Source organism: Cynocephalus volans, chromosome 7 (assembly GCF_027409185.1).
Source record: "Cynocephalus volans isolate mCynVol1 chromosome 7, mCynVol1.pri, whole genome shotgun sequence".
Taxonomy (NCBI): domain Eukaryota; kingdom Metazoa; phylum Chordata; class Mammalia; order Dermoptera; family Cynocephalidae; genus Cynocephalus; species Cynocephalus volans.
In genome coordinates, this window is record NC_084466.1 from 138584364 (window position 1) to 138656452 (window position 72089).

Consider the following 72089-nt stretch of genomic DNA (forward strand, 5'->3'; position numbering starts at 1 on the left):
AAAGATAGATCTAAGAACAGGAGCTTACAGCTGCAACTATTCTAAATGTCCTGAGTTGGAATTTGAAGGTCCGCAGTAGGTGATGCACATATAGCCCAAGCTGAAATGCTAAGACCAAGGGGTCAAAGAAGAAGGGACCAAGAAAGAGGATCCAAAGAGAATGGATCAACTTAATGTAGTTCATGAAGACTTCCTTTATTCTCCCAAGTATGGTAGTCTCTTTTCACCTGGATTCCTCCTGCATTCACTACCTGCTTTTTCTCTAACAGCTTTATTGAGGTATAATTGATACATAAAAGACTGCATGTATTTAATGTGTGTAATTCGATGAATTTGGACATAAGCAAACACCTGTGATGCCATCACTACAATCGAATAATAGATATACACAACACCTCCCAAACTTTCCTGGGTCCTTTTGTTTTGTTCGTAGGAAGAACAATTAACATGAGATTTGTCCTCTAAACAAATTTTAAAGTGCACAATACCATATTGTTAACTATAAGCACTATGAAGTTTTGGTGATCATTACCTTTAGAGTATACCCTGCCTTGTCTATCCAGTAATATCAAGGAGGTTATGGTCATCATGACCATGTTTCAACTTCTATTACTTTCTTAGCCAACACAACACATTGGCACAAAACATGGTGCCTATAGAAATCTTATGTTTTAAATAGCTTTGCTATACATTTCAGTCACACCCATCATTCTCAAGTGTAGTTCTAGAAGTCTGCTGCTGATGTAGCTAGCGTTGGTTCCAGTGCTGGATAGCCTACAGAACAGCTGTGAATTTTCAGATCTAGCTGTCTCATGCAAATACCCTCTGGTGGACTATCACAGCAAACACAGCATGCTTCTTTTGGAACTACAATAGTGGAATCACTTTTCCTTTTTCTTTCCTTTACTTTTTGAACAATCACTGGGTCTCAACAGTGCAGATGGTCCAGATTTGTCCAATATTGTTCATTTATTAGGTTTGTTTCTTGTCTGCTAGGTGTTCCTAGGTGCTAGGTTATCTGAAAGTTCTGTGAAGGCTCTTTTCGTTTTTATACCAGAATCTCTGATAAACTCTCAAAACTTTTATTTTCTAGAAATTTGGGGGACCCATGGATTGTTTACTTGTGCTGGTGTCTGAAATAAATCCAGTCATTTCTGCTCCTGCCTCTCGCTTTTGAGACCTGAAATATGGTGCTTTTGTCCATAGTACAAAACCAAGATGAAGTAAGAAAAATAAATGAAATCCTTATTTTACTTATATTAGCTCAAGAATTAGTAAAATATCAAAACAGAAAAAATGATAACATCTCTTAGGTTGGAAAGAAGAGCACAAGGTGAACTAGAATCAATTCTATATACACTAGTTTTTGCTTTGTAACAAACTTCCCCAGGAATAGTACCTATACACAACAGCTCCTTACGTTATAGATTGAAGTTTGGGCTGAACTCAGCTGGTTTGTCTTACTTCTTAGGTTCAGTCTCCATTGTTCTTGGATGAGGCCCTGGCTGGAAAGTCAGAGATAACTGGGATAACTGTTGACTCTTCCCATATAGCCTCCTGTCTGCCAGTAGATGGACTTCTTTATATTGCAGTGGAAAGATTCCAAGGCACATCAAGGAATGATACACAAGAACAGTGAAATGTTGACTCTGTTTTTGTGGTATGGATTACTTCATGGTACTTCAAGTTCTGATGCACAATCTCTTTCCACGTCTCTGCACATATAATATTTTTATTGTCTCATTGGCAAGAGCAAGCCATGAGGCTAAGTCCAGAGTCACTGTGTGAGTAAACTATCCAAGGACATGGACATGGGCATAGGGTGGCATCAATGAATTGAGTGTCACTATGCAACAGTTTACCAAAGATCCTAATTCTAGCTCTTACTATCCAGCTAAATCCCCCTGAAAAATATCGCACCATCTTTTGAAGTCTTTGTTTCATTTATAAAATAAAAGTGTTAGATTATATAAACCTATACTAACACCTTTTCTAGCTTAAAACTTTATAAACATAAGGCTTAAAAACTTCAAACCCTAAAAAGAAATAGAAATGCTTCAATCCTGTGAATATTTATATAAACAAAGTAAAATCAATACAACATGAAATGTCATTAGGTATTATCTCTCATTTTTACTTGTAAAATTAATTTTTACAAATGAGATATTCACATACAATGTTATCCTAAAAACCAAAGTAAAATATAATAAAGCAGTTACCACAGAAAGAAATATTTATTACTGGCCAAACACTGTGCTAAAAAATTTTCCTATAGCATCATATTATCCTTACAAAAATTCTAAGTTGGCCTTATTATCCCTACTTGAACAGATAAGAAAACCAAGGCTAAGAGAGAGTAAAGTGACAGGGCTATTAAATTGTGTTCCTAGATTCAAACTCATACCTATCTAATTTTAAAGCCACTATTTATATGTTCTGCCTGGAATGAACTAAACAAAGGACTTTAGTTTTCAATAAACATTAGTTTAGGAGTTTCTGCAAATACCGGAAGGAATGATGCATAAGAACATTAAATTTTTGACTCATTTATTTATTTTGTAGTAGAGAACACTCTGTGGTATACTTCTATGTACTTCTACTTCATTACTTTTATTGTTCCATCAATTTAATTCAATCTGTTATTGCAATGGGAAGAACTAAACATCATATGGTCAGTAGGGTCTATGATATAATATGAAACTCTCTGCCTCCACTGCTTAAGCAAATAAAATAGAACTAGCCTTCTAACATTTAGACCTAGAACAAGAAACTTTCTGTGAATAGTAAAGTGTCCTTTGTAGGAATAAAAGTATGTAAATTGAATATCAAGAGAAAAGACATGTTGTATAGTCTGGCTGCTGGAATTCTGTAGACGGCACAAACTATGCCCTTCCCTACCACATATACATATAAACGTGCACCGCTGAATTGCTTCTAAGTCCCCTCCAGCTGTCACTGACTTCATGGCTCTTGCACAGGGGTTGTCATGTCCAGAAAGTACACAGTTTGCACTGCCCAACCCAAGAATAAATAGAACCACCATCACCTTAGAGCAAACAACTTTAGGTGTCTCTCTCTATATATTGCATTAAGTGTTTGGGTTCAATGTGAAGTATGATCACTGGGTGACTCCCTAATCTACCTGTCACAGAAAGGACTGCAGAAGCTTTCATGTAAGTGTAAGTCCATTTATGTTGCTTATAGCAAAATACTTGGAACTGGGCAATTTATAAGAAAACAAAATTTATTGCTTACAGTTTCTGAGGCTGGGAAGTCCAAAGTCCATCTGGTGGTAGCAGTAGTGACCCAGGGGTCTCACATTACAAAATGGCAGAAACAGAGAGAGCAGAGAGAAAGAGAAAGACAGACTCTCCTCTTTTTTTAAAGCCCTCAGAACCATGCCCCTGCCCACCATTTATAATCCATTCACTACTGCACAGTCCTACAATCCAATCACCTCTTCAAGGCTCCACCTTATAATTACCATAATAGGATTTCTCACCCTCTTAACAGTCCCAGTGGGGACTAAGTTTCTAGTAGATAAAACCTGGGAGACACAATTCAAGTTTCAGTGAGTTTTGGGCAGACATAATTCAATCCACTACAGTAAGGATGTATATTATGAAAGGTTTCAGTCAATCATAACCTCAGGTAACAGTTTTTGTTCATATAAAGTCATTGCAATTTGTAAAACCTATTTAAATCTAGCAATGCCTGTCAGGCAGGTCTAGTGATGATAATTCCTTTAGCTTTTGTTTGTCTAGGAAAGTTTATCTCTCCATCATTTCTGAAGGACAGGTTTGCTGGGTAAAATATTCTTGGATGGCAGGATTTTCTTCTTCAGTACTTTGAACATATCATTCTGTTGTCTCTTGACCTACAGGATTTTTGCTGAGAAATCCTCTGAGAGTCATATTGGTACTCTGTTTTATGTGATATGTTTCTTATCTTTTGCTGCTATCAGAACTTTTTCTTTGTCTTTTATTTTTAATAATCTGATTATTATTTATTTTGGTGAACTCCTGTTTGGGTTTGGGTTCCATTTTGTTGGAAACCTGCATTTTTGGTGATTGTCTGCTGGCATCTATCCCCATATTAGGAAAATTTTGGGTAATTATTTCTTTAAACATGCTTTCTGGCACTTTTTCTTTTTCTGAAACTCCTATTATGTGAATATTTGGTCTTCTTGATAATGCACCATAATTCCCATAAGCTTTCTTCATGTTTTTAATTATTTTGTCTTTTAGCATCTTTAACTGAATAATTACAAATGCTCTATCTTCCAGTTCACTGAATCTTTCTTCTGTTTGATCAAATCTGCTCTTGAAGCTTTCTACTGAATTTAGCATTTTAGTCACGGTATTCTTAACCTCTAGGATTTCTATCTGGTTCTTTTGATCTTTTTTTTTTTCCCCTCCAACTTTTTGCTTTATGTGTTATTTCCCAAATTTTATGAAAATTTCAATTCATATTCTTGTAGTTCACTGAACTTCATTGTAAGTATTAATCTGGATTCTTTGTCAGTCATCTCATAGATTTTCATTTCTTTGGGATTCATTATTGGAGCCTCATTCATTACTTTTAGAGATATTATGATTTCCTAATTCTTTGTAATTTTGTATCCTTACATTGTTGTCTACACATTTGAGGAAGCAACCCCCTCTTTTTTTTTTTTTTTTTTTTTTACAGTTTTTTTGTTTTGTTTTGTTTTGTTTTGTTTAGCAGAAATAGACCTTCATTATTTAGGCTAGCCTGTGATCCTAGAAGAGCCAGCTGATAAACCTATACAGGAAAAGCTTCTTGTGAGTTCTCTAATTGGATGTGTTGGTGCTTTTGCTCTGATTTCAGATGAGGCTGCTAGCTAAGCACCACTATCCAGTGATAACACTGGCTGGGATCTTCTATCAGAAGGAAATGCTGGCAGGGTACTGCAAAGGCTTCTGGTGAGGATAGTTACAGGATGTATTTTCCAGCTTTGCAATTCCACTATTTGGGATCTACATTTGTGCAAGGCTGTAGGCTGTGCTCGGAGGTTAAATAGTGTCACTGTACAAGAAGAGTAGGACCTGAGGCTATGTTTCTTATAAATGCACAATTGAGGATTGCCTCCCTGTCAGTGTAAAGCTGAGGTGTGGGCTTTTAATTGAGTTGAGTGGCTGTTTGACCTTTTGGTTCAAGCAGGTCTAACACCTATAATTTTCCACAATGTGTACAGATGGGAGTCTTCCTGCCTGGGTAGGTTCTTTGGGTAGGCTTTTTGGCTGAGTGGAGATGCTGCTTGACTTCCTGGGTTAGGACAATCTAGCACTTTCATTTCTCCAAAATGGGTGGAGGTGGGCACCTTCCTCCCTGGGCATGTTTTTTGGGGTGGATATTGGCCATTTACAAACTCAAGCTAGGTTAAACTTCTCACTGTGCTTCTGAAGCTAATTAATTCAGCTTTGCAGGTGGGCTATGAGGTTGGCTGGTATCTTTAAGGTAGTGCCACAGCTGGAAAAAACACAGAGGTAACATCAAGATATGCATGCTGATTACATGACCTCTGCCTACTTTATTTGTTTCTACCTGACCCCAAGTATTCTAGCTGTTTTATTTCCCCTAGTGTTTACCATGAGGTGAGACTGGAATGGGCTTCCTGGGAAACTTCTTGAAAGGCTAAGGAATCTGGATGGCTGCCTCTGGTTCTCTTTTCTCCCCATTGAACCACAGACCTTGGGAAATTTTCTCCATCTGGCTTTGTCCAACTTGTGGAATGGGGAGGCATGGTGTGGTTGGAATAAGATCATTCTTCTTAATCTTCTAATTCAGATTTTGTTCACTTCTGTGGACTGCACAGGTGCCCCTTCACTTCAGTTTTGTGAGTGACTCTGAAGCAGAAGATGCAGCCAAGCCATGTCCAGAGTGCTCACACACAGAAAGCATATGAATAATAAATGTGTAATTGTTAAAGCTGTTTAAAAAAAAATCAAAACACTGCTGTTAAGACACAGAATCAAGGCAAATACCCTACCAAGGATGTGGCTGTCAAACTTGTACTAATATCCCTGGAAATATTAAGGTGGAATCTTACAGATAACTTTCAATGGATAAAAGAATCTAGCTGGGTCTTAGAAATACTAGAGGTTTGGTCTTACAGAAGCCTGATACACATCAAGTCCAGAGAGGCATATCTGGAAAGAATAGTGGTTTTGGCTTTTGACATACAGGTTAAACTGAAATTTAACTTCAAATATAAAATGATTTAAGCTTTAAAATCTTGTACACAAAAGTGAGAAATAGGTATGTTAATTTGTTCACTGTATTAACCATTTTACTACATATGTATCTGATAACATCATGTATGTATACCTTAAATACACACAATAAAATTTATTTTAAAAATATTATATACAAGCAAAACTGGGGGACCATGAAATGCAATTGACCAATGGGCTACTAATAAGAAGTTGCTCATAAATTTCTCCTAGACATATGCATTTCTCCAAGTTTATCCTGTGTCTGCTCTACCTCCTGAATCCTGGTACACTCTTTGCCTCAAGTGGATTCCAATTAACAGGCAACCTTGCATTGCTACCATTGTTGCCTTGCATAATTCTTACTTCTATCTGGTCCAAATGTATATGGCAGAAAATCGCACGGGTAAATTACAAGCTGCCAAGAAGGAGTTTGTTATCAGACAGAAATGACAAGATGACTCACCTTCTGTGTTCATGTAAATTGCTGGGTATTGAGAGAGAGCTTTAAATGAAAGATGAGTTCTGATCATTAAAGTGCAAAGTAAAGGAAATGCAATCATCTTTTCTTCTTTTTCTCCATTGTAATTGTTACATTTGAAAAGTATGACATCATTGAAAAAGCCTCTTCAATGATTACTGTTTCAGGTCACTTCACTGCTATTCCACCGCTAATGAAGGATTGCCTTGGTCTTGGAGACCACTGTGAAGTTGAGCAGATAGAATAATCAGGCAGGAAGTTGTGACATTGCTGCACCAGTGCACTGCTGCCTGCAAGCTCAGCCAGTGTGACTCAGACACCTATAGGGCTCTGAAAATTTTGATACTCATGGGGCTCTGCAGATGAAGAGGTGTGTACCCTGATACTGACATACACATGCAAAGTACACACGTGTGTTAGTTTTTGTCTCCCTCTATGAAATGGGGCTAATAGAACTTGAAACAAATGATTCAGCATTAAACTCAAGTAAGGATTTTGATTCATTATTATAGTTTTGTGTCTGATGACTCAACAACTCATAACTTATTCTAGTCATGAAATCTGTGATAGTCTTTTCTTAGCCTGGGTCAATGGAAAACTGGAGGCAGAACAAGACAACTTCAAGGTACTAGTGAGCAATATAGCAAGAGTAGACAAGCCTGTACTGGAAGGTCGTAGGTATGGCTTACATTGCTCACACCTCCAAAAAAAAAAAAAAAAATCAATGAAACCTAACCATTTCTCCCCGTCGTGGACTCGCTGTACTCCTAATGTGCTCTTGGGCTGCTCTGTGAACAGGTTTCCTCTCTCTGACTTTCCCCAGGGCAACATTAAGTTCCTTCTTAGCATCTTTATCTGGCTTCTTTTAAAAATTCTCTTTTCTTCCATCTTTTCTACCATTTTTCTCAAAATATACACATGTTTTTCTCTGTCATAGCAGAAAAAAACCAGGATAGTTCAGGTTGCAGCTCAGGTGTTGCCATTTATTCTAAGTCATGGAACTCTACTTAGACATATTCATTCTTAAATTCATAGCAAATAAAATTATCACTATCACTATTTTATTACATTTAAACTCTAGTCTAACTAGACTTCTTTTCAGCAAACTCAGAAAAAGAGAATTTGTTGATACTCCTTCAAATCCCATGCCCTACAATCCCCAACCCTACAAAAGGTTTCAGTGTGAACAATATATCATAAGCTTCAGGGCCCCTCACTTGCAGGAACTCTTTACCAAGTCATATTATTTCCTCATTCCTAAGACATATTTATTTTATATTTTACCTAGTTTTGTATTTATACTTTGTATTTTTTTTTTCTTTAAGGAGTTCCCCCAAACTTTTGAGATTCGGGCCCTACAAAACATGGATCCTTTACTGTCCTACCTTTATATGGCACAATGACTATGTTTCCATAACTTCTCTCAACTCCCAGGCTTTCTAACTCTCCTGAATATCATTGGAGAGGTAAAGTGAGAGTCATCACTGAAAGAGAAATTAGACAACCAAGTTGTGAATTTTCCAGATTCAGTGATTCGGACTATGCTTATAGAATAGAGCAGAAGCATGGATGACAGAATGTTGGGGAAATGTAGGTCAGGATTAATATTTTAGCAGTATCACGAAGCCTGTCATAGTCATTGGATCTTAACCATATAGTGGAGGTTAAATAGAAAAAATCAATTTAGAGAAATATGTATATTTTTTAAGAAGAACGAGAAGATAATTTACTACTTAGGAAGACTGGACATACTTTAAATGAACAGTAAATGAAACACACTGACTAAATTAATGGTCTTTTCCTCAAGCTAATACCAAAATCTAAAATTATGGATTTTTTTTGCTATTTAAGAAAGTAATACATAAAGAAGAGCTGACACATAGTCAAATCTGAAACGACACTGACAGTAAAAAAAAAAAAAAAAAAAAAAACATCAATTTTAAGTGAAGGGATGAGGCAAGAGGAAAAAGTCTCCAGAAGCCCTTTCAGAAGGTAAGACAATTACGATTAGAAACAGAATCATTAAAAAACATTCTGGATGTTTAGGAACATGAATAAATTCAAAGAAAGTACCTGCTGTGGACTAAAATTGATTCCTGAATCCTTCACTGCCTGTGACCCAATCTCAGTACACCTTATTGCCTCATTAAGAATTCACAAGGATATCAAATCCTTACAGATTACTTATGTAATGGCAACAATCTGGATAAAGATCAGAAAGCCTGAAATGTCCACAACTTGCTCTCTGCATTTCCATGTTTTTTCAATTTTCTTTATAAATATTCTAGAATTTTTTCAGAAGGAAATGTGTTTGTTACACTTTTCATTAATTTGGAAAAATCTATGAGAAAAGGAATTAGGCATTCTATTCCCTTTAGCACTCTCAATAATTCTATTCAGTTAAATTCAATAAAAATTTGTTGAGCATGAATTATTTTATGATCCTGTTACACTGCTGTACTGAATTTTTATGTATCTCTTGTAATGTTGCTTAACTTTTTCATATGTTTATTTTGTGCCTTCTCAGCTAGGTAGTTCTTTTAATGATAGTTATTATAAAATACTTGTGAATGTCAGATACTTCCAGAGATATAAAGACCCAGAGTTAAATAGAATGTAGTATCTGTGTGTGTGTGCATGGGCATGCACATGTATGTGTATGTATATATAATATATATGTATTACTCTATATTTCATATAAACTTTTGCAAAGAATAATCTGAGTATGTATAAATCTCTAACCATGGCTATACAGAGAATATCACCATTAATTCATTAAGATAGATATCTTCCTTTGTCCATTTTTCCTTATTTATCTGTTGCAGTTTTAATGATGATGACAAACATATTGATTACATTGTACCATAGAGACAGCACAAATACAGCTCACCATGCCATTGCAACTAAAATTAAAGGCAGTATTCCTAGACAAAACATGTTGAAAAGAGAATGTGGCTATACTTCAAATCCACAGCCCTGAAAATTAAAATAGATGCACTTTTTATCTAGAGCAGCAGCTTCTTTAATTTTCTGATTTGACTCTCCCCACCAAATTGTAAATCAGGACTGGCCTACAAACTCAACATCTCCTAACAAAAAAGGTTATTTCTGTAGTTGCAGAATGATTAGTAAAACTATCATTTTTGTAGCAACATTAGGGAAAAAAAATCTATATAATTATTCTTAAATCTGGAAAAGAAAATTCTAGACAGGATACCAACAGTGCCAACTGATTTCTTTTTAAAGTAGATATGCGTTTAGAGAGATGAGATAAAAAGCATAACAAAAATAAAATAGAAAACAAAACTAAAAATCTGTTAAGTTTTTTAAAGAAAAAATTACTGGAAAGATAAGGAAACGAGGAATTCTTAAACTTGAAAATAACATTGTTTTTTATTACTGGCCTCTAGATGTCAAAGAATTCTCAAATTAAGAAATTAAGAAAAAATCGTATATATATATAGCAATTGTGGTACACAGTAGAGAAATACTGGAGTATTTGTCTGACATGGGGAATAGGAAAAAATATGCCTATCGACACTATCAATATTTAACATTCTACTAGATTGTCAAGCCAGTTGAGGAAGAAAAGAAAAAAAATATAAAAGCAATGTAGAATGCAAAGAAAAGAATATAAAGCTATTATTACTCATAGGTGACTTGTCTACCAAGAACATAAAACAATTACAGAAATATAGAATCAATGTGAACTTTCCAAGTTTGTTAAAAATAAGTTAAATATACAAAAAAAATAGATTTCTATATTACATTAAAATAATTTGTAAGGTGCAATTAAAAATATCTCTATCAATAACATCAAAAATGAGTATGTATCTAAGAATAAATTTAAAGATTATAAGATTACTAAACTGAAAAGTACAACATTTATTGACATTCATGAATAGTCTTCATTGAAAGCTTAGACTATTAGGCTTGAAAGTTAACAATGTTAAAGTCAATTTTTCTCCTCAAAGTAACATATCAATTAAATGTAATCACATTATCCAAAACAGATGTTTGTGTGTATTGTTTTTTAAATAAACAGTTCTGAGTTAATTGGATAACCTATTGAAAAAACATATTTGAACCCAACCCATTCATATAATTATAATGTTCTAAAACAACATAGCTTTTTAAGGAGTAAGAAGAAATCTCTCATCATCTTGAACTAAGTAAATCTTTTCTTAAAAGGCCACAAAAACCTTAAACCAAAAATAAAAATCATATAATTATACTATGTTAAAATTAAGATCTTTTATTTATTAAAAGACACCTTTAGAGGGTAAAATGACACTAGCAGTTTGAAAATTGATGTTTTTGGATACATATATCTCATTGTATTCTAAATCTGTAAACAATAGCTACATATCAATGGAATTATATTAAAAATAGGCAATCAATAGAAAAATGAAAAAAAAAAAACTTGAACAGATACTTCATAAGAGATATCCAAATGACCAATAAAAATATGAAAAAAAAATTGCCACCTCTTAAGTCATTGTGAAAATGCAAATAAAAATAATAACGAGCTCTATTACATACTCATAAGAATTGCTAAAATACAAAAGATGAAAAGCAAAATACCAGTGATACTGTGGAACACCTAGAACTCTCTTACACTACCAGTGGGAATAAAAATTAATGCAGCCTTCTTGCTATTTGGAAGTATCTAATACAGATTACACATCCAACATAGCAGTACTAAGTGAGCCATCCTTCCCACTCCTAGGTCTCCCTCCAGTAATGCATACATATATTCGCCAAAGTACCTGTATTAAAATATTCATAAAAGTGTGATTTTTAACATCCATGGATAAGAAATTACTCAAATTCCCATCAGAAGTGAAGTGTATAAATATATTGTGGTACATGTATTAAATAAAATACTATACAATACAAATCGATGATTTACAACAACATACAACAATATAAATGAAACTCATAAATGCAATATTGACAGAAAAAATTACGAAAGAAGACAAAACCAATCCATGTTCTTAAATATCAAGATAAGCTATTAGTGGAGGGATAAAGACTATTAGTGAGCAAGATATGGGCTTCTAAGGGAACTAATAGCATTTAGTTTCTTGAGCTCAGTGGTGGTTTCATGGGCATATTCAGTTTCTAACATTTCTTGTGCTGTAAATTTATAATATGTATCCTTTTCTGTATGTGTATCATAACTTCACAAAACTTTGCACAATCTCCCCGTGCTTGGCTCAAGCTGATTTTACATTTGCACAGTCCCTTTACATCTCTCCTCGCCACTCCCTGTGGTTCACCAGCTTTCCCTCTGCCTTTCATACCATCTCCTCTCCATAGGAGATGCTGCCTCTTATTTTTTATTTTATTTTATTTTTTCCTTTCCAGTGGTGCTCTTCTACAACTTCTTTCCTAAATCTCTTACGCTGCTTGTCCTGTTTTCACCTCAGAAAATATTGGAAGAAATTGCATGGTCCCTATGTCACCTTGTTTCTTTACATATAATGTTGTTCCCACCTACTCTGTATTTTCCCACAAAGAAACATGGATTAACATGCAGGAAAAATCTGAACCCTACCCTGATTTTTAGGATATTTATAAAAAAAATATTTAAGAGAAAGAGTTGTCAGTAGGGACAAAGACCTAATTTCCATCATTGATTTTTTGAGATCATGACCCTTCTAGATGCTAGTAAAAGTAGAATACTATGACCTTTGGTTCTACTCTGCAACCTGGAAAAAAATCCCACTTTAGGTACAACCTTCAGGAAATGTACGTTAAAGAAAGTTGTTTGTGTATACAGTGGGTAGTGGGAAAAGGGAAGGCGGGAGTAGACTTTTCCCAATCGTCCCTACCCACCACGGTCCTTTGGGTTAATATGTCCTCAGATGAAATGAATCTCATATCCTTCCATATGCATCTGTTTCTTCAACCTCTTTGGAGGATGCATCTAACTTGTATTGCCTCAGATAGATCAATTCATTTCAACCAAGTAATTTATTAATAATGCAATGTGTATTTGCCAAATGCCCTGGACCACACTGCACTGACTGGATGTTATTTCAAAGAATGCTTCTGGGGGGAAATGCCATATATTATACCTCTCTGGCCATTTTAATTTTCTTCTATTGCATATTGGCAGGAACTTAGTAACTATATATTGGATAAAATAAGACATTACACATATATATTAATTACAATGTTAAGAAATACTGTGTCTCTGTTCTCAGAGATGACAATTTCAAATAAATGGAATTTTAAAATATCACTTGTCAGTTTTCCTTTTTTCAGAATGCAAGTTATAAATATAAGTACATTATACATGTATTTTCTTGTTCTTCTAAGAGGACAACTGTAGTTTTGGAGGAGAACTGGTGACCTTGTTCCAGGGAATCATGATTAATTCTGTGACATAAGAACTGTTCAAAGGCTTCTCCATCAACTTTCATTTACACATCTGATTTAGTCCTTGGCAGATAAACTTTTAGATTCCAGCAGGAAAAGTGAGGCAAGCGGTTTTTTCAGTCCACCTTTATCATTTTTTTCCCCTCTGCATTTTCCTTCTGCAAATGCTTTCTACATTCATTATGTGCAATAGGATAGGGGCCTCAATAGCATAGTGGTTAATTACCAGGACTTTGAATCAAATTTCCTGACTTTAAATCCAAAATCACTTATTTACTCTGTGATCTTAGTCATGAGATTTCTCTTCCCTTAACTTTAAATTTCTCATATAAAAAATGAGATTAATCTTAGCTACAAAATTAAAAATGTTTCTTTGTATTAAATGAACAATATATATAAAGCCTCTAAAATATCATTAATTATTCTATTATTTTCAATTTCTTTATTGCAGAGCTATCTTCATCGAATTAAGCAGAGCTATTGCCCTATATATCTATCTGCCCCATACTTCCATTAAAGCATTGTACATGAATTCATCTTAATGGCAGGATGTCAAAGTTTTGATAGAACTGGGGTTGTTTCTGCAGTTCATTGTTCAATCCAAATATCCGTCTGAATTCAGAACATACTCATTTAATCACCACTGATTGGAGGAGGTCTGAAAACTCCCCCAATATTTTCTCACATTCTCATGGGGTTTGTGTTTTCACCAAGTGCCCCCAAGACCTTTCAGGGAGTCTGAACAGTCAAAACTATTCTCATAATAATACTTAGATGATTTCCCTCTCATTGTTAAATGTTTTCTAATATCAATTAGGATTTCATATTTAATATATTAATTACTTAGAAATGCATTGTTTAATCATTATGTACGTGGGTTTTCTTAGATATATCATTGTTATTAATTTCTAATTTACATTATGGTCATTCACAGTAATTTATATGATTTCCATCCTTTTAAATATATTGACTGTTGTTTTATTACCTAGAAAATGGCCCATTTGGATCCAAGTATCTTGTGCACCTATAAAAGATGTCTGCTCTACAGTTGGAAGTAAATAACTGAAAATTTGATCAAGTTGGTTAATAGAGTTTTTCAGATGTTTTATGTTTCTATAGAGTTTTTTGTCTGATGTCTTTAACAATTACTGAGAAAGGGGTATTAAAATCTCCAACTGTGGGGATATATTCTCTCTCTCTATCTCTCTTGCTCTTACTCTCATGACTTTTTTTTCTCTTTTCTTTTTTCACCTTCATGCATTTTGTATCTCCCTATTAAGCACCTACATATAATGATATACCTTTCAGATATGTGGTGTTCTTTATCATTGTGAAACATCTCTCTATATCTCTGGTAATAATTTTTGTCTTGAAGTTTACATATCTGGTGTTAATTAAGGTACTATAGGCTTTTTATGCTTATTGTTTACATGGTATATTGTTTCCCCTCTATTTTCAACCTGTCTGTGATTTATATTTATATGTGTCCGTTTTAGATAGCATGTAGTTGGAGGCGTGCTTTGCTCCACTACCAATCTCAGCCTTTCCACTGGAATGTTGTAAAATACTAAAATTTAATTTTATTACCAATAAGATTATATTTAAATCTCCCATTTTATTAATTGTTTTCTGTTTGCCACTCCTTTCTTGTTGTTTTTCTGTTATCTTTCCTTCCATCTTTTGAATATTTTTAGTATACCATTTTAATACAATTATTGCTGGCTTTCTTTCTATATTTCTCTGAACTTTATTTACAATATGAATTATAATTTGCATAAATTTGAACAATGTGCTTAGAATTAATATTATTTCACTTCACCTGAATTGAAGACAGTACTATAACATTTGCTTTAGTGGTCATAGTATATTAAAGCAATTGAAAGAAAAACATAGATTTTTTGGCAGTGAAAAGGCACCCTCTATGAGGAATGGGCCCTCACCAGATGCCAAGTCTGCTGGTGCCTTGATCTTAGACTTAACAGCCTCCAGAAGTGTGAGAAATAAATTTCAGTTGTTTATGAGCCACCCAGTCTACAGTATTTTGTTGTACCAGTTCAGACAGACTGATACCTTACATAACTGTTTAAGGTTTTATTCTCCAGGGATCTTAGTTGTAACCAGCACAAGGAAAGAAAAGCCTTTTTGGACCTTTCACTTCTATAATGGAATCAGAATTTTTAACTAATATTGAAACTAATGTTACAATTTTAAAACATTTATTTTATCTACAAAATTATCCTTAGTTTTTACTTCATTTCTTGGTCTTGTTAAATGTTCCATCATCATTAAACCACTCAGACCATTTTCATTCTCAAAAAAAAAAAGATTATTTCATTGCCAGTAAATTTGATTTTGTTTTGGTGTTATGCTCACCTCATGCCTCTTACTCATAACACATTGTACACTAGCATCAATGGATACATTGATCACACAGATCACAGTTGAGCTAAGTAAATATGAAGTCTGCTCACCCGCATGTCCAAGCACATAAGTAGGGAGCTACAGTGATGCATGCCTTGATCTACAGGGCCATCAATATACTTTAATAGTCTGTTCATACTGGAAGTGTGTTCACTGCTGTTGAGCAAGATAAAAGAAAGTAGAAAAATAAGGAATAAAAAGGGCACTAGAAAACTCGTGAGTGCCTGCTACATGCTACACCAGGCTAGGAACTTTACACATGCTATCTCATTTAATTCTCAAAATAACTCTTGTTAATACATTATTAGACTCATATGCAAGTAGAGAAAATGAGTGTCACTTAAGTTAAAAACTATGCAAAGGTAGTATAATAAAAAAAATAGAAGATCTAAAATTTCATTCAAAATTATAAGATTCCAAATTTCACACTCTTTATATTAAAACACTCCCATCCAGAAAATAATGAATAGCATTTTCAAGAAAAAGGCAAGGGTGTTGATTTCAACTCATGCTATGTTACTCATCGGTAAGTTATATAACAATGTGGCAGACTACTATACTGGTTAAGAGTGTAGACTCCTGCTTCTGATTAAGTGTCTAAATCCTGGTTGAATTTACTACCTGTACAACATTGCATTATGTTTCTTAACCTTTTTGGGTTGCTCTAAAAACTAATTTTAAAAAGCACTTGGCATAATGCCAGGCAGATTATTAACATTAAATAAATTTATTTTATTTTGTATTATGATTGAATAGTGGCACGAATTGATCAGTGATTCATTATTATGGAGTGTTCAGGCAAATCACATTGACATTATCTTTTACCCATTATCACATTTACCCAGGATTCAACCATAGCACTGTGAGTCAGTATACTTGGATTCAGGCTCTTGTATTTCAAAGGAAAACATATTTCTTTCAGGTGATTCTAATAATTAAACTTGCTTAAATTTTACTTCAATTAAGAGGATTGAAAAGTATCTTCCATCTCTTAGAGTCTATGATCTTAATGATTGATACAGGATGTTTGGGAAAGATTTCATGGAGATGTTGGTTTCATCTTCACAATGGAATACAGACATTAAATTATCATGTGCAGTATTGATTTTAAAATTCATGTTAGAGCAGATGTGGTGCTGGGAATATCAGAACACCCAGTTCAGGGGCTCAGGCCCAGCTGGAGGAGAAGGCCAGAGGCTGGAGCAACAACTGTGCTGGAATTCGGACCCCCATCTGCAATGAAAGCCTGCTCCAGACTAGCACAGAGGTCAGGGGAGGAAGGCAGAAAGGAAGGAGCAGGAACCCCAGCCCAGATGGCTCAGAGCTATCTGTACGTAGCCAAGTTGTCAAAGAGGCCAAAGGCAATGCTGGCACAACTCTCCCTTCCTGGCACAGACAACCTCCAGTCCCAAGCCCACGCTGGCTCCTCTTTAAATCAGCCCTTTCTTAGTTCCCAGTCCACTCACCATGTCTCCAAGTGGCCAGGGCCTGATGGCAGCAGAACTAGCTTAGTCTGTTTCTTCCCAGGGAAGCCCTCAGTTCACTTCCTGCTTGTTCCAACTTTCCACCTGCTGCTGCCCACCTTGCTGTGGAGGATATTAACATTTTTAAGCACATGTATTTCACAGAGCCTAACTTATAGCTCAGTAGGACCACAGTCCTTAGTTTTTAGAAGGGCCAAAGCCCTTTAGCATAGGTTGTAGTTTAGTAGGGTGACAGCCCTTAGTTTTAGCATGGCCAAAACCCTGTAGTTTAAGGTACAGCCTAACATTTTATAATTGCACATAGAAATGCTAAGCTGGGGAAAAGGAGAAAACTTTCCTAGGACTAAAGTCTCTGTTGTAGATAAAAAAAATTGTAACACAGCAAAAATGCTTGCTCTAAGTGCAGATGTCCTTCGTGCAGCTAAACCTTATGATGGGAAAGTAAGATAATATCTCATTGTTCTTTTTGTAACCACCTGTGTATCTTTTCTGTAACTTTCTTGCCTGGAGAATAAAAACGAACAGAATACCTCCTTCAGGGTTATTTCCAAGGAATTCTTCTCTCTTAAAGGATTTGCCTCTCACTGCTCTATAGAAATGGGCTTTGAGTAATCCTTTGTGTCTCCGTCACCCTGGGAGAGGTGACACCTTGCATCCCAAGCTGTTCCAGATGCACCTGATGCAAGTTCCCCAGGTAGGCACGTACCTCCACAGCCCTCCAGTCTTCTCCCAAACAAGGGCTTAAGCTTAAAGCGGCAGGGCTCCCAGTGCCCCAGGTCTTCTAACTTGCCAGAAATGAGAAAAGAAAGAGCAAGCAGTCCTCCTAGGTTTCCTGAGGCTGGACTTCCTGATCTAGAAAGGGCAGCCGGTTCCTTTTTATGTCTTGAATTATCCGACTCATTTCTAGAAATCAACCATAAGCATCCTGCCAGCCTAGTGCACATGAAAACAGCATGCAGATATGAAAATGTCTTGCTGGACAACCCTCGTTCCCTAAGTGGGCAGAAAACACTATAACCCCCAAAGACTGAAATACTGTGATCATGGGCTCTGATTTCAGAAGGCTCTGGGTTACCAGCTACATGACCTTGAGTGAACCTCTTCATTGCTCTGGATTTTGCAGATGCTAATGATGAGCACAGAGGGTGATGAGGAAGAGTAAAAAGACAGCACGTGCAGCGGTTTAGCAGTGTCTGGAATGAAATATGGAATCAGGAAATGATGGCTGACCAATAGGGGCCACATGGGGGTTGGGGAACCCAGTGAGTGGTCGGGAGGACCACCTATGGACCAGAGGAAGGGCCCAGGACAAAAGGTTTTTCCACCAACCTGGCTCCAGCCCAGAGAAAATCTGCTCGTCTCTGACGGTGTTTATCAAGACAGAAGAACAGTAACAGGGATATGCAGAAGGGAACAAACATTCTTGTCTTATCCCAGAAGTAACAGCTCCAAGGAGGGAATGCCAGCGTCTCCAACAAACATTTTTACAAGACTTAATAACTTTTGGACCCCAGTAGTATTTTGAGATACTTTCATTCAAACTTACAGTAAAATCTTATCTCCAATTAGATTATCAGGTTATTCAGACCTGAATTTTGGAGGTCAGGACAAACAGCCTGGGAAACTGGGTGTGTACCAGGTTGCTTTCACAGAGAATGTGGCTGTCTCACCCCTGACTGTCCTTAGAAAGGCTGCAACATGGCCAGGTGGAGATGGCTTAGAATCTTTGATCTATACTTGTGCTATCCAATATAGTAGCCACTAACCACATGTGGATGTTGAACATTTTAAATGTAGCTCGTCTAAAATGAGAAGTTTTATAAGCATAAAATATACACCAGATTTCACAGACTTAGTATAAAAAAAATGTAAATCTCTCATTAATAATTTATATATTGATGGTATGTTGAAATAATGTTTTGGATATATTGAGTTAAATACTAGTCATGTTATTTAAAATTTTCTGCTAGCCAAACGAAACTCCTTTTAGTTTTTCATTTGGCTAGTGGAAAGTTTTAAATAACATGACTTGTAAAATTTTTTAAATTACATATTATAATGTGGCTCAAATTATATTTCTATTAGATATGCTGATCTATACCTTAATGACTTTGGACAAACTTGCATAACAACACTACACCTCAGTTATCTTATCATCTGAGCATAGCACTTAAAAACCCAGTAAATGTTGTCTATTGTGATTACAATTAAGAATTATTCAGGATTAGAACACCAAGGTCGAGGGTTCAGATCCCCATATTGGCCAGCTGCCTTCCCCCCAACCCCCCCAAAACAAGAATTCCAGCAGCTAAGTAAGGTGGTTGGGGGGGTGAGGAACAGGAGAGGTGTCCAGAGATGCAGGGGTCAGAGAAGGCTGAGGTGGATAGCAAGAAATGGAGGAAGACCCCCAGGGTGGTTATCATAGTTTTCTTTTTTTTTTTTTTTGCAGCTGGCCAGTCCAGAGATCTGAACTCTTGACTTTGGTGTAGGGTTATGATAGTTTAGGAATTACTGGGGTCTGATATGCCACTGCCAGACTTGTGAGACAGAATAGGCCTAGGCTTGTGAATGAAACTGACTCCATTTTCCCTGAAGAGGACACTTTGTTATTTTCTATTCCTGAGTCATGAGACCCCCCAGGGTGTATGATTACCCCGTGGCCCTCTCTGATACAATAAACTGAGATAAGAGAGGAACGGATTATACACTTGAGTTGCAAAAAACCCTTCTCCAAGGCTTGTTTCCCATAATAGTAAAAATTAAGTTAAAGATTAACCTTAAGACCCTTTTAGGTGTTCCCGCATAGGCACAAAGTTTCGAGATGAATGCTACGATGACTTTCTTGCTGTGAGGATAATGAACACCACAAACATCTTTGACAGGAATATTTGCCTGTGGCACAACCAAGAAGAACAGAATGGATCACCTCCAGAGGCACAGAATGATGATGCTGGCCTGCACCCCTTAACCCCTTCCCTGTAAAGGACCCTGAACAGCGCCCCTCAGAGGGCTAGCTTTTCTGTAGCTACCCCCACCCTTTACACATAAGTCGGTCTCCTCTTTCAATAAAGCATTGCTTGCTTTACTGCTGAAAAAAAAAAATCATATTAATTTATTTTTATTTGTACATACAAAAACTTAAACTTACATGTAGGTCAGAGATATAAGAAAAAGAATTTCAAAGCCCTTTAAAAATAGTTAAGGACTATAATTCCAAGCAGAGTTTTCATATATGAAATTTTGTGTTTAATTTGTTTCATTTTGTTTTTTTACACTTTCACTTCTTTTTTCACTTTCTTCACCTGGCCAGTATCTGCAAGTTCAAGAACAGAGAACTTAGCTATAGGAGATAAAATGATCACATGACTAAAAATAACACTGTGCATATTTAACTCAGGGACAATTTATTAGAATTTCCATTAAAAAATCTTAAGAGAGATTGAGCATTAATGAATTTAAAATGCTCATTAACCAACCTCAACTTCCTATTTCTCAAAAGACTGAGAAATAATAGAGTTTGAATTTTTTGTTGTTCCTAAATTCTATCTCACTAAGCATTTCTAAATAGATTTTTAGGCAGTTTCCCTATAAAATTAGTCTTTTAAACCCACCTGTATATATTCTGGGAAGAAGCAAACTAAAATATACCTGTTTGTTGGGAAACAAAGAAAAGATAAGGGATCAAACACCTCCATTGTTAATGGAAAGAGTTTGACCAATGCAAAGATATAAACTTTTACTTATCATATTGCAAACATTTATTTTGGAAAAATAATTATTCCATTTATATCTACTACATATATATGCATTATTAATACTTGAACAGACACATAATCTCTCAGCAATCTAAAAAGCACACAGAATGCTAGGAAATATATTTAAAAGATATGTGAAACAAAAATATCTATGTTCAAAATGTAAAGCATAAACACTCCTCATTTTTTCGTTATGTAAATATCCAAAACACATACAGCAAAATTCAGAGATCCAATGCCAAGTCTTTTGAACACATTTTATATCCTAATTCTCAATAATAATCTCATTGATCATCTAAGATATGTTTATTAAGTACAGAAACATATTTACTGTATTAGCAAATTGATGGTGATGTTTCTGAGATTATTTTTACTGATGATATCCAGTGTAAGCCCTTTACATACCTCTGGTAGGAGTATAAATTGACTGAAAAGCAAATCGTGGATATGCATCATTGATGTTAAAAGTATATAAAGCATTTGACCTAGCAATACTTCTAGTAGCAATTTATGCTGCTAAATTTATTATAGATTTACATTAAGTTTTTCTAGAAAGGTGTACATTGCAGCCCTGCTTGTATTTTCTCCAACCACTTTAATCTTTTAAAACTACTAAGTCAACTGTGATAGATTTGCACTATGGAATTTTAAGTAAACATACGATTGATTTGTGTAAAAATATATATAAGGACATCTAAGAAAAAGTCTTCCAACATATCATCTACTGAAAAAAGTCTTTATGATTATGTAACCAGAGTGAGCTTGCCTTTTTTTATTTTTATTTTTTGGTTGTAAAAAAATTAACAGTTGACTATTAAAAAATGAGCACAAGATTTCAATATATATTTCCTCAAAGACATACAAATGGCTAATAAGCACATGAAAAGATGCTCAATATCACTAATCATTAGGACAATGTAAATCAAAACTGTAATCAGATAGCACCTCACACACATTAGGATGGCTACTATAAAACAACTCATAATAAGTGTTGGCAAGGATGTGGACAAATTGGAACCCTGTGCACCACTGGTAGAAGTGTAAAATGGCATAGCCACTATGGAAAACATTATAATAGTTCCTCAAAAAATTTATAGTAGTATTGTCCTATGATCCAGCAATTCCACGTTTGGGTATACACTCAAAGGAATTGAAAGCAGGGTCTCAAAGAGATGTTTATACGAGCATTATTCACAATGGCTAAAAGTTGGAAGCAACTCAAGTGTCCATTGACAGATAAATGGATAAGCAAACTGTGGTATATACATACAATGAAATATTATTAAGACATTATACAAAGTGAAACAAGCCAATCATAAAAAGACAAATATCATATGATTTCACTTTGATAAGATACGTAGTCAAAATCATAAAAGACCGAAAGTAGAATGGTGGTTGCCAGGGGCTTGGAGGAAGGAGGAATGGGGACTTATTTTCTAGTGGGTATAGAGTTTTGGTTTTACAAGAGAAAAAGAGTTACGGATATCAATGGTAGTGATGGTTGCAAAACATTATGAATGGATTTAACAACACTGAACTGTGCATGTAAAATGGTTAACGTAGTAAATTTTATGTTACATGTATTTTACCAAAATAAGAAAAAAGTTTAAAAAAATAATGTTTACCTGAAGCAAAAAATGTCTTATACCTTGATTGTGATGAGCGATTATCAGTCTGTGACTAATTTTTGCATGGACTACCTACTTTTTGCTTTGACATTTTTATAGTGACTCTTTTGGGCACTTAAAATTTATGATAGATAGATAGATAGATAAGTAGATAAGGATTTAGATATATTTACAGGCATACCTCAACAACATTGTGGGTTCTGTTCCAGACCACCACAATAAAGCAAATATCTCAATTAAGCGAGTCACAGAAATGTTTTGGTTTCCCAATGCATATGAAAATATGTTTATACTATACTGTAGTTTATTAAGTATGGAATAGCATTATGTTTAAAAATTATATACATATCCTAGTTAGAAAACACTTTATTGATAAAAAATGCTAACACATATCTGAGCCTTCAGAGAGTCATAATCTTTTTGTGGTGGAGGTTCTTGCCTAGATGTTGATGGCTGCTGACTGATCAGGTGGTGGTTGCTGAAAGTTGGGGTGGCTGGGGCAATTTCTTAAAGTAAGACAATAATGAAGTTTGCTGCATCAATTTGTTCTTCCTTTCATTGAAGATTTCTTTGTAGAATGCTATGCTTCTTGACAACATTTTACCCACAGTAGAACATCTTTCAAAATAGGAGTCAATCCTCTCAAACCCTGCTGCTGCTGTAGCAACTAAGTGTATGTAATATTCTAAATCCTTTGTTGTCATATTATCCTCATGAGGAGTAGATTCCATCTCAAGAAACCACTTACTTTGTTCATTCATAAGAAACAACTCCTGATCCCTTAAAATTGTATCAAGAGGTTGCAGCAATTATTCACGTCTTCAGGCTCCACTTAAAATTTTAGTTGTCTTCTTGTTTCTACCATGTCTGAAGTCTTGAACTCCTTAAAGTCATCGATAAGGACTGGAATTAACTTCTTCCAAATTTGGTTAAGATTGATATTTTGACCTCTTCACATGAGTCATGAATGTTCTTAATGACATTTAAAATGGTAAATCCTTTCCAGAAGGTTTTCTATTGACTTTGCCCAGATCCATCAGAAGAATCACTACCTATGGCATCTATAGCTTTATGAAATGTATTTCTTAAATAATAAGACTTGAAAGTCAAAATTGCTCCTTGATCCATGGGCTGCAGAATGCATGTTGTATTAGCAGACAGGAAAACAACATTTATCTCTTTGCACATCTCTATCTGAGCTCTGTGTGACCAGATGCACTGTCTATGAGCAGTAACATTTTGAAAGGAATCATTTTTTCTGAGCAGTAGGTCTAAAGACTGGGCTTAAAATATTCAGTAAACTATGCTGTAAACATATGTACTGTCCTCCAGGCTTTATTGCTCCATTTATAGAGCACAGGCAGAGTAGATTTGTCCTAATTTTTAAGGGCCTTAGGATTTTCAGAGTGGTACATGAGCACTGGCTTCTAGTCACCAGCTGCATTAACCTCTGATAAGAAATTCAGCATGTACTTTGAAGCTTTAAAGCCAGACATTGACTTTTCTTCTCTACCCATGGAGGTCCTAGTTCATCTTCTTTAAATACAGGGGTGAAATACTGAAAATCTGTTGTTTCATGTAGCCCCTTCATCAGTTCTCTGCAGCTTCTACAACTGCACTGTTGCTTCACCTTGCACTTTTAGGTTACAGAGATGGCTTCTTTCTTTAAACCTCACGAATTTAGAACTTTTCTTCTGCTGCTTCCTTACTTTTCTCCGCCTTCATAGAATTCAAGAGTCAGGGCCCTGTATTGGATTAGTCTTTGGCTTAAGGGAATGTTTTGGCTGGTTTGATCTTCTATACCACTAAAACTTTCTCCATATCAGCAATAAGGGTGTTTTGCATTATTATCATTCATGCATTCACTGGAATAACATTTTTTATTTCCTTCACAGACTTTTTCCTTTTCATTCACAACTTGGCTAACTGGTGCAAGAGGCCCAGCTTTCCAACTGTCTTGGCTTCCAACATGCCTTCCTCACTAAGGTTAATCCTTTCTAGCTTTTGATTTAAAATGAGAGATGTGAGGCTCTTCCTTTCACTTGAATAATTAGAGGCCATTGTAGGGTTATTAGCTGGCCCAAGTTCAATATTGTTATGTCTCAAGGAATAGGGTGGCCTAAGGAGAGGGAGAGAGACAGGAATGGCCAGCCAGGTGAGCAGTCAGAGCACACACGACATTTATCACACCCATTTTTATATGGGTGTGGTTTGTGGCACTCCAAAAAAATTACAATAATAACATCAAAGATCACTGCTCACAGCTTACCATAATAGATATGATAATAATGAAAAAGTTTGAAATATTGTGAGAATTATCAAAGTGTGATACAGAGACATGAAGTGAGCACACACTGTTGGGAATATGGTACCAATAGACTTGCTTGACACAGTGTTGCCACAAATCTTCAATTTGTAAAAACAGCAATATCTACAAACTGCAATAAAGTGAAGCATAATAAAACCAGGTATATCCATATGTAGAGAAAGTGAAGGAACATGGTCAGGGCCCCTCAGTTGTTCAGGATCTTGCTGAGCATTTGATATAAATATGCACATATGCCCAGGTGTTCCTTGGTTATTGTCTAATGTAATTATGCATGTGCACCCAGGTTTCCTGGGTTGTGGACTTAAGTATAAAGGATGAGTGGCTCTGATCCACAGTACTCCTCGCCCATGGGATACCCTGGGGGGGGGGGCATGGGGAGCCCACTACTGCTGCTGGACACTGTTGCTACAAGCTATTGCAGCCAGTGCCCCCGGGATGCCCAGAGAGGCCACCACCTTTGCTGCTATTGCGCTGTCAGCTGCTGCTGCTACTGCTGAGGACTGAGCTCATGTCATCTGGCAATGGCTCCTAGGAGCTTTCCCAATTACCTAGTGTGGACCTGCATGTGAGGGGTCTATGACCCAGCCTGGCATGTGAGGGGTCTGGTAACCCAGTCTGTACAATGGGTTTGAAGGGTCTGAGCCCTAGCCCTGACAATACAAATGGAAACTTAGTATAACTAAAATAATGAAACATTTTGGCCTTAGGTATGAATTGCCTAACCCTATACCCATATATACTTAGAACTTTTCTGGTTCCTTTAGGGAAACTCTCTTGACTGTAAATGCCTAGTTTCTGCATTGTGTGGCAAGAAAAAACTTTATTTCTTAAGGAACTTAGAGGAATGACTTGAGTTCCTTATGGAATTTGGAAAAAAAAAAAATCTGAAGATGCATATGGAACTCCAAGACTTGACTGCAATAACCAGACTTTCAGAGGCAGTTGATAGAAAAGGTGCTTAAAGCTCTTTCTCTCTCAGCACATCTAAGCCAAGCATAACTGAGGTTGACATTTCCCTTCTACTATACAACAGTCTTTAATGGAGGATTTTGGGAGAAATTATAGCCTTTAAAAACAGAATTGGGATGGTTCTGTCTTTAAGCTGCATGTATGCAGCTGGTCACAAATAATGAAGCAGATGATTTTTGAAACACATTTTTTAACAAAATGGAATGAGTTAGTCACTCTTTCAAATATGTTTTTCCAACCAATTCTCTTACAATATAAATTTTTACTGACACAAAAAAACAACTGCAGCAGCTTTTAAACTAATGATACAATCTCATGGATAATTTTCTCTAAATAGCTCAGACATGTGAATGAAGGAATCATACATCTTTACAGAAAGCAATTTTCCTCAATGAGTTCTACCTGCTGGAATTTTAATGCATCACAGATCAGGTAAAGGCTTTCAATAGAAATAAAACTATGAAACTTTCTCTGGAGCAAAACCTGAACCTTGAGGGTAAGACAGCTATGAATATATTTAGGGCTTTCCACTTTTGAGGAGCATTTGGTTCCAAACATCTTTCTTATGAATGCAATTTACTTTGTAAAGGAATCTAGTGGTATAAGTGGCTTTCAACAATTCTTGGCAAGTTTCATTCCCCTTTGTATTAGTTTGCTAGGGCTGCCATAGAAAGTACCACAAACTTAGTGACTTAAACAACAAAAATATATTACCTCACAGTTCTGGAAGCTAGAAAAATCTGAAATCATGGTACTGGTAAAATGGGTTCCTTCTGAGGCCAGTGAGGAAGAATTTATTCTATACTTTTCCTCTAGTTTCTGATGGGTTGCTGGCCATTCCTGAGGGTAGAAGTATCATCCCTTCATCTTCCCATGGCATTCTCCTTGTGTGTGTGTTTGTGTCCAAAACTCTCCCTTTTTAAGGACACCAGTCATATTGGACTAGGGGCCCATCCTACTCCAGTATGACCTCATCTTAACTAATTTCATCTACAACAATCTTTATTTATAAATAAGGTTGTATTCTGAGGTACTAGGGACTAGGACATCAACACATGCTTTCAGAGGGTCAAAATTCAGCCTGTAACACCCTTAATGTGGGTTGTCATTCCTTCATGGGGTGTCAGCTTATGAACATCCTATAAATATTTCCTCAGAAGTTTATCTTCCCCTATCTTTGAATATATCATAGATCTTTGGGAAAACTAAAGCACCTTAACTAAGCTAGATAGCCATTGAGAGACTTAACTAAATATTGAATCCTAGGCTGTTGTTGACAGTAAATAAATTATGCATCCCAGCTCCAAATAGCTTTATAGTCTTTCTACTTCTTTAAACCTTAAAAAAAAATTTAGAAAAAGTACAAAGTCTTTTTTTCTGTATTACTTATAGCACTTTTACTTCACTTTTTATTTGTTGATGCATTATGATTTGTTCATTGTCTTTATTTAACCATTTGTTTGTTTTTGTTTATTCATGATAAAGTCCTTTTCCCCTAAGTTGAGATAAGATTTAGACAGGCAAACCCATTTATCTGTACTTGCTGATATGTGGTTAGGCCTAAAGAGCAAACCAAAACTTTTTATGAGGAACTTAAAACTCAGAGCAAATAATTAATTATGCAAAGTTAGACATCTAGTTCATATAGAACCAGACACCAACACCAGAGCCAGACACTGCCCATGTGCCTTCCTGTTCATAGTGGATGCAAATTTTCTGTTCTTATGCTGCTTCCATCATGAGACCTATGCTTGTCCCTCCAATGACACAAGAATATGGTTGTAGATGGAGTCTTTATTGCACTCCAGTGTTGCCCCAATCCCCTAGCAGTTTGTTGACAATGAAAATAGTTGATGCTTGATGCCCTGCAGAATGGCTTTATTCATGAATGGCTTATGACAATAAAAGCAGTTAGAGGTGATATTATTCTTTTGATCAGTTGAACCACAGGTTTATGGGAAGAAGGCATATAGAATAGAAATGGATTGACATAGTGGAACCAGAGTTTTTGATGAGAAATTAGATGACCTGGGGACAGGCTCCTTTACTGCTTAGATAGCCTCATTAACAAAGTGGAAGTGACACTTGTTCTGACTACTCCACTGAGAAGCTGGAGGATGCAATACACGAGCACTGTCAACATGTTTAGTGCCATAGGAATGTTGAGTCATCAGACCCTAGAAAAACCACTGGTTTCTACATGATATGGAACAGAGGGGGTAAGAGAGTAAATTGAAGTGGGAAGAAAATTAAAATTTACTAGTATTTCTGTTTTTCCCAATATTTGTAAGGATATAAAATATAAGCTTTGAAAAAGACAACATTCTTAGACACTTTTGGCCCTAATACATGCAAGGTAATTCTGCATATTTTTATAGTAACAATAATAATACCACTACTACTACTACTATTCATTATTATTATTATTATTATTATTATTATTATTATTATTATATTTTGAGAGTTAATGACCATTTACTTAAAGCTTGCTTTGTGCCAGGCATCACACTGAAAAATGCTTTATATGTTTCATCTTAATTAATCTTCACTGAGTTAGGATGGACTTCACTATTCTCATTTTACAAATGATGAAACCGAGGCTCGTGTAAGTTATGGAACTATGCTAGGCCACATAGCTAATGAGAGAAGAGCAAAGACCATGAAGGCGTGGGACCTGGGATCAGCACACGTATCTGTTGTACCTGGCTGCCTTCCTATTGTGGTGGCTGTATGTTCTGAGGGACCTAGGGTCATCTGTTCAGTTTATTGGCTCCTTGTTGCAGGTGGCTCTGTGGGCACCAGTTCAGATGCCTTGCTTGTGATGCTGATGGTGTGTCAGATCAGGGTAGTTAGACTCTCTAGCTAGTTTTCTGAAGTTGTATACCTCGTGATGGGGCTAATCTCTGGTAAAACTGTCAAGTGGATTTGGTTTGTCTTAAGTAACCATTCTCTTCCTTTTGTAATATATTTATCATGCCCATGAATCATAGGTAATACTGAGTACCTACATCACAGAGTCATCATACAAATTAAATCAGATAATAACCTAAAGAACTTAGTAAAGAGCGAGGTACATGGTAAGTACCACATAAACTGTAACAGGTATAGACGTACACATGTGCACATACACAGTCATTTACCTTTGTATAAAGAAAAACTAAAAGAATGCAAATACCTTGAGAAAAGTCACCATCTCCTACATGTCAGAATTGAATTGACCGGGTGCACAGTGTAGTCACCACAGAGTGACGAGGCAAGCATTGCCAATTATGAAGAGGCCGAGGGGATTGTCGAGTCATTTACCTCTGGAGTACCTGAGCTGAAAATAGTCTTGGACCACAAAGGCAGTAAAGAGCCCACAGCATCATGTCTTCTGACACTGGCCTGAAGTCTTGATTTGTGTTCCTAAGGCCTGAATTAACTTGTCTTCCCCCTCTTATTTCAACAGTATCCATGCAGCTTCTCTACCAGAGTGCCTCACTACTCCTCTCTTTTCTTTCGACAGAAGAATGGAGCTGTATGTTCAGGGAAGTACAAATGCTACAGAGGCTGATAATCTAGGCTCTGGTCCTCCTTTTGGTTGCCCTGTGAATGCTATACAAGTGGAGATTGAAGAACCAGAGCCAATTCTAAGTATACAATATGTTTTATTATAGCTAATCTTTGAATAAGTCTGAATGAGAGATAGCGTTGCATTTTATTTGAATTCAAGGTACACAGCTTTGTAAAGCTAGGTAACTTGTGTCAAGATAGACAGCTAGAAAGGCCTGGTTGTTTTACCTGAACAAGAGAATTGTGTACTCAGGGATGACAAGTCATCTTACTTCATAATGGTCCTCTATCTTACAAATCCAAATGTAAGTAATGAAAATGGAATGGAGTGCCCTATGAGCCATCTCCAGAAAGGTGACCTGGCTATACATGTTAATATAAGACTGAAGTACTATGCGGTGGAAACATGGAATCTTGGGCCATACCTGCCAAAATTCAGGTATTTGCTTTGCTATTTGCTCTACCTTGGCATGAGTTTACTAAAAATGAGAGGATTAGTCTAAATTATCTCAAAAATGCTGTCTTTCTTAACCATATTAGGCCTATGAAATGTATATTAACACATTCCAGCATATTATTGTTAGAACATTTCTATATATGCAAGTAATGTTAATGCTATTAAGCTCCTGTTTATATGCCAGCTATCTAGTTGGTATTTAATGTATGAGAATTATTACTGCAGCAAAAATAAAATTTTATGTCTTCTGTATACTGTTTAATGATGATAAATGTCTTTTGAACTGTATAATAAATTATATATATAACATAATTAAATTAAATATAATTAAATGGATTATAAATATTATATATATATATAATAATTTCCTATTTAGTTAGTGTTATACATGCTGTAAAATATTATTTCATGGTATTCACCCTTTGTCAGGCAAAATGATGTTTATTGATCTCTCCCTATCACTCTAAATTAATTTCCTTTATTAAGCTGTGTAGAGGATTCATAAAGCAAATGTACTTCACAGAGCCTGGTTTTCCAAAGCCTTGCAGTTTCAAATATTGACCTGGCAAATGACAAGAAATTTTCCTTAGGCTATAAAGTCTCTGATATAAGATAAAGATTTGTAACACAGCAAGGTTGCTGGCTCAAAGACAGACTAGTTACTGATTGATATGTAAAGTTGCTGGGAAGCTGCTGGAGGGAGAAGGAATGTTTGCTAAGATTGAGCTTTTGCTGGTGGATCACTTAATAGTCTAAGGGAATGTCATCTGACTTGTTTTTACTGAATGTTACCAGCTTCTCTTGTAAAACTTGTTAAACAGTACTTAGCAAAAACCCCACCTATGTCTCTTCCTGTGACTTCTTGGTCTGGAGAATAAATGCAGGAAGAGAACCCCAATTCGGGGTTTATTTCCCAAGGAAGGAAAGCCTCTTGCTTGAGGGTTCCAGGGAAGTTAACCACGTCGGGGCTTCTCACTGCTTAGAAGAAATGGGCTTTGAGTAATCCTTTGTGGCTCCATCACCCATGGGAAGTGGGTTGACAAATCCATGGGGGGCAAAGCAACAAAGTTGTCTATCTTTGGTTAATCATTCCACTTCCCTACACCTCAGTTTCCCCTTTGGTAAAATAACAGTGTTGATTATAGCAATGTTTCTCAAAATGGCTTTTGAAAGATATATCATAAAAATTAGTGTTCTGTAGTCAATTATTTGGAAAATGCTGAATTCTATGTTACTTCTTAGAAATTTGGCTTTTACATTAATACATTAGAGGTTCTGAGATATGATGGGGAAGAAACTTGCTTAACTTTAATTCTACCAGTTTATTTCAGACATTTAATCATGGAATCCTTTCTTTCTGAGTCATAGCAATTTATAAAGGCCCTCAGATGCAATGATCACATTGCCACATAGAGTACACTTGAAAATATTTCATTTCCAAGATCTCTTGGATTCTTCATGTGCATTGAAACTATGGTGAGACTGTCCAATTATGCAACAGGATTTATACATTCTCATTATGTGATATCCCTTCTCTACCTACCCTTTTCCTATTATAGGAGGAAAAAAGACACATTTAATAATTAGTATACCACATCTTTACCTGTACCCAACCTCAGATGTGTGTGTGTGTGTGTATGCATGTTTGCATAAGACTTTCCTACATTTTAGGTTTAGATAACAGAGAAGAACATGAGGTTGGAGCTAACCCCTCCAGGGCTGCATATGATCATCTTGATAATTTAGACAAATTAACCTTACTCCGTTATTTTCCTTATCTGGAAAATGGATACAACAGTGGCTTCCCTGTCTTGCTTACAAGGATGTTGAAAATAAAATGTGTGAATAATAATATGCTTATAATAAATAATATTTTTAAAAAACCCAGGAAACTCATTACCACCAGAGGAAATGAATCCACTCAGCACCTTTACTGAACACCTACTATGTGCCTGGTCTTGTGGAGCTTGCATCTAGCCAGACAATAAATAATAAATTCAGTAAATAAGTAAAACTAAATTAACTCAACTAAAATAAAATTGAGCTTAAAACTAGTTTTTCATCCTAGAGACTAAAGGTTTCCTATGAGAAACTTCTCATCCTATGAGAAGCTAGGTTTAAAGCTGTAAAAATTATAGAAAATCCAGATGAGAAGAACTCAGTTTTTAAAACCTAACTTAAGAAATAAAAAACCTAGAGACTTCTCTTTGAATTTCAAAAGACATACTTTTAGGACTGAAGCTTGTTATTTTCAAAATTATCCAAGCATTAACTAAACTAAAATTAAAGGCTATAATACAACTTAAATAAGGAATTGGAGACACCAATGGATGACACCCCACCACAGTAGATTCTTACAACTGCATAGTAAAATTTAAGAGCAATTCCTACTTTTGAAAGCTGAAACTCGAGAATCTCAGAGCTGAAGAAGTTCCTTCCAGGTGATGCAGCCTCTCCTGTCCCTAATATTCCCCACACAAATGTTGTCAAGAATGACAACAGATCTCTCCTATAGTACATTCCCTGTTTTCCCTTGAGGGGAAAATCTGCTTCAGTCTGTTGCATTATGTCCTTTTATAAAGGACTTTATGGAAAACATTGTGATCTCTCTAAGTACAAATGATTAATTTATATGACACCCATCCCTGATCTCACATCATGAAGAGAGCTTGCATTAAAAAAAAAAAAAAAGAAAAGAAGGAAAGAAAGTGCATACTTCATGGAACAAAAAGCACCCTTTGTGCAAAACCTTCGGCTATTGTAAGAAATGCTTGAAATGACTAGGTGTGAATGGGAGCATTTGTCAAGTCAATGGATTTCACTGCATCTTAGAAAAAAACATGAAGAAACCAATGAGAGGATTTATGTCCTGTGCTTACAGACTTGGTTTTACCTCACACACCTTATTTCTCCCATCCATATCTATGTCCTGTGTGTCAGGCTTTGTGTACTGTTTTGCTTCATGCTGTATCTTCATTTGAGACAGTTTTCTCCAATATTAATTGCTTACATTACAGTCTAAATTCTCTTGTATGTTTTTCAATTAGATTATAACACTTTTGAGGACAAGGGCTATATTGTATTCTTTTTTTGTTGGTCATTAGCCCTTAGATGAGGGTGTAGCACAAGAAAGAATCTCTATTTATTGAATGTATTAAGAAATGGACATATGGATAAGTGAATGAATTATTATTTATTTTTAATTGTTTACAGACTTTTTAGAGGTAACCACTACACTGAACTGCACAGTATCATTCATGTACATTTCACATTTACGACTTATATATAGATCCCTAAAATGTATATACTATTGTTTCCATGTTTTGAAAATTGTCATAATTTTTTTTCTTTTTTCTTCTCCAGCTTGCTTTTATTCACTTGAGAGATTGTAATACATTTCTTTTCACTGCTAAGTAACATTTTATAGTATAAATATAACACATTTAATGTATACATTCTTGTATGATAGAAATTTCGGTTTGGTCCTCCACATTTTTACTATTAACAAAATGCTGCTATACAAATTGTTATACATGTCTCAGATTGCTCAAGAAAGCAAGTTTCTCTAGAGAATAGCCCTAGGAGCTGGTATTGCTGTGCAATAAGATGTATATATATTCAATTTTACTAGGGTTTGCCAGATACCTCTTCAAAATGGCTATCCAATTTACATTCCTATGAAACTTCATTTTATAAAACTTCAGTTTTTCAACATGAACTCTTAGCCCTTTGGGCAAGATACAAGAAGATAGTCTTTTCCTACAAGTTTGCTCAAGGTCCTGTGTCTCAGAGCTCCTAGGAAATTTCATGTCTGTTGAATTCAAGAGAATAGGACAACCACGGGCAGAATGGACTCAAGTTTCAATTTACAACTTGAAATTACTGTGATGTTCTGTGTCCATAATCTAAAATTTTTTCCTCCTTATTCTAAACTGTCTGCAGCCCATTTCTTGTAAACACAGGTTCTTGCATAATGGAAGGTTACCACTAAGAGCAAAGAAACTGTTATACTTAGGTACTTCGAAATGTTCACAGAAAAATAAAATTGAAAAGGTATGAATCTTTCACTGAACTTTTCGTACTGCCATCATATTTATCTCAATTTGATCGAACAGGACTGACTGCGTGTCTGTTCATCTGCTTATGGCCTTTCTGTGTTCTAGGAGTTTTAATATCCTATTACATTGTGCTTTGGGTTAATAGCACCACAGGATGATGACATGGCTACTGAGGTTCTGAGGTTTTTTAATAGCATATTTCAATTTACTTCCTCTATGTGCAATTTATTAAATATCATAATGTCTCATTTAATAAAATAAACTTTGTAGTATCAAGCCATCTTTGAAGTAGAAGTTTGCATTAGGTAACTTTTAATTAAGCATTTGCTGCCAACACTAATCCATACCATGTACAGCTATGGTTTCTACTGGTGTATCTTTCTCTTTCCACAGTTACTTTTGACCTCAACATTCCCCCGAAAAGAGTAATTTCTCAGAAGAGATAGGGATTACATTTTTGTTGTCTGTCACTTTGTTTATGTCTGATTTACTTTTCTATACATTTATAACTCTTTTTTTTAACAAATGAGAATTTTAGGTGTGACTTTTGTTGTTGTTTATCATGCTTTCAAGCAAATATTTCTTATTAAAATGAAACATGCATATAGAAAAGTGAACAAATCATAAGTGTGCAGCTCAATAAACTTTCACCAGGTGAATGCACATTATGGTAAAAGCATAAATCAATAAACAGGTCACTAACCTACACCATTACAGTCTCCCTGGTTTCCTCTTCCAGGCACTGTACAACCTCCAACACATAACTATGTAACTGTAACACCTGTTTGTCTGAACTTTAAATATATGTAATGCATTGAATAAACCTTTTGCATATGAAATCTGTAAATACCAGAGAGAAGAAATAACATTTTCAAGATTACACAAGGAGTAGAAGAATTAGTACCAGAACTGCATTGCCACATGTACCTTCAAACAACAAAGGAGAAATGACAACAAAAGTCAAGCATGTGCTGGGACTATGGCAGACTAGGAAGAACCAAAAATCTGTCTTCCCATCTACACAATAATTGCACTGTCAGAATCTATATAATGTAAATATTTTGGAACTATGAAGCCTATTTAAGGATTGCAACTTGCAGGGAAAGGCTTGGATGGTAAATAACTGTTAATTTTGATCAATTTGAGCTCTTACCACAGTAGCAATGACTTATGCCACACCCTCACCCCCATGGCAGGCATCCACACATGTGTTTTAGAAAGAACTTGCACACAACTGGCAGGAGTACGAGTGAGCAAAAAGGGACCATGTCTTGCAAATATGAGGGATCTGTGTTTTGATCACTGATTGCTGCATGTGATCACAAGAGATATACTTGATGGAGAAATGACCATTTTTTTTGTACCTTCCTCCATTGTTGCCAGCCCCTGTCACTAGCTAACATGACTCCTAGGAGATTTAAAGAACCAGTTCCTTTCCTCCTGTCATTTTTTCACTTTATCTTCTTTTGGAAGCCAGAAATTGAACACTAGAATATTCAAAAGCAACCTCATATATGGGTGAAATTAGAAAGTCACCACAAATGCTCAGGGGGAAGCACAGGTTCAAAGGCCTGAAAAGACCTTGGGTTTACACTTGGCACAGACACAACCTACAACATTTTTTTTTAAGGCAAAAACAAAAACAAAAGCAAAAACAGAAAATAACACATCCTAGGATCGAGGAAGACTTCATTTCCAGAATTACCACATTGTTAGATGCAAATATTCAGTTTTCAACAACAGCACCAAAATCACAAAGCATGCCAGAAAAATATGTCCCATTCAAAAACAACATTAACAACAATAACAACATAAACTGTTCCTGAAAAAGAACTGATGACAGATCTACTAGACAAAGACTTTAAAATGACTTTTTTCAAGATGTTCAAAAAAACTAGAGAAAGACATGAAGAAAGTCAAGAAAATGATGTATGGACAAAAATAAAAATATCAATAAAGAGATAGGAAACCTAAAAAGAAACCAAAAAGAAATTCTGGAGCTGAAATATAGTAAATAAAAAAAAATTGCTAGAGAGATTCAAAAGTAGATTTGAGCAGGCAGAAGAAAAAAATCAGAGAGCTTGAAGGTAGGACAATGTAAATTTTCAAGTCTAAGAAACAGAAAAAAAAAAAAAAAGACTGAATAAACATTAACAGAACCTAAAGTACCTGAGGGCCACCATCAAGGCAGACCAATGTACACATTGTGGGAGTTTCAGAAAAAGAAGCAGAGCAAATATTTGAAAAAATAATGGCAAAAATTTTACAAATTTAAGAAAATATGTGAATATAAACATCCAAAAAGTTTAACTAACTCCAAGAAGGATGACCTCAAAGAGAATTACACTAAGGCACATTATATTCAAACTGTCAAAATTCAAAGACAAAAACAGAATCCTGAAATCAGAAAGAGAGAAGCAACTTATCACATACGGAGAAATCTCAAAAAGATTATATGAAGATTTCTCATTAGAAACTTTGGAGGGTAGAAGGCAGTAGGTTCAAAATGTTAAAAGGAAAAAATTAAAAACTTTCAACCAAGAATACTAGATCTGGCAAAATTGTCCTTCAAAAGAGATGGGGAAATAAAAATGTCCCTAGTATAAAAGTTGAGTGAGATTGCTATGACTAGACATGCCCTGCAAGAAATGCTCAAAGGAATCCTGCATGTTGAAATGAAAGGACACTAGACAGTAACTCAAAGCCATATGAAGAAATAAAGATCTGAGTAAAATTAAACACATTGACACTTACAAAATCTAATATTATTGTAACAATAATGTATATAACCTAGACTTTTTCTCCTGCATGGTTTGAAGCTCATACACTTAACATATGTCTAAAATGTAATATTATTGTAACATTGGCTTATAACTCCACATTTTGTTTTCTACATAATTTAAGAGAGGATACATTAAAAATTATTAGTTAATATTTTTGGATACACATTGTATAAAGATATAATTTTGTGTTATCAATAACTGAAAGGGTAGGAATCAAATGATCAAAAGAGCAGAAATTTTGTATGTTATTGATGCCAAACTGGTATAAACTCAAATCAAGGTATGATTGTTTTAAAATATTAAATGTAATTTTCATGGTAATCACAAAGAAAATAGCTGAAGAATATATACAAATGGAATTGAGAAAGGAGATTAAATGTTTTACTACAAAAATTCAACTAAACACATGAAGACACTAACGCACAAAATGAGGGAAAAACCTTCTAATACAAATACAAAAGGAATAGCAAAAGTACAGAAATAAGTCATTCCATGTAAGTAATTACTTTAAAAGTAAATAATTTAAACTCATCAGTCAAAAGGTAGAGATTATCAGGATGGATAAAACCACATTATCCAACTATATGCTGTCTCCAAGAGACTCACTTTAGATCCAAAGACACAAATAAGTTGGAAATGAAAGTATGAAAAAGGATATTCAATATAAATAGCAATAGAAGAGAGCAGGGTGGCTATGCTATTATCATATAAAATAAGCCCTAAGAGAAAAAAATTTATGAGACAAAGAAGAACATTTTATTTGAGTAAAATATTAAACATAGCAAGAAGATATAACAATTTTAGATATTTATGCATGTACTAACAGATCATCAAAATATATAAAGCAAAAATTGGCAGAATTAAAATGAGAAATAGTTCTACAAAATTAGTTGGAGACTTCAATACCCCTCTCCTAATACATGATAGAACAATTGAATGGAAGATAACTAAGAATATAGAAGACTTAAGCAACAAAATAAACCAACGAGATCAAACAGACTTATACAGAGCACTTTACTCAACAACAACAGAATACACATTTTTCTCAAGTGAACATGGGACAATTTCTAACATACTCCACATGTATATTAGGCTTCAAATTAAGTCTTAATAAATTTAAAAAAACACATATCAGACAAACTATATCCTCCCACCACAATGGCAAAACATTAGAAACCAGTAACAAAATAGAAAGTGAAATGTTCACAAATTTGGGGAAATTAAATCACACACTCATAACCAATGGGTCAAAGGAGAAATCATCACAAGGGAAATTAGAAAATACTTAGAGACATACGGAAACAAAAACACACCATATCAAAACTCATGAGAAATAGTAAAAGCACTTCTAAAGGGAAATTTTATAATTATACACATTTTCAGTAAGAAAAAAAAAAGAGAAAGATCTCAAATCAATAACTTTACTACTTAAGGAACTAGAAAAAGAAGCAAAAATTAAACCTAAAGACAGTAGAAAGAAGAAAATATAATAAATATTACAGCAGAGATAAATGAAATATAGAATGGAAAAAATAATAGAGAAACCAATGAAAGCAAAAAATTGGTTCTTTGAAATGATCATCAAACTTGACAACCCTTTACCTATCTGGACTAAGAAAAAAAGAGAGAATACTCAAATTACATATGCCAAAAATAAATGTGGGGCCATTTCTACTGATTCTACAGAAATAAAAAGGATAAAGAGAGAATACGATGAACAATTTTATTCAGACATACTGAATAACCTAGACAAAATTGACAAACTCCTATAGTAACAGAAATCTTATCAAGACTAAATCATAAAGAAATAGAAAATCTGAATATCCCTATAACTAGTAAGGAGATTGAATTAGTAACTAAAAATCTCCCAACAACAACAACAACAAAAAGCCCTGGATCTAATGACTTTACAGGTTCATCCTATCAAACATTTAAAGAAAAGTCCTTCTTAAGCTTTTGCAAACTATTGAAGATGATAAACAGTCCCCAACTCTATGAAGACAGCATTGCCCTAATACCAAAGCCAGGCAAAGGCACTACAAGAACAGAAAACTACAGACAATATCCCTTATGAGTATAAGGATACAAAATCCATCAGCATATTAAAAGGATTATGTACTTTAACCAAGTGAGGTTTATTCCTAGAATGCAAGAAGGATTCAACATATGAAAATAGAAAAAAAAAAAAAAAAAAAACATCTTAATTGATGTATAAAAATCATTTGACAAAATTCAATACCTTTTTTGATAAAAAGCACTCAACAGACTAATGACAGAAAGAAATTACCTCAATATAATAAAAGCCATATATAAAAACCCACAGTTAACATCATACTCAGTGATAACAGGTTGAAAGATTTTCTTCTAAGTGCAGGAACAATGCAAGGATACTTGCTTTCTCCACTTACACTACGCACAGTGCTGGAAGTTCTAGCCAGAGGAATTAGGTAAGAAAAAGAAATAAAGGGCATCCACATTGAAAAGAAATAAATAAGACTATCTGTTCAGATAATACAATTTTAAATGTTGACAACTCTAAGTATTTATCAAAAAACTATTAGACCCAATAAATGAATTTGGCAAAGTAGTAAGATACAAAGTCAAAACACAAAAATTAATTGTATTTCTATACATCAACAATGAGCAATCAAAAAATGATATTAAAAAATTGAATTTGAAATAGCATTAAAAAGAACAAAATACTTAGAAACTAACTGAACCAAAGAAGGAAAAGAGAATGAAAACTACAAAACATTGCTGAAAGAAACTAATAAAAACATAAATAAATGTGAAGACATTCTGTGTTCATGGATTGGAAGATTTAATATTCTTAAGATGTCAATACTAGCCTAAGTGATCTATAGATTTAATTCAATTTCTATCAAAATTCCTGACATTTTTGCAGAAAAAAAAAAAACACTTAAAATTTATATGGGATCTCAAGGAATCCTGAGTATCCAAAACAATCTGGAAAGAGAAAAACAAGCCTAAGAACTCAAACTTCCTGATTTCAAAATTACTCTAAAGCTACAGTAATCAAAACTGTGTGGTCCTGCTATAAAGATAGACATATAAACCAATGAAACAAAATAGAAATTTCAGAAATTAATCCTTGCATATACAGTCACATGATTTTCAGCAAAAGTGCCAAAACCATTCAATAATAAAAAGATAGCCTTTTTAATCAAATGGTGCTGGGAAAACTGATTATTCACATGTGAAAGATTGAAGTTAGACCTTTACTGTTTTGGTTCAGGTTGTTCTAAAAACAAATCACAAACTGTATGGCTTATAAAGCACAGAATTTTTTTTTCTCATGGTACTGGAGGCAAGAAGTCTTTGATAAGGGTGTCAGCATGGTGAGGGTTCTCTTCCAGGTTGCAGCCTACCAACTTCTCATTTTATCTACTTGTAGTACAAAGAGAGCTAGCTAGCTTTCTTGCCTATTCTTATAAAGAGACTAATCTTGCTCATAAAGCCTCAACCATCATGGCCTAATTACCTCTGAAAGGCTCCTTCTCTAAATATTCTCACATTGGGATTTAGGATTTCAACATATGATTTTGGGGGAGGGAGGCGCAAATATTCAGTTCATTGTAATTAACTAAAACCACATACAAAAACTAACTCAAAGTAAATCCATAACCTAAACATAAGACCTTAATCTATAAAAATCATAGAAAAAACATAGGGCAAAAACTTTATGATATTAAATTTGGCAATAATTCCTTGGATATGACATCAAAGGTACAGGCAACAACAAAAATATACAAATTGGACTTCATAAAATACTTTTAAAAATGGGCAGCAGAATACACTATATAAAAAGTAAAAAGGCAACACTCTGAATAGGTGAAACTATTTACAAATCATATATATGATAAAATATTAATATCCAGAATATACAGAGAACTTCTAAATTTTAACAACAAATGCAAAACCAACCCAATGCAAAAATGAGCAAAGGACTTGAGTAAATATTTTTTCAAAAAAGATATACAAATAGCCAATAAGCACACGAAAATATGCTCAGCATCATTAGTAATTAGGGAAATGTTAATAAAAACTACAATAAGATATCACCTCAAACCAATTGGAATGGCTACTATCAAAACAAAACAAAACAAAAACAGAAAATAACATGTGTTTACCAAGTTGTGGAGAAATTGGGATTCTTGTACACTGCTGGTTGAAATGTAAACTGGTATAGCTGCTGTGGAAAACAGTATGGGCAGTTCCTCAAAAAATTAATAGTAAAATTACCATATAGTCCAGTAATTTCATTTTTGAGTATACACTCAAAATAACTGACAGTAGAGTCTTGAAGAGATATTTAAAATTCATGTTTATACCAGCATTATTCACAACAGCTAAAATGTAGAAGCAATCCAAGTGTCAATTGCCAGAAGAATTGATAAGCAAAATGTGATATATACATACAATAACCAGCACTTGGGCAATCTACTTCATCCTCCTTTCTTAGCAGTCAGTGTTCCCTGATTTTTGCCAGAGAGATCAGATCTAAAATTATACACTGGAATTTCTCAACCCAAGTCCCTTTCTCCACAACCCCTAAGTAATTATTTGAGAGAAAATTACAGTACACATTAAATCAAGTAATTTATTTCCTCAACAAATTTCAGTCTTATCGTTTTGAGTTAGAATTTTTAATAAAGTAATTGTGGAATTAGGAATACATCTTTCACTAGTCAGTAATTATTTTACTTAGAACATCGAAAAATGGCTGTTAAAGAGGGAAATTTAAAAAGAGGTTATTAAGAATTTTACTGGATTGAATGAAAGTTTCACGTTTTATTAGCAAAGAATAAAAAGACCAATTAGAATTGGTTTTATGGGTCTACATGCTAATTTTCAACAGGAACACATAATAAACTTGGGAGTAAAATCTGATCTGGCTGGATTCTCAGTAATGCATTTATGCAACATTGAGTTATGATTGGACTAAGGTAAAGCTAGTGCTCATCCTTCCTACTTTCCCTCCTCCTTCCACATCGTACCCAACCCTTAGTTTGTCATCAAGACTTTGCCTTTTCTCAACTTCACCACCACCCTCAACAAAGCTCCCATTTGTCTCTTGCCTGGAGTAGTTTGCTAGCTGGTCTCCTACTTCCACATTTGTTCAATTCAACCATTCTCACAAGGATTACCCTGTCAAAGCACAATCTGACCATGGCAGAGGGAGTTCTCTTCTGTTTCAGACCCTCCAATGACTTCCTTTGTTCTTAGGATAAAAGGAAAAATCCTTAATATAGTTTTCACATTCTGCCTGATCTCTGCCTTGTCATACTCTAGAGCCTCATCTCACAGGACACTCTCAATGCTCCAATAATACTTGTGTCTTTTTGTTTTTGTTTTTAAGTATCTTGAAGATTACTATGCTTCTGCTCTTCTTGAGTATTTGCATAGGTTTTTCCTTTATCCCTTTTAATTGGCTATTTTTAAAAATAATTCTTTTAATATTAGTTCAATCATTACTTCTTCAAAGAAGCTTTTGACTTAGGTCATATCGTTCATTATATACTCTCTTTGCACCAGATACTACTCTTTGATGTTGCATAAGAAGGCAGTGACTGCATATTTATTTCCTCTTTTGAGAATTAATTTCTTTCCCCAGGACTTGACTGCACACCAACTCTTTCTCTAGCCAGCACACTGCAGAAATAAAGAAACAAGTAGGAACAATGAAAAGCCCAGAGCCCCGATGAAATTACCTCCATTGACATAGGCTCCCCCATCTTCCACATTCCCCAGAGGTGTTTTTCAGGAACCTAGATGTTTCCTGAGGTCACAGAGTGAAGCATTAACAGGTTCAAGTGACTATATTTACTGCCTTTCTAGAACAATATGTTATAACAAGGTTCAGTTGTGGTCCAGTCATTGGACTGTAATCTCATGAGAGCAAGACCAGCACTCTTTCACATGTTCCAGTAACCCTAGGCTTCAGCACAGAGTCCAGCTCAGGCGGAATTAGTTCTTGATGAAAGAATGAATCAAGGAAAGAATGATTGAACAGAAGGATGTACTATTAAGATCATTCTCCTCAGTTCCATTACCACAGACAGCCTGTACTTTAGCACCTACTGCAGCCTTACCATATAGACGTTGGACCTGAAGTGGTCCAGACAAGACAGCATGGATAGATCTATGCGAGTCCATTCCTGCTATAAGAAAACAAACTCACAAGGCCAGGGGCATGTCTGCATGTCAAATCATTAGTGTCCTTACCCCTGTAATATAAAGTATATATATGATTTTCTCAAGATGCTTAGATAACTTCTTGATACCAGCAGAAAATTCTTGAAAGATTTAAGAATCATGAAATTTTACTTCATCCTAGTTCTAAAGCCTATGATTACTTGGGACTTGGTTTGTAGATATAAAAACCAGGGAGCTCATTTTTCCAGATTGTGGTACAGGATGAACAAGGAAAAAAGATAATTTTGTGTTTCTTTTGACTTCATATTGCCACATAACATAGAAACAGAACAGCATCCACATCATAAACGTATAGTTTGGTGAATTTAATCTGGTGCAGATCAACAACAGAACTATACCAGCACCCCAGCATCTCCCTTTTGACCCCTGTCAGTCTTTCTCCACATCCTAAGATAACCAGTATCTTGATGTTAAGCACCATATACTAGTTCTTCCTATTTTATATAAATTACATGATGCAGTGTGTTATTTTTGTGACTGGTTCTTTTGCTCAACATTGTTTGAGAAGTGGATAGTGTTTCAATCATTTTCACTAGGTGGTTTCTTTTTTTTTTTTTTTCAATTTTTCTTCTCTGGATTTTTCAAAGAATTCTTTGCAAGTCCTCTAAACATGAGTAAGTGCTTCATTCACTGAAGACTTAGAATGTTAAATAACTAGAGAAAATGGTACCTATAATATTTTAGTCATTCCTTTACTCATTTATTTAATTTCTGGTCGTATCTCAGATACCCGAGAAGATCATTCTGGGAGTACATGGAGATGCAGCAGTGAATCTTAGAGACAGAGCTCTTCTTGCTTGGAACTTACAATGTAAGGACACCTGGTATACGAATTTAAAAAAAAAAAGCCTTTGTTATGTGATAATGATTAAATAAACAAGGGATTGTGGTGGAGAATAATGAAGGGCAGGGCTAAATATGTTGGTAGCTCCTTTCTCTAGGAACACTGGCTCCCATCTGCTGAATCTTCAAGACTGAAACAATCATATTTAGAATTAAAAGAGTGATAATGGTCTAAGTAAGCAGGTGATTATTGAGTAGAAGAGGTTATTGCCACAGTACTATAAAGTTTAACAATAAGGGAGATGTAGTGGAGATTACTACTCTGTTGGCATTATTTCATAATACCTCTCAAATTAGAAAATACCTTCACAAATATTTTTGTTTAACTGTCCTCTTAGGCTTGATTTAATAATCTAAATTTACATGAGATTATTTTTCTCCACCTACAGCTTAACACTTGTTAGAGCCTTCACTTGTGTAATGCTTGTCTCCCCCAAAAGAATATAAAGTCCCACATATCCTACCTCCCATCACATAATAAACTAATCCAAAAAAGTGGGAGGTAGCTGTATACGTGAACAGAGAAATATGTAGTTCTAAGCATCCTTAGGGGACTTTGGTCAGATTATTTTATAATAGGTTACTGAGGGTCAAAGAGGTTCAATGTCTTGCCTTTGGCTGCGATCAAGTCAGCAGGAGAGCTGGCACTAGAACTCATGTATTCTGTTGTTAACATCTAATTTTCTCTCCATATTATAATGGGGCATATTTTGATAGGGGATTTTTCTAAGTAATAGGGAATTAACAATGATTGCTTCAAAATTGTAAACCCGGTTTCTCTTTCTTTACTCTCAAAATACATTTAGTCAAATAATGTCACAGTAAGGAATAATTAGCACAGTATGAGGTAAGAGCATTGCACTAACCCCATTTGCTGCCTGAGACTATTTTCATGAGGCTGAGTCAAGAGGACAGACCATCCTAAGGAAAGCAGTGTGGGAAGTGAAAAAAATCCTGAAGATCTGGGTTATAGTCCTGCCTCTGATAATGCCAAACTGTGTTGAGATGCTTCATGACCTGCAAGTGCCGCATTTGGAAGTGACGAGTTCACATGAGATGATTTCTGAGAAGTTTCAACCACCTCTCTTTTCTAAAACCCGTGAAAAGAGAGACATAAGAAAAGAGGACATGATAGGAACAGTTTTACACAGCATCATGATTCTGAGAAAGTCTTAACCCAGCCAGGCTCCTATAATGCCTAATAGTTTACCTGGAAGTGATTTGAGATTTGACTGAAATTTTTAGCGTCATTCAGAACAGACAATAATTCTTCCATGCCTTACTGCACCTCTCCTCTTCCTCAGACTTATGCTCCAGTCCAGTAAAGAGGGTAAGGACAGAACATATAGAAGTATGCTGAAAAGTTGATCATCGAAGCACCACTGAATTGAATGAAGGTTAGTTATTCCTGGGAGAACATCAGACATTAGGGTTTCCTGGGTATTGTTTCCTACTTTATCTTCTCACAGATCCACTTACACCATTTCTATCATTTCTATCATTAATCTGAACTTGATGCCTCATATTTGCTGCCCAAATTATATATCTATGTCCTGAGTACAGTGGGGGTTAATTAAAATACTTACATTAAGTGCTTCAAGGCTTTTTTACTGAAGACAAAAGAGCCAAACACAATGTAATTACCACACGTACACTTTAAAAATCAACCAAATCATTTCTTTGTGTATCTCTCCCAGGTAGCAGATGCATCCAATCCTCCAGTGATCACAAAAAATACATTCATGTGAGCAATATAGCATTAACATTTTAAAAATCTTCATCCTCGAACAAAAGCATAAGCTCTCAAATGACAATTTCATATTGAAATGTATATAAAATTGCACTCAACACATCAAACCCATGCAAATAGATTTGAAAGTACATTTTTTCAATCATTAAAAATCAAGTTAGAAAAAAAAATAACCAAGATAGGGACAAGGTCTCTTTAGTACCAAATGTATTTTATTACTAAATATATTCTGTTACTTATTATCTTGAAGTATAGAAGACTCTCTCTCCCAGTGTTCAAGAAGCCATTCTAACTGGAAAAGTTGTGTGTGGGATGAGATGAATGGGAAATTAAACATTATTAAGGAAATAGTGTAATGTTAATATTTTTAAAAAAATCGAAATTAAATACCTTCCAACTTCTGAGACCAAGATTTCAAGATGTACTGGAAAAGTAACTCAAATCAGCAGAATGGCTTAATCTTTACAAGCCTCAGTTTGCTCAATTATAAAATGAAAATCAAAAGACATATCTCATTTGTTGTAAGTTTCAAGTGAAAAAAAAATGGTTGCCATATGCTCAAGAGCAAATACTTAATAATTGATAGCTGTTACAGGGAAGCGGTATAGTGTGGTGGCGACAATGGTCAGCTCTGACTCGGACCGCCAGAATATAAATTCATAGTAGGACATTTACTGTGTAGCCTGAAAGTTATTCAATATCATCGAGCTGATATTACCTCATCTATAAAATGGGATGACATAAAATTTTTCACATTGTTACAAGACAGTATGTGTAAAAACTTAGATTAGTTCGAGGCATATATTAATCATTTAGTAACTGCCAGCTAAAATTATCATTATTACTATAATTGTGATAAAGATAAAAATGCATTTTGCTTACCAGTAAATGTTAGCTTGGAGATTATAGACTTTGTAAAAATGAGATCATTACTTTAAGTTAAAATATCATATAGTAAAAGAGAAGACTACTGCTGACGAGAAAATGTTTTTTTCTAAATAAAAGTCACAATACCCTCTTCAACTATTTCCAGTAGTAGTTGACACTCTGACCTCCAAATCCAAAGTTAATATGCAATCCATCCCATTGTTCTCTCTGGAACCCTACTTTGAGGCTGAAGCAATCACCCAAAACTTTGGGGCGGGAGGGCTATCTGGTTATGGCATCTCATACATCTACTGGATTTGCCATTTTCAGTATAAAATTTTCTAACTTATTAACTTTCCCCAAAGTGATATTTGACAGCAAAAGCAATATCTGCATAAGGTTCTAAATGATTTTTACATTTAAAAAGACAGTAAATTGACAGAGCATAATAATTACACTGCCAAAGAATACAAGTTTGCATTTTCTCAGAGAAATCTATATTGCATGGTTTCAGTTTCACAGGTTGTCATTAAGATGGTAAGATTGATTTCTCCTTTAATTGTACCATGGCAGCCATTTTATAGAAAATGTATATGCAATGCCTGCTTTTCAGACAGGTGCAGAATTGTGACATCATTTATGTACTCATGAGAAGAATTTAGAGACTAGCTTGCATCCCAATGCACTGGAGAACAGAAATTAAAATCCTCTTGTTCTGGTCAGATGTGTTAGCATATATAAGGATGACGATCTGTTAGTAGTGGGAAAACCAAAAGTACCCCTCTCCATAGAGCATTCCCCTGAATTGAAGCTCAAAGTAACTGCCCACCAAATAATGTGAGTTTTATGTCTATTTAAAGGTTTGTGAGTTTTATGAGTTTTACCCCCTTTTAACCTAAGAAATTGTCCACATAAATCATATAGAGACAAACAATAATCTAGAACTGAGGATCAGGACATAAAGTTAATATTGGCATTTCTCCTCGGATCAGCAATTTATGTCATTATATGTCAATCTAATTGGTCTGCATTTACCACAACTCCTGAAAGTCCATTTCTGTTCACTATCATGCATTGAAGGAAGCCATTGAAAAGGTATGAGGTTGATGTCTCATTTTGTGCTAGGCCTGCAAAGTGGTAAGTCATCCTACAATATGTCCCATTTCTCAGAAGGCTTATAACTGCATTGGAGAATTAAGAGTGATGTTTATTTTTTAAAAAATCATATTCAATTGTTTTAATTAAAAAGTTAAACATGTTTATGTCCTAGAAATTTGAGCACAGTGTAAGAGTGGGTTTCCCCAAAAGGCAGAGAGTTTTCCAGGACAGAAAGTGCTTCAGAGATGAGTAGAAGACTTTTGATATTCTTTCTCACAGTAATCTTCTGTGATTCTACTATGCTTGCCATGGGAGCTGAGGAAGATATGCTGCAATGGAGGTGATGGAATGAATGAGGTGATTTCTGGCCCTTTCACCCATGACCACAGGCAGATCTTTCACTCTGTCTCTGGTCCTGATTCCCACCCCCATATGCTTATGTGAGGATTCAATGAGTTTATTCTTGTGAAGCTGCCTTGTACATCATCTTGGGCTATGTCAATATAAGGATTTCAGAATATAGGATACATACGTTAACTTCAGCACATAATCTGTCATGGGAACAAGGCAGGAAAAAAAAAACAAAACTAAATTATTTCAATTTCCCTTGCCCATTTTTTCTATTACCACCTCACCACCTCCACTGCTATATGTTGTGCCTCTCTTTGTCTCTCATTTCTTTTACCTTCAAAATTTGAGTCTAATTTAATCTTTTTTCTCTAAATACTCTCCAAACACCTCCCAACATTTAAGGCAAAACAAACACATCCCGACTTCTCCACACCTATTAAGTCCTTTGTGACTCGGTCACTGATGTCATCCCTGTCATTACTAGTTCTTTCTCTTCCTCCCAAGAATCATCTATATACCTTACACTTCTGCCCTCACCCTAATTGCAATGCATATTTTTGAGTATCTCTTGCTAGGTTAAAATACTACCATATCTAACTGTTGTCCTAGCACAATGATTGCCCATAGCAGATGCTCAATAAGTAATAAATAAATGAATGAATGAGTGATTAAACAAATGTCCCAAAGTTTTCCATTTAAATGATTCATGAAAAGAATAATTATTTCCTGGCAGGGACTCATCACCAAAAACTGTTTTTTATCTAAAGCCGTGGTTCTTAGGAAAGGCTAATATCTTTCAGAAACTCCAAATTATTTTCTATTCAAGAGGAAATCTCTGGACACTAATTTGTGATTCCTATTACCTACTCAAACTTCCTACTTTTTGCTTTTTATTTGATGGTATTTTGTTGTTATTGTTTATTTTTTCTAAAAGCAGAATTCAGAGTAAGTGTACCCCTTCTGTAGTAGACAGAATTATAACATGGCCCTTCAGATTCCCCACCCCTGGTGTACAAACCTTGTATAATCCCTCTTCCCAAGTTTTGTATGGACCTGTGAATACGATAAGACAGACATTCCTCTGATTTGGGTTCATTATATGGCAAAGGTGATGTGGTCATCACTCCTATGATTATGTTACATTATATGACTCCATTGTAGTAGACTGGGAAGATAATCTCCTGTTGGTTTTGAAGAAATAAGCTGCCACCATGAGAATTCTACTTGGCTAGGACCTGAAGGTAGTTTCCTAGGAGCTGAGAGCAATCACCAGGCAACAGCCAGCGAGAAAACAGGAATTTCAGTTTTTAAATCACAAGGAATTGAATTCTGCCAACAACCAGTTAGCCTGAGCCTCAGATGAGCTCAAACCCTCTTCCAACTTCTAAATGTCTACATAGAGAAAATGAGTAGAATTTCCAGACTCTTGACACATGGAAACTGTGAAATGGTAAATGGGTACTGTTTTAGGGTACTAAGCTTGTGATAATTTGTTACATAGCAATAGAAAACTAACAGAGCTTTCAAAAAAGTTGTTTTAGACAATGGGTTATATAAAATGACTTCCTATAAGTAGAGGGACTATAGTTCGCACTTTGTCCAGGACAAAGCCTGTTACCCTACCTTAATTATTAATAACACTCTCTTATACTCTCAAAAGGGTTCTGATGTGAACCATACATTATATGGTCATACTAGTTATAAAGTATTTTTTTGATGAAGGTGGTGAAAGGAATCAGAGTGTAGTATATTTAAGACATTTAATCCATTTACATTTAGGGTTGCTACTGAAAGGTATTATCTTACTCCTGGCATTTAATTGCCTTTTTTATGGTTGATTTTAAAAGCTTCTATTACTTTATTTCCCTTTTATTGTTTGTCTTTGATGTTCATTTTTGTTTTTTTGAGGTGGTATGGTATAGTTTCTTTCTCTTTCTCATTTGCATGTATGTTGTACCAGTGGGATTTGTTCTTCCTCGTGTATTCATGGTGGTGATTATTTTGGGGGGTTACAGGTGCAGGACTCCCTTGAATATTTTTTGTCGAGATGCTTGTGTGGTGATGAACACCTACAGCATTTGTTTGTCTGGAAAATACACTATTTCCCCTTCATTTCTCAAGGTTATCCTTGCTGAGTATAGTATTCTCAGCTGGCAGCTTTTTTCTTTAGTACTTTGAATATATCATCCTATGCTCTACTGGCCTGTAGGGTTTCTGCTGGGAAGTCTGCCATTAGTCTGATGGCAAAACCATTACAGGTACCTTGACACTTTTCTCTTGCTGTAGACTAGTTGAGTGAATTAAAAAACTTGGCCCACTATATGCTGCCTACATGAAACCCACCTCACATGTAAAGAGTCACACAGAGTAATAGTTAAGGGATGGAAAAAGATATACCATATGTATGGAAACCTAAAACAAGCAGGAGTAGCTATTCTTATGAGATAAAATAAAAATCAGGCTTTAAATGAAAACCTATAAGAAGAGACAAAGAAGGGAATTATGTAATGATAAAGGGGTCTCTCCACAAAGAAGACATAACAATCATAAATATATATGTACTCAACATCAGAACACCTAGATATATAAAGCAGACACTATTAGACCTAAAGACAGAGATAGAAACCAATATGATGATACTTAGGGACTTCACACCCATCTCTTAACATTGGACAGATCATCTAGGCAACACATCAACAGAGGAACACAGGATTTAACTACACTCAAGACAAACTGGACTTGGCAGACATCTATAGAACATATCATCAAACAACTCTATAATATATATTCTTCTCAACAGCACATGGAACATTCTCCAAGACAGATCACATTTTAGGTCAAAAATAAGGACTCAACATATTTAAAAAAAAAGAAATGATTCCAAGTATCTTCTCAGACCATCATGGATTAAAACTATAAATCAATAACAAGCAAAACTTTCAAAACCATACAAATACATAGAAATTAAACAATGTTCTCCCGAATAAATAAAGGGTCACAGAAGAAATTAAACAAGAAATCAAAAAATTTCTTAAAATTAATGATAATAAAGATACATCATACCAAAATCTATGAGGTTCTGAAAAGCAGTACAAAGAGGGAAGTTAATTGCAATAAATGCTTACAAAATAATAGAAAGACTTCAAATAAACAATACAATGTTATACTTCAAAGAACTACAAAAACAAGAACAATCCAATCCCAATGTAAGTAGACTGAAATAAATAAAGAATCACAGCAGACAAATGAAATAGAGATCAAAAATATAACACAAAAGATCAACTAAGCAAATAGTTGGTTTTTTGAAAAGTTAAACAAAATAGAAAAAAAAATTAGTCAGACTAACTAAAAAAAAAAAAAAGGTAAAACTCAAGTAACAACACTCAGATAACAACACTCAGAACTGAAAAAAGAGACATCACCATTAATACCACAGAAATACAAAGACTCATTAGAGACCATTATGAACAACTATATGCCCACAAATTTGAAAATCTGGGGGAAATGGATAAATTTCTGGATATATACAAACTACCAAGACTAAACCAGGAAGAAACAGAAAACCTGACCAGACCAATAACAAGCAATGAGATTGAAGCAATAATAAGCAGCTCCTAACAAAGAAAATATTAGCAAACAGAATACAATAATGCTTCAAAAAAAAATATACACCAGATCAAGCAAGATTCATCCCAGGTATGCAAGGATGGTTGAACATACACAATCAATAAATGAGATACACCACATCAACAAAATCAAGGATAAAAACCATACAATCATATCAATAGACACAAAAAAAGCCTGTGATGAAATTCAACATCCCTTCATGATAAAGACTGAACAAAATAGATAAAGAAAGAAAGTATCTCAATACCATAAAAACCATATATGATGAACCTACCACCAGTATCATCCTGAATGGGGAAAATCTGAAAGCTTTTCTTTTAAGAATAGACTCAAGACAAGATTGTCCATTCTTGCCACTCCTGTTTAACAAAGTATTGGAAGTACTTGCCAGAGCAACTAGGCAAGAGAAAGAAATAAAGGACATCCAAATTGGCAAAAAAAAAAAAAAAAAGTCAAATTATCCCTGTTTGTAGATGACATGATCCTATATATAGAAAACCCTAAAGACTCTACCAAAAAACTCTTTGAACCAAAAACAAATGGAATAATGTTGCAGGACACAAAATCAATACACAAAAATCAATAGAATTTTTATATTCCAACGATTAACCAGCAGAAAAAGAAATAAAGAAAGCAAGCCCATTTAAAATAACTACCAAAAAAATAAAATACCTAGGAATGAATTTAACCAAGCAGGTAAAAGATCTCTACAGTGAAAAGTACAAATAACTGCTGAAAGAAAGGAAAGAGGACACCAAAAGATGGAAAGTCATTTTATATTCATGGATTAGAAGAATTAACTTTGTGAAAATGTCCATACTACCCAAAGTGACCAAGAAATTCAATGCAATCCCCATCAAATTACAATGACTTTCTTCACTAAAATGGAAAAAAAAAATCCTAACTTTCATATGGAACAGCAAAAACCCAAAATAGCCAAAACAATTCTGAGCTAAATAAATAAATAAATAAACCTGGAGGCATTACACTTCCTAACTTAAAATTATACTACATAGCTATAGTAACAAAAACAGCATGGTACTGGCATGAAAACAGATGCATGGGTCAATGCAACAGAATGAAGAACCCATAAATCAATGCATGTACTTACAGATAACTGATATTTGACAAAGCCACCAATAACATACATTGGGGAGAAGACTGCCTCTTCTATAAATGATTTTGGAAAACCTAGATACCCATATATAGAAGAATGAAACTAGACCTGTATCTCTTGCCATATATCAAATTCAACTTAAAATGTATTAAATATTTAAATATAAGACTTGAAACTATAAAATACCTGGAGGAAAACATAAAGGAATCACTTCAGGATGTAGGATTGCACAAAGACTTTATGAATAAGATTCCAAAAGCATAGTCAACAAAAGAAAAAACTAAACAAATGGTATTATACCAAATTAAAAAGCTTCTGTACAGCAAATGAAACAGTCACAGGATGAAAAGACAATATACAGAATGAGATGAAACATTTGCAAGCTATAAAATTGACAAGGGATTAATATCTAGAATATACAAGGAACTCAAACAACTCAACAGTAAAATAAGAATAATATGATTAAAATGGGCAAAGGAGCTGAAAAGACCTTTCTCAAAGGAAGATATACAAATGGCCAACAGGTATATGAAAAAAATCATTAATCATCAGGGAAATGCAAATCAAAACCACTTTGAGATATCATCTCATCCTAGTTAATCTGACTATTACTGAAAAGATGGAGAATAAGAAATGCTGGCAAGGATGCAGAGAATGAGCAACCCTTTTATACTGTTGGTGGGACTGTAAATTAGTACAGGTATTATGGAAAACAGTATGGAGGTTTCTGAAAAACTCGAGATAGAACTACATATGACACAGCCTTCTCACTCCTGGGTATATTCTCAAAGGAATGGAATTCATCATGTCAGAGGGATACCAGCACTCCCATGTTTATCACACGTCTACTTTTAGTAGCCAAGATATGGAACCAACCTAATTGCCCATTAAAGAATGACTGGATAAGGAAAATGTGGTATATATAAACAATGGAATACTACTCAGCCATAAAAAAATATGAAATTCTGCCATTCCCAGAAACATGGATGAACTTGGAGAAAATTATGAGCAAAATAAGCCAGGCACAGAAGGGTAGAGAGTGCATGTTCTCACTCATAGATGGGAGATAAAAATTAAAAGCATAAATAAGAAAGAAAGAAAAAAAGAAAGGGAGGAAGGAAAGAAGAAAGGAAGGAAGGGAAGAAGGAAGGAAAGAAAAAGAGAAAAAAGGAAACAACAATAATATGTTAAACTTTCAGCAGAGGAGAACAGAAAACTGGGGTTACTAGAAGTAAGGAAAGGGGACGGGGAGGGAATTAGTGAGAAATTGGTTAATGGACACAAATAATAATTATGTATTGTAATTGTAAACAAGCAAATTATCCTGATTTGACTATCACATATTTTTCACAAGTATTGATAGTCAACTCTGAACCCCACAAATATGTATAATCAATTCAGTTTCAGTTAAAAAAAAACAAGACATGCATACCAAACAAACACTTGTTTACAAATAATGCCTCAAATCCTTCATTGTATTACTTACATGACACATGTTATAAATCCTTTTAATCAAAAATATTTTGTGAGTGTTGCCTCTGTTAGATTCTGGGTTATAAGGAAATAATAATCTTATTTATTTATTTATTCATTCATTCATTCATTCATTCCGGCCTAGTCATTGTCTTTCTCCCTATTCCTACATGATTTCCTTTCCCATCTGGGACCACATAATCTAGATTTTACTTAGATGCATGATTTGAAGAGCAAAGTTTTAGGGGCTCACAGAAAACATTTCGGGATTAAAGTAACTGAATTCTAACTGACATGGGAATTGTACATTTATTGACAAAACTGAAACGCCCAAGCATGGCCTCACTTTGGATACAACTGGTTTCTGCTCTTTTATATCAACGTCATCATGAACCCATTCATTTCTATTACTCAACTCTGCTTTTCATTACTTTCATTTAATTTCCAGGTATAATCTCCTCTTAAGACCCCAGAAGCTATTTATCTCCCGTAAACTGCAGTAAAATTTTCAAGATTTATTCCTATTAGGGCAAATTGTGTTATATATATTTATTTGTTATTGGGAGTTGGGGAACAGAACGTAATAACTAGCTAGGTTTGCGTCATATGCTCTGAATTGGGAGGAAAGTTGTGCCAATCCCATGCAGAACACATGAACTGAGTTTGGAAGCGATTACTTAAGAATATTGAACTGTGGCATTCGTACTGATGGGGAAAGGTCATGCTTGACAACCAAAATCAGTCTATGTCCATTATAATCAATCCTGCTGCCCGTCCCACTCTGACGTTGGATTAGCTGTGGAGTCCATGGCTGCCACAGTTACTACTGTAACAACAACAGTGATAACAACAACATAAGATCTCAGGGTCTTAACCAAATAACTGTGTTATCATTAACCCCTCACAGTTGTATCTGATTGGATACTTCTGGATAGCTCCTCCCCTCTAAGCAGGAAGTTGACCCTTCCACCTGTGGCTCTTCCATTTTTTGTTTCTAAAGAACTGTCCAAAAAATACCATCAGATGGGGGAAAAAAGTGAAGGATAACATGTGGGATGGCTTCTGTGGTAGGCCTGGGAACATATTTCATCCCATGCTGTGTGGCAGTGTGGAGAGGCTGGGAAATTTAATTTATCTTTCCATCTAGCAGAGAAAGTAAATGGTTTGGTAAATGTCTCTACCACTGATTCTGTACCCCAAACTAGTAACTGGCTTCTTCCTGGTTTATTCAGGGAAATATTATGCTCTAGTTCTAGTAACAAATACCTCAAGACAGGAAACTGATAGTTAAAAAAGAAGGATCACTGGCTCCTTGAATGTGTAACAAGACCTGGTCCAGACACCAGTTGTCAGAATCCCTGTTGCTAAGAGCTTGCCTAGACTCCCAGTCCCTGCCCCATTCTGGGGGTCCTGTCTCTAGATCAGGTGACAGTCTATTCTCAATAGCAAGTTTTGTCCTAACTCCTACCCCCTGTCTACTGACAATGGCTCTTATACATGGTTGCTGTTCATTGGCTTATTTTTACCATAGAAGCCATTAAGCATTTACTCAGCAATGTTCAGCAATTCTTGTGAAAACATCCCCAGTGCTGTTAGTTAACAGACTGCCAGCCCCTCCATAATAAGTTCAATTTTTCACTCAGCTGTAAAATGTTTCAATGAGAAAAGCTTGCCTACACTCTCTGAGTTCCAAAGCAATTTTATTTTTACATACTCACTTTCCAAATAAAACTGGAGTTACTCAGACGGTGTGTGAGAAAGAGAGGAAACCCAGAAGAAAAAGCCTGAGAAAGGAATAGAGAAAACATAAAGAAAAAGGTGAGAGCTTTCCACAAAGCCAGAGTGTTACGAAAGTTAGAGGGAAGGGGAGAGAGAGCACCTGGGAGAGACAGACTGTGAGCAAAAGAACAAATGAAGAGCCAAGAAAGAGTAATCAATTAAAGAAAAAATAATTTAAAAAATATGATAGAAGGAAATAAGCCTTCAAGAAAAGGGGTCTTTACCAGTGTGCTCCTGTTATGTCAGTGTCTTACTCTCCCTTGAACAATTCTTACAATTATTGAATTAACAAATATTTATTGAGGATCTATTACTCCTTTGGCAAGTATTTAACATGAGCTATCAGGTGGCAAATGACAAAGAGGTGATACAGGTTCTCAGTGGCATAGATTTTAAGAAACAGAAGAAAGACTCTGCTGGCTGGAAAACTGAGGAAAAGGTAAGTGGGGTTTGGATAAGCCTTGAAGACCAAATAGAATCAGTAAAATAAAGATAAGGTCTGAAAACCCTGTAAGAAGAATAGGGTGGAAAGAAACAGACAAGCGCAATTATTTCTAGGAACCTACATCCCATGAACAAATATTCATTGGCATAGAAAGAAAAGGAATCAAATGATGGAAAACAAAGGGAGGGATGGAGAATGAGGGAAAAATAGAGAACTGGAAAGGCAAATAAAAAAAGATTGAAAGCAGATGAGAGAAAAGATAAAGACAAATATGGTTACACACTTTCCAGGACTGAGACAATCTTATGGCCTCAGAACACGTGACACAACTAAGAAGGACTTAGCTGTCCCCATAGACTAGACTTCTCTATCTCTTTACCAGATGGGTTGTAAGCAGAAAAGCCACAGGCGGACCCCTGCATTCATGCTCTGATTTGTTCTGAGTACAATAACAAGTATGCTGCAAGCCCAAATTTAACCACCTGAAATGCTGTCACAGAAACAGAGCCATGTAAACCCTGTCAGAATGGGTGAGGACTAATCCATATGAAATTGGATTTTGTTTTAACTATTCTCCTAACATTTATTTGTTATGTAAGATCTTAGACCATGAAAATGGATTTTCCCCAGACAAGATGGAAATATAGAAAATGAGGATATGGTTATTACATATAATGCATTTTATACATTTGTTATTAGTACTAAGACTCAGTTGAATTCCTATTATCAGTATTCATATGAGACAAAAATTATCCATTACATACATATGATATAAAGTCTAAGCACATTAACATGTCCTAAATCTAGCCATTTATAGCTGGTCCAGTCTGTTTTTTCTGGGTTCATCACTCTGTATGCGTTCCCTCTTATTCCATAGTCTAGGTCATTGAACTACATACAGAGGGTCTTTTTATCTTTTTTTACCCATTTTTTATTGGTTATGAATATTCATGAGATAGAAAGCTATTTGTCACCCCTTGTGCCCATGATGTGAGGGCCAGATTCATACTGGCAGCATGCCCATTACCACAAATTGCATTTGTACCATGTCCCCCACCCAATTATCCCTAACCTCTCCCTCCCTCCCTCTTCCCCCTGCACTCCACTCTGTAGCCCAAGAAATGTTCCCTCCCTCTGCAAGTCCAATGCACCACTGTGGTCTTTCTTTCCTTCCTTCTTTCTCTCTTAGCTCCCACATGTGAGTGAGTACATGTGGTATTTATCCCTCTGTGCTGTGCTTTTTTTACTCAATATTCCCCAGGGTCGTCCATGGTTTTGCAAATGGGGATATTTCATTCTTTTTTATGGCAGTGTGGTATTCCATGGTAGATATATACCACAGTTTCCTTATCCAATCATCCATCGATGGACATTTAGATTGGTTCCATGCCTTGGCTATTGTAAATGGAGCTGTGATGAACATGGGAGTGCAGGTATTCCTTTGACATGATGATTTCTATTCCTCTGGGTATATACCCAGAAGTGGGATTGCTGGGTCATATGGAAGATCTATCTGTAGTTGTTTGAGAAACATCCATACTGTTTTCCATAGTGGTTGTACTAATTTACAGTCCCACCAAAAGTGTAGGTGTGTTCCCTTTTTTCCACACTCTCACCAGCATTTATTATTCTCCTTCTTTTTGATTATAGTCAGTCTAACTGGGGTGAGGTGTTATCTCAATGCCATTTTAATTTGCATTTCCCTGATGACTAGTGATGTTGAGCATTTTTTCATGTATCTGTTGGCCATTTTAATAGGAAGTGAAATAAAGTAAGCCCATTTACAATTGTCATGAAAAAATAAAATACCTAGAGATCAATTTAACCAAGGAGTGAAAGACCTCTACAATGAGAACTACAAGCCATTCTGAAAGAAATTAAAGAAGACACAAAAAGATGGAAAGATATTCCATGCTCTTGGATTGGAAGAATTAACATTATGAAAATGTCTGTACTACCCAAAGAAATCTACAGATTCAATGAAATCCCCATCAAAATACCAATGACATTCTTCACAGAAATGGAAAAAACAATCTTAACTTTCATGTGGAAAAGCAAAAGACCCTGAATAACCAAAGCAATACTGAACAAAAACAAATAAAGCCGAAGCATAACACTACCTGACTTCAAATTATCCTACAAAGCCACTGTAACCAAAACAACATGGTACTGGTATAAAAATAGACATTCAGATCAGTGGAGTAGAATTGAGAACCCAGAAATCACCCCTCAGCCTTACAGCCACCTGATATTGGACAAAGGCAACAAGAATATACATTGGGGAAAAGACTGCCTCTTCCACAAGTGGTGCTGGGAAAACTGGATATCCATATGCAGAAGAATTAAACTAGATATGCATCTCTCACCATACACTAAAATCAACTCAAAATGGATTAAAGACTTAAGTAAAAGACCTGAAACTGTAAAATTACTAAGGGAAAATATAGGCAAAACACTTCAGCAACTAGGTCTGGGCACGGGCTTTATGAACATGAACCCAAAAGCACAAGCAGTAAAAGAAAAAATAAACAAATGGGACTATATCAAACTAAAAAGCTTCTGCATAACAAAGGAAATAATCAAAATGAAACAACAATCTACAGACTGGGAAAAAATTTTAGTAGCTATTCATCCAACAAGGGATTAATATCCATAATGTACAAGGAACTCAAGCAATTATGCAGTAAAAACCAAACAACCCAATTTAAAAAATGGGCAAATGAGCTGAATAGACATTTTACATACAGGGTCTTAATAATGAAATGCTGGCTATCATCTTTGGGCATTTGACTATGTTCTTACTTCCAGCAGGAATACTCTAAACTCCCTGCACCCCCCCTCCCACTCCCCAACAAACTTCTATGGAGAACTTTCTCTAGCATTCAATTAAAGGTCTTAGCTTCAATGCTGGAAGCTTTCCCTGATCTTCTAAGCTGGATTATATGATCCTCTGTAGTGGTTAGAACATAGATTTTACTGCTATAACAGAGACTCAGAATAATAAAAACTTATTCCCAATGGAATAAGCTCTGCTAGTCTCTCATTCAGCATACAGAGCTTAAGCAGTTCAGGCCTCGGTAGAAAATCCAGAGTGTAGGGGACCCAGGCTCTTTCTAACTCGTTGCTCCACCATCTTTAGGGACTTGTCCTCATCTGCATTTCCCAAATTGGCTTACTCATGTATATATTCCAAAGAGCAGGAAGAGAGGAAAAGAGAACAGTAGGTCCTATGCCTTCACTTAATAAAACAACTGGAGATAGTGCATTTCACATCTACTCCCGTTTCATTGGCCAGAAGTTCATCTACATGGTAACATTTAGCTGCAAACAACACATGAAAATGCATTATTATTTTGGATGCCCATGTCTCCACCAAAATTAGAGTTTCCACTATTATACCAATGAGGGTCAACACATGGTTTCTACCAGTATATGCTCCAAAAGCAGCCTGCAGTTCTCACAGTTCAGCATTTATAACACTATACTTCAATCAACTAGGACTTTTATTATTTCCCCTGAAATGCATGTTGTGAGTCTGGGGTCTACACCACTAGTACCCTGCACAGAGTCTGGAACATTGTACTTATACAACTATTACTTCTTGAATTAATAAATTCAAATACTGAGAACACACTGAGAAAGTAGTAGGCCTATAGCCCAAATGGCTAGGTAGGACTGTCTGGGATAAAGAAAAGGTGATACCATGGTATTAAATATTAGCTGGATTATGTGTTGGTTACATGATAAGTGGCGAACTTGAAAGAACTAAGTTTTTTTCTCAAAAAGACTGCCTTCTCTGGCATCCTCTTGTGAGGGATGGAGGATGAATGGGATAGGGAAAAGAGCATTGAAGTTAGGGAGAGAACAACAGGATCTGCATTTTGTAACCATGGGACAGGTCATTGAGAAGTGAATAAACCTCTTTAACCCTCAGTTCTCTCACAAGAATAATGGAAATTACACTTCCATGCAAGTGTTGGCTATTATCATCATTGTGGGAATGAGTAAAGGCAACATTTCAATGGAAGGGCTTACTGCATTTCAAAATGTACAGAGACAATTGATCAATTTAGTAAAAATGTGTATCTGGCAAAACTCATTGCATGGGACTCTACTGATTTGTAGTCTGTGCTGATTGTGATTAAAGTTCATTCTCTAGGAAGAATGGGATGGCAATAGAATTGTATTAAAATAGAAAATGAAACTGGAAGACACCGATTTAAAACCGTCTGTGTCAGTTACTGTTTCAGTCATTTTCTAATGTAGACCTCAAAACGGTGGACTCAATTTACACACAGGGTGAAGCAAAAGCAGAGGCAGTGCTTAGAAGCATTGTCATTGGCATGGCTAAGTCCTATTCCAGTGACACAGCCACTCAGCAAATATTGTGAAGAGGTAAAAGAATGATATTCGGTCATTTTCAGCAACATGAACGGAACTGGAGGTCATTATGATAAGTCAAGTGATCTAGGCACAGAAAGACAAATGCTGCACCATCTCTCAGTCATTTGTGGTATCTAAAATAGTTGATCTTAAGGAAGTATAGAGTTGTGGTTTCTAGAGGCTGGGAGGGAGAGAGGAGAAGGAGATGTTGGTTAATGGGTACAAAGTTAATGGTAGACAGGAGGAATTAGTTGTAGTGTCCCAATACACAGTGGGATGACTATGGTCAAGAATAGTATATATTTCAAAATAGCAAGAAGAAAAGATTTTGAAAGTTCTGCCAATTTTGTATATTGAAACATCACACAATATCACATAAATATGTACAATTTTGGTGTTAATTAAAAATAAATTTTAAAAAGTTGAAAAAATAGAGGAAACAATAATCTTATCTAATTTATTTTAAACTACACAGGTATAGTAGGCTACAGGTATTATATCATCTGCTCAGGATAGCACCCTGTACTGGATTGAATTATGTCCCCAAAACTATTGAAGCTTGAATTGTGTCCCCCAAGTTTTATATATTAGCCCCCACTGTGACTGTTAAGAGGGCAGGAAATCCTATTATGTAATTGAAAAGTAGAGCCTTGAAAAGGTGATTAGATTGTAGGACTGTGCAGTAGTGAATGGATTAAAAATGGTGGTCAGGGCCGTGGTTCTGAGGGCTTTAAAAGGAGAGGAGAGTCTGTCTTGCTCTCTTTCTTGCTCTCTCTGATTCCAGCATCTTGCAATGTGAGACCCCTGGGTCACTGTTGCCACCACCAGATGGACTTTGGACTTCCCAGCCTCAGAAACTATAAGCAATAAATTTTGTTTTCTTATAAATTACATAGTTCCAAGTGTTTTGTTATAAGTAGCAGGAATGGACTAATACACACCCCTTTTCCTTTGGGTTAGTGCTTTTTCCTAACCTCTTGTTCTGGTTGGAACCAGGCATTCATGTTCCCTACCTCCCACAGCCTGGTCCCTTCAGAGCCCACAGAGGAAGACATGTAACCTGGCTGGGCCAGTCATTCTCTTTCTCACAGTTTTTCAAGTCAGTCAGAGAACTCTTATGTCTTTGCTAGTAATATAGTAAGGATGTGAACTCAGACTTGTCAGAATCATTTTTCCTACCCCTATCTTTTACCATAGGTGGTAAAAGAGCAAACATATGGAGAGAAACACAGTAAGGTGGAGGGCAGAGGAAGCTGTAACAGCCTCATCCCTGACTACACAATTCTACCCTTACCTTTCTCTAGTCTATTGATGTGAGTCAGTAATTTTCCTCTAATTTTCTTTTTTTTTAAACTATGGTCTGATTTCTGCCACTCACAGTGGAAAGAATACTGGTTAAAATCTTGCTGCTTAATTCATCCTTACAACATCCCCTGAACAAAAAGGAAGCTGATGACAGTCTTCTCTGCTCCATACAAATAGATTGGAAACCAAGGTCACAGTGCACTGCAGCTATGAATCAGGACCTATCACCCAAGGGCTTTGTGTCCCTCTAGACACTGGAAGCAAAGCTGCAGATCTGCAAGCTTCTTGGGAATGATGAAAATGAAAATTGATTGAGTCTTGATTTCTCTTCTCATTCCCTGTACTTCTGTTCACTCACCATCATTTAGAATTGTCTTCTGAATTAACTATTCCAAAATGAACCGAGTTTTCAGTCACTCACTACTTTGGTAGTAAAGCAATAATAGTAGTAATAGCAAAATAATGTTCATGATCAGAATGCATCCAAGTTCTTTTCAACTCTGTAACAAGGGTGACTCTCTAATTTCCAATAAGCTCTTCCTCATTTCCATCTGAGACCTCCTTAGTGTGATTTTTACAGTACATATTTCTATCAGCATTCTGTTCACCACTATTTAACCAGTCTGTAAGACGTTCCAAACTTCCCCTGGTCTTCTTGTCTTCTAAGCCCTCACCAGAACCTAGGCTTTCACTACCCTGATTTTCCAAATTCTTCCAGCTTCTGCCCATTGCCAACTTCCAAAGCCACATCAACATTTTGAGGTATTCATTATAAGCAACACCTTACTCCTGGTACCAATTTTCTATATTAGTTTATTTTCTGTTGATTATAACAGAATATCTGAAACTTGGTAGTTTATAAAGAAATTAAATTTATTTCTTACAGTTTTGTGACTGTGAAATCCAATATCTGGTGGGGGCCTTCTCCTGAGTGGAAACTGTCTACAGGGTCCCCTGGAGACCAGGGTGTCACAGGATGAGAATGGGCTGAGCAGGAGTGATAGCAAATATTCTCAATTGCCCTCCTTATAAAGCCATCAGAACCATGCCCACTATTTCATGAATGGATCAATCCATTCATGAGAGCAAAGTCCTCACAATATATTCACCCCTTAAAGGCCCCAGCTGTCAAATACCATAATTACACGTCCCACCGTTTAAACTGCTACAATGGAGATCAAATTTCAATGAGTTTTGGGGGGACATTCAATCCACAGCACACATTTTTGCATTCCTATCCCAGTCACTTGGATATCCCTTTTCCTGGGGTCTTCACTAAAGCCTCCTCAGGCACCTTTGCTGAGGCCTTCTTGGGGGATGGGGAGATCTCGAAGACTCTTATTTCCATTCTGACTGAGAACTTGGTACTTTTCCATCCTTATCCCTTCTTAGCCCTTCTACTCTTTCTCCCCCAGACCCCTGGTTTCATCAACTCTACCAGCCTTTTTTTCAGGGCTCACTAGGCAGTGAAACCCATCTACAGATGTGCTGTTCCATGAGGGGAAATGGACCAAGGGGAGTCAGTGTTTCTCCAGTTTAACCTCCTGCTTACACTATTGCAGAAAGTGATTAAACACTTGACTATCACTTGTATTTTTGGCTTGTTGCTTTAATTGGCTACTCAGACACCTGGAAGCTCAGCTCTCTCTTCAGCTCAGCTGGGCTCCTGACAGCCATTGTTCTTACTCTTACTCTAAGAGGGTTACTTTGAAAGGGTCAAGACCTACCACCAACAATACCACCATAGGATGAAAAGCTGAGGAGAGAGTGGCTTTCTGGAAGAGATTATTGCATTGTAAAAAGCTCTTTTTATTAGGAGAATGTGAGCAATTGCTTCCTCCAAGCTTCTCCCTGGTCTCAGGACCCTCTGAACAGTGGCCTGGATCTAGACTACCTGGTACTATATTATTTTTAATTTCAGACTTCAGCTCTGCTTCCCATGCCCCACTCACTTTTCCATTTTTTGTCCCTGTACTGCCTTGGAGAGCTCACACTGCACATCAGGCCTCTACCATCTGACTTCAGTAGCCAGATTCAGCAGACATGGGCCAAACTTACCATTCCAGCATAAAAGCAACAAACCATATTCCTTCCTAAAATCACTCTCTTCTGCACCTACTCAAATTTATCCAGGCATGATATCAAACTCCAGGGACACATCAGTGAGTAAGACTGGCACTATCCTTACTCTTGCAGGGCTAGAGTAGCAAACACAATTACTAAGCAGTAAGATCGATATGTGAGGAGCAGACAAGAAGGTCCATGCTTCTGTTTCTGTGGCTTATTTGTTATTTGTTTTCTTCACATGAGATGTAGCAGAAACATCACAGAGACCAGAGGGTTTAGGTTAAACCTGGGCCTCTGCCCCTTGTTACCATAGTCCAGATGACAAAAAAAAGTATTTCTGTAATACAGGGCTTCTCCCCAGTGCTCTGACCAGCTTCCAGAACAGGGTGGAACCTGCTTGTTTGCATAATTAAGCAGGCTTTGTAGAAGCATTTCCTTCACTCATGGCCAAAATCTGATACAGGAACACAGGTCTTTAGGAAGAAGGCAAGTTGTCCTGGTGCTGGTCATTCCTGTGGGAGTTATTTCTGAAAGCATCACCAGAGATGCACACTTAATCCCTTTTCTATATGGTCATCTGTAGGCTCATGTGCCCTCATTTCCTGGACTGACCTTAGACAAAAGGGTTCAGTCTTCCCATGGTTGCTTGGGAGGCAGCTCTGACCTGACATCCCATTCAGATCACAGCAATTAAGTCACATTCTCTGTGCCTGTACCTATTATCTCTGTCTCTATAAAACTGAAACCTTGTCATTCGCCTTCAGAGGTCTGCAACCTTGTCTCTGAGTCCCAACCTAAGGCCAAGATCTGGTTACCTAGCGCATTGATTTCCATGATTCCAAATGTGTGTCTCCTTACACTTATACATACTGCCAGGCTTGGATTCTTCTCTGCTGCCATACATCAGAATTTTCAGAGGGAACAGCTGGCCCAGACCATGACTTTCTGATGCTATAGACCTTTACTCCTGGTCTAAATTTGGGGGCTAGACATTCTCTCTGCATCTGTACCTGGACAGTATACAGAGCACCCAGCTGGTGGGTTTTGGTGAAGATTCTAGTGTAGCCCAGACCATTCAGCTGGAGTCTCAGGCAAAAGCCATGACCTCTCTCCATGTCCAGTCTTTGCCATTATGGCAGGAGACCAGACAAAAAGTATCCTCCCTTCAGTATACAGGCCACCATTACCTCCCACTGTGTGAGCTCTTCTTATAGGCTAAGTATTCCTTCTCTCAGATCAAATGTAGGAGAGTTATGAAAGAGAAGTCTAGAGAGGAGGTTTAGCGTAAAGAACAGGGATAGCCTCAATATCTCAGAGTTGTAATAATAATTTACTTTGGCAATGACATTTTATTTAGATTCTTAGATTAACCAGGTGGCATAAACTGGGTCATGGCTCATAGCAATGTTTGCACACTTATTCACCTTGAAATAAGGTACAAAAATAGAAATAGACTTCTTCCTTGACTGTGCCACAGTTCCCTGAGGCCAATCTCCTTCATGATGAGGAGAATTTTCACCAGGGAGACAAGTTGGTCAGAAGGTCATATTTTCTCCATGTGATCAGGCTGAATTTTGCAATGTAGTGAGCTGATGATGGAGCCATTTCTGCAATCAGAACAGCACATCGTAAGTCCTTAAAGGCTTTGCTTAGAGGCAGGAGAGAGGCCTGAAGAATAGAATGAGGAAGAAGGTTGGGCTGAAGTTCACTTCAAGAGAACAGTCTACCTTATTTCTCCAACAGTGGGTAGCCCATGGGTGGGTACATGCCCTTAGCAGTGAAGGAGAATTAGAGAGTATATGAATTCTCCAGCCAATCTCGTATTTTATTCTAAAAGACTGTTATTGATTTTCTTAATTGTCACTTAGTAATAAAATGTAAAAATTTTGAAAGTCCAAGTGTTTCATGTATTATGTAAATATATGCTTATATATTGTTGACAATTGTAATAACTTATTCAAGCAAAACCCAAATAGGGGAAGAACTAAGGTTTACATAAGGGTACAACACCTTTATGAAAGCATAAAACATTTTTACATATGACTAAATTATACTAAAATCTGAACATAAGTATCAATAGGAAGGTAAAATAGAAATCATTCCTAAGCTCTCTAATTAAAAGTGACTCCTTTAAACAATTTCGTGTATATGCTTTCACACATTTTTCCTATCTGTATTTGTATTTTTTGTTCAAAAGTAGCTTTATGCTATAATATTTATTAACTTATTTTAAACAAGTTTAACATTGATATATATCTACATCATTCATATTTTCCTATTTCCGTATCATTCAAAATTTGTTCTGTTATTATGAAATATTGAAAACTATATTGTATCCAATTAAATCAATGTATTGTTTTTTAGCTAAGCTTGGATCGATCTATCTATACAGAGAGATATAGAGAGAGATTTATTATAGGAATTTGCTTATGCCATTATTGAGGCAGAGAACTCCCACTGTCACCATCTGCAAGTAGGAGAGATAGGAAAGCTAGCGGTGTACTTGATTCTTAGTCCAAAGGCTTAAGAACCAACAGAGCTTATGCTGAAAGTCCCAGTTCAAGTCCACAGGCCTGAGAATTGGCAGGGTGGATGGTATAAGTCCTGGTCTGAGTCTTAAGGCTAATATCCGACTGCAAGAGAAGATGATGTCCAAGCAGAGAGTAGATTCACACTCTTTTTCACCTTTTTATTCTATTCAGGTAATCCATGGATTGGAGGATGCCCACTGGCATTGGTGAGGACAATCTTCTTTACTCAATCTATCAATTCAAATGCAAATCTCTGCCAAAAATACACTCACAGACACACCAGATATGTTTTGCCAGCTATCTGGGCATCCCTTAGCTCAGTCAAGTTGACAGACAAAATTAACCATCGCAAATGCTGTTTTTAGTTTTTTTATTTTATCAATGATGATCTTATGGACTTTTGTGTATTTATATTTCTGCACAGGTTTTATTTTTTTATTTTTATTTATTTATTATTTTTTTTGTGTGACCGGTAAGTGGATCACAACCCTCAGCTTGCTGTCCCCCACACCGTGCTCAGCCAGTGAGCATACCAGCCACCCCTATATAGGATCCAAACCCATGGCCTTGGCGCTCCCAGCACCACTGAGCTCCCAGCGCCACACTCTCCGGAGTGAGCCACGGGGTCGGCCCCCTCTGCACAGGTTTTAAAACCATTTATTTTGTTAAATTTTTAGGGTGGAATTTGTGAGCCCAATAATATAAGTCATAAGTTTTCATTAAATTATCAGCTTTACAAATAAAGACTAAACGGAGGGTAACTTAGAATTTTTTAGCATTTATGTTTAGCTATTTCTATAGCTATAATTTATGCCATGAACATGCTGAAATAGATATATACTGTTGAGAGCCATCCTGCTATAGGAATGGCATGGGAGCCTGAGGAGTGACACCCCTTGTTCAGCAGGCTGTAAGGAGGTCAGTGTATGTGGCATGGCTCTATGGAATTTCCCGTTTGCTCACCTTTGCTTGCTTGACAAGGCTTCCCAGAATTAAATGGCCTAACCTTTTGGCTTGGTATGGCTTTGGAAAATTCTGAGGGCCCTGGAGTTTCTCAAACGACATCTTAAAATACATCAAAATTAACTGGTTTATTTAAAGGGCATTGTCAGTACTAAAGGTGTTTTTGATACATGTTCCTAGTATGGGTGGGTTTGATTTAATTTTGTTGTTGATTTTTCCTGTTAGTGGTGTGTGCATTGACCCATAATTTTAGAATAACTGGCTCTATTGCTGTGATTATACTCTTGTGCTTGTGGAATGAAGCTATTGTATTAAATTTTTATAAATCCATGTCTCCTAGGGAGATGGTGGGTCCAAGTGCAGTGGTGTTTACAAGTAATTGATCACAACCAGTTACAGATTTCTTTGTTCCTTCTCCACTCTCACTGCTTCACTTGACTCACCAAGAACGTGTCGTTCCATAGTAATAATAAGAATGATGCAGTGTATTTTAACAAAATTAAGAAGGGTCATTTAACTTTTCACTTTGTCCCCTGTGCTATTCCTGGAGTCTATTGGCAGGGAAATAAAAGGTTTTGTTATAGAGATAAATAAGATAGTATAAGAATATAAACAAGTTTTGATATTAATAGGTTTGTTTTAGATTAGTTTATAATTTAGAATCATTTAACAGTAATAGAGATTTATTGTTATATTTTATTATATATAATCATGATATAAGTAATATGGTTTTAGTTGGTTAAGAATTAGCATAGTTGATATAAACATAAACATTATTAAGTTGTTAAACATAAGTATAAGTAAGATTAATAGAATGTAAGTTTACATATAAGTTAAGAAGGTTAAGAATTATGGTTCAAACTAAAAGTCTGATGCTCTTTAAAGCCAAGCATGCTGTTATTGTATAGTTTCCTGGCCACAAGCCACAGACTTTGGGGTAAACTATTGATGCATGAGTGGGTGTTTTTGTCAAAGCATGAATGCTTTGGAACATTTTGACCTTTCCTTTTCAATAGAAATGAAATAAGAAATGCTTTGTTTAAAAGATAAATCATTATGTAAAAGCTGAAGTAAAAAAATAAAGCAAGATTTATGAAGTTGTTGTCCACACTTGCACTAGACATTGTGGTCCGCCTTGCTCTTTTTTCTTCACCGATTCTACAACAGCTATTCAGGTCCAACGAATCCTGCAGAGCTGGTCTCCGGCAATATACACACACAAGTCATTATGTACAGAACTAATAACACAATTAGATTCTTTTTTCAAATAATAAGAAATTGCAGTCACCTATATCTCTCCATTTCTCAAATTAAGACCACTTTTGAGAAAAAAAGTTTTCTTCATGTTTTTTAAATGCCTTATAACTTATAAGGAGATGACTACACTCAGCTATACACACGGGTTGGTTTTCACAGCACAGATTGCTCTCAATAGCATTTCTTCATACTGTTCTCCAAAATAACATGGAGAATATATATATATATACACACACACACACACACACACATATATATGTATACACACACACAGGTGTGTATGTTCACATTTATGTACGCACATACTCATACAAGTAAGCATACCTAGGACAGGATGACATAAGTTTTAATCTTGAAGAATTACTTTCCTTGTTACTATATATTGTTGATTCCAGGTATTCTGAAATCTACTGATGTGCAATTTGGAAATGTCATTGATTCCACATTGTTCTAAAATAGATTGATGAGCAATTTGGGTTCAATATGTGAGAGGGAGCTCATTTTAGTAGCAAAAATACGTTACATGGAACCTCATGTGCAGAACTGAAACTATTGCATTTGGACCAAAGGCTGGGCTAAGCTCAAAGAAAGTTTTTCCAAAGACCACCGTATCTGCTGATAAATCCAGATGGATTAATCCTGAGTCTGCAAGCACCATAGAGAAGCAAAGACGGATCCCTCCTGCAAAGTCACAGGTGTGGACTTTAGAAATAGTACCTTACATGTTCACATGTATGCTCTTACACATATATGTATGCTTTCCCACATGCTCTATTTACTATTTTTAAATACATTTCCACTGGCTTCCTGGGGGTAAAGCTTAAGGATGAGGTGGAGTGATTAAGCCTTTTCTCTCCAGAGTCAAAATGTCTGGTTTTAAATCTTGGTTCTATCAACTATCAGCAGGTGATCTTGGCTAACTGATTATTTTAACTTCTCAAAGACTCAAATCTCAGGTGACAAACTCTTTAAACCTTATTTTCTTCATCTACAAAATGTTCATTATGATAGAGTCTGCCTCTCAGCACTTTTGAAAGCTTTTAAAGTACTTGACATCTAGCAAACATTCAAAAAGGATTAGTCATTATTATTACTAGTATCTTTCTTCATCTTAACATCGTCTTAATACTCAAACTTCCTAAACATTATTAATGTTATGCCAATATTTTCCCATGATGAGGAAACAACAGCACATCAACCTGAAATAATTCAGTGTAAGTCTAAAATCATAATTGATAATAAAAATAGCTCATGGCCAAAACTGTATGTAGAATTTTACATGGCAGATGTCCTATATGGCTTCAGAGCTTAGACAAATGAGGTTGGAATATTTTGTACCAGCTTTTTAAATTATGTGACTAGTGTTTTAATCCCTCATTTAGACTTTCTAGTCAGTGTGCTCAGGCCAGGGTTGAAATCTCGGCTTTGTCACTGGTTCAATTCAATGAAAATAATAGAAATTTAAGGAACATCACACATAAGAGATAGGGAACTACCTTGTGGTGTAACCCTAGGCAATTCACATACTGCCTCTGAACCTGCGTTTTCTCCACCATTAAACTAAGACTCTACAACAGCTCTGACTAAGCCTTGAAGTGATGGTGAGACTCAGAGGAGATGACAGAAATGCAAATGGCTGGAAGACCACAAAGCATGAGCTAGTTAGTTATCATCACCAATGACAAGTGTTAAATGGAGATATATCAGTGCCACCCCCTCTTTTTACAGATCATTGTCTATTAAGACCTAACAGCAGAGAAGTTAAAGACCTTCAATCACCATCCTTTCATGGTTAATTCATCTCTGAAAAGAATCACTCAATTAATAGCTGACTTTTCATAAATCCCAAGATCATGAAGTATGATTAAAGGACCTCATGTATGAAATCACCAATTGCCTTTTGGAGGAAACTAAAGAAAGGATCATTTCGCCAGCTCAGAGTCTAAATAAATGCTTATCCTCCACATATTTTCAGATCCTGGTTAGGGAAGCATTGACTTCTGTAAAAGGTTTATGAGGTACATCTGGTTGCAAAGGGGCATGGGTGTTGGGGGTGAGAAGAGAGGAGGTCAGGAGGAGAGCAGGGGCAGAGCTAAACAGGTTCTGCAAGTGACACGGTTTGAATTGCTGGGTGAGCCATACCAGTCTGCAGCCTAATCAAAAACCCATGGTTCATGTCTCAATTGAATAAAACCAAATGTAACTTTGAATAACAGGAAAAAAGCAAGAAAAGGGGGAAAATTTTAAAAACCCTGCAGTTGTAAGAGGACTCCTGCTCTAACTGCATATCAGTCTCTCCCAAATTGGGCAATTACCAGGCACAATGTAGAAAAGGTCAGTTGTTGAGAAGGGGCACTAAGAACTGTGAATGTGGTAGCTTTATACTTTTACAAAATTGATGAATTAAATCAAAATAGGCAACTGAGAATGTGGCTCACTATTTACCACATGCCAGCTTCCTCTGCCATGGTCATGTTGCACTATGCCTTTTCTAATTCATGAAAAGCAAAAATGGAAACAAATCAAGATATTTCCATATCTTCTCTAGCCATCTATTGAAATAGAATGAAACAGGGCAAGGCTGCACAGTTGTGGCTTAATTACATTTGAATTTCTTACAGAAGGAAGATTTTGATTTTATTTTTAAATACCTGACATATATTCAAAGTCTACAGAAAAAGATCTACCTTGTTTTGGCTGCAAAGTAGAGTTTAGTGTTCTATGTTCCTAAGTCCGTCCTTTTATAACACCAATAATAAACACATCACTTGTGTAATTGAGCATTCTTCAGCTGGGAGTAAAATAAAAATCAAAGTATGTCAAAATAAATGTTTGATATTAGCAAGCTTTACAAACAGAAAAGAGGCTTGTAAAAACCGAATTAAAACAAAGGGAAAAAAAGAAAAGAAAAGAAAGAAAACAAATATCAAAACCAAAAGTTCAAGGACAGTGAGGAAAATACTTTGTTCAACAACAGTTGGTGATTTAAAATAAAATGAAAAGTAAACATGTTCATTTTTATTTAAAAGTAAATTTGATTTGCACACATTTGAAAGAAAACCAAACAGTATTAGGGTCACAGTCAGAGAAAAATAGGGACCCCAAACCACTCCCCTATTTTATTCATGGTAATAATACAAGGAGTTGGATGTACAGACCTACTTTGTTAAAGAGAATGAACAGCACAAGAGGACCACATAGGTCGTGGTACGAATTGGCTTCAGAGAAAAATGCAAAGGAGTGTAAGTTTTTCTATTAATTTGTAAATTTAAATATATATACTTTAAAGGATCACTTGGGTTTTATTTTTCCCTGATCTAATTGTAGGCCACTGTAAATAAAATAGTGTTAGCAGATTCTCATTTTTCCACCCACTGTGCCATTCAGTATTCCTGCAATAACTGCTTACATGAGAAATAACAGAGTTTACACACCAACAGTGGTTATAGGTTGAAAATG